The sequence below is a fragment of the Fulmarus glacialis genome, unplaced genomic scaffold, assembly GCF_000690835.1.
Source record: "Fulmarus glacialis isolate BGI_N327 unplaced genomic scaffold, ASM69083v1 scaffold41372, whole genome shotgun sequence".
Lineage (NCBI taxonomy): Eukaryota > Metazoa > Chordata > Aves > Procellariiformes > Procellariidae > Fulmarus > Fulmarus glacialis.
Window position 1 is genome coordinate 12,637 of NW_009196672.1, and position 63,221 is coordinate 75,857.

Consider the following 63,221-nt stretch of genomic DNA (forward strand, 5'->3'; position numbering starts at 1 on the left):
GAAATCTGAAGTCAGCTTGGAACAATTTGATTAAATGCACGGTATCAGCTTAGGACATAATTTCCCTCATTACCAGTGAGAGATGTCCAAATGTATTTTGCTTGTTTTAATGAAGATTTGTTGGTAAAATCCAAGAATCATGATGGTATGAAGTTTGATAAGGCTTAATACTTGCTACCTAAAGCAAAAAATAGAGGGAGATAAAGCAACTGGAATAAAGGTGGCATGAAAACTGAAGCCTTGTACCGACCATTCAAACTGTTTTAAATTTTGTTTGTTGGGTTTCTGAACACTAGAAAGTTCTTGAAACTTCTGTGTTGTAACAGTTTCTCTTGCAATAAAATTTTACACCCGAACAAAATTAATTCAACAAAAAGGAGTCTTAAATAGCTTGTCTGGTTTAAAAAGTCTGGAACCTGATGACAGTAAACTTCCTGAAGCTACTTTAGTGAGGTTCCAGCACATATGGGTGACTTAGATAAACATTTTTAGCCCACTTGTCAATGTTCCATGAAAGAGCAGAAAGTATTTTCTTCATTTGCAAAATCAAGCTATTAAATAAGACATGGTGTTTAAGTGACTTGCAGAGGTATTCAAGAGTCTCTGACAAAGAGGAAACTGAATCTCCTGATATGCAGTGCACTGCATTGTTTGCAAGGCCATCTTTTCATCCTACAGATATTACTTTGTCCTGTGCTGAAGTTAATTTACAACATTCGTGGCAAACACTGCAAAAAAACACTATGCAGAAAGAATTCATATGTAAAGAATTTTTTTTATCAATATGTTCCAGGGAGAAAAAATGTAATTTCCCAACACAATTTGGCTGGAACAGAAGCCTGTATTCCTTTTCATTATGAAAAACTTCATGTGGTCTTGAATGTTTTTGTTTCAGAGTGGTCTGTAGTCCATTGAAGTTGACTTGGTTTGAATGTCTTGTATAAAAGCTAGTATATTGCTGGCTACGGATGGGTTGCATATCAAGGATCTGAGCCCCAAAACACTATAAAATAAAATGGTATCAACTTTTAGCCTGCAAAAATGCTCCAAGAAGATCTGGCCTTGGTATCTGATATAAAATCCTGTAGGGTAAGATGGCTGCAAATATTATAGTTGTATCTTTAGAATAATCAAGACAGCCTTTGCATATATATATATTTAATAATCAGGAAGCAAATTAATTGCAGATTATGCCTTAGAAGGTCCATTGTCATGGTGAATAGAGTGCAATAATAGTCTATATGCAAAATATGAGAACTACTTTTTGGCTCAGCCATGAGCTTTAAGTAGTGAACTGTTTGCAAGACTTTGCACAGTATTTTGCTGTTACTGTTCCTGTTGATTCAGCTACTCTAGTGTGTAAGTTAACAAAAAGAGGCCACTTGGGTTTTCCATTCCAAGATTTAACAATAAACTCGCATGATTGTGGCTCAGAATTCCAAATTGGAAAGATCATGATTACAAGTGAAAAATGTTACATGATCTGATGATGGATTTCTGTATTTCTTTTGTATTCTTCTATTGTGTTTTCATTTATATTATTGCAAGTTTTCTGTTTTTGAAAATAAACATAATTTTATTATTTCTGATATCTTGTAATTTCCTTTAAAAATACACATATATATTTCTTTCTTACCAGCTATAACGTCTTGTAATGGAAGATGGAAGACAAAGGGGCTCGTGTTGCTGACTACTTTGTTGTCGCAGGATTAACAGATATTTCAAAACCACTAGAGGAAGAAATCCACTTCAATGATGCTTGCCATAAAATCGCTAAACCAAAAGAACCTATTACAGATGTAACAGTAATTAATAAATCTCTGGGGGAGGAAGTTCCTCAGGGATATAAATGCATAGATGTTACTCCCTCAGGACTGTCTGCAGATCTTAATAATGGCAGTCTTGTAGGACCGCAAATATACCTTTGTTATCGCCGAGGAAGGGATAAGCCCCCACTTACTGATTTGGGGTGAGTGTATTTTCTGTTCCAGTAAGTGATTTTGGCAGTGTTATTTGACTGATGAGGTTTATTGAAATACCATACTTTTTTAATATAAGGCAAAATTCTAAACAGGAAGATATTTCTTGACTTGAGCATACTGTAACCCAGTATGGTGGGAAAAATGCATGCTGAGTGGATTTTAGTGACAAGTGTAGTCCTTTTCATTTTGGAGTTTTCAAAGCCGTTTATAATTTTCAGTGTATATATTTTGATTGAGGTAAGATGCTTAACCTATTTAATACAGATTGAAAGGAGGTGAATTGTATGATGTTCTTAGGATCAGGCAATGAATCTTTAATGGAATTAAAAATAACACTATTTTGCAGTAAACAAAACACTTAAAAGCAATTATATGTGAGGAAAACTAGTATAGTTTCATTATGAAGCTTTTCTGTTAGAATGCAATTTGATGTGATGTGACCTGAACTTGTCAGTAAAAATGTTTTGATTGGAGATGAGACAAGAGCTGCTGTTAAACTACTACTATTCAGTTATAATTCTTAGTATAGTATTAGTATTGTAAGTGTTAAAAAAAAAAATTGTCTTCTGACTTTTGTTCATCCCATTTTAACTAGGGTTTTATATGATGGGAAAGAAAGAGTAAAGCAAGGTTGTGAAATAATTCAAACTACTCCATATGGTCGGCCTGCAAATATTAGTGGCAGTGCGTCATCACAAAGAGTGTACATCACTTACCGAAGAGCATCCGAAAACATGACACAAAATACATTGGCTGTTACGGATATATGTATAATCATACCAAGTAAAGGAGAAACCCCTCCACATACATTCTGCAAGGTTGACAAGAATCTTAATAATAGTATGGTAAGATTCAAAATCTGGATTTTGAACACTTGATATTCAGTAATGTAATGTTTGTGGAATATTTGTGACAGTTCTGAGAGTACCTGGTGAAAAATTTTGATAAGCACTCTCCAAAAATAAATCAAATCTTGGAAGAGTTGGAGGATTACATTTCTTTGTTCCTGCTTGTAAAAAACCCGTCTTTTTGGAAGTCTTGGAGCAAATAGTTTTTTTAGTGCTGACTTAGAAATGCTGACTTCAGCAGCTTTTGATTGGTCCTTAGAACCTGTTGTGTCACCATGAGTATAACTGGAGGTTTCACAGACGTGGCTGTTTCTGACACTGATTTTACTGTTGTGATGGGAATTCTGTATCTAACAACTGTCTTCTGTTTTGTTTTTAAACTCCCCTATTACCTACAATGCTATTTTATAAGTGCCATACTCCTCAGTATTTTCACAAACTTTTTCTCTGAAGAAAGTTGCATATAAGCGATGTTGGATGCTGTTGACTGTAAGCCTGTTTAAATGCTTAATATGGTTCCAAAGCTAGACCTGCTAAAATACACAGGTGTCACAGCACTTTGTTTTGCAGAACTTAAATATTTAGGTGTCTCCTAGTTGAATCTGCAGCCCTAAGTGCTGGCTTTTGTAGGGTCCTCAGAAGTCAGCATGCTCATGAGCATGCTGACTGCGTATGTGAGTAGTATCATGCAAAAAAGATCGTGGAAATTGATCTGTACTTGTTTTTAAATAAATGCCTGTAGACATTAACAAATGGATTTTTCAGTCCTACCAGTCCCTGTATTGACTGGGTTATGGGAGTGCTGTCTTACGGAAATTGCTGTATCTTTCTCCCATCCCTAAAAGCTTTGTGTGCCCTTAAAGGGTGCCGGTCTTTTCCATTCTGTGGCTTTCCATGTTGTTTATTCTCATGTCCAGAAATTGAGAACTTAAAAAATATTTTAAAGCATTAACAGTGCCAGAAAGGAAATTGTCTTTTAGAAGCTGCAAAAACTATGACATTATGCTGCAGCTTTTCGTAGACTATGAAATCACAGATGGAATAAGGAATTGTGCTTAAAGATTATCACGATTAAAATAAAAATGCAGGCACAAAAGAAAAATTGTTAATTATTAAATTAAAGTAATACACAAATGTAGTGAATCACAGAAACATTGCACTCTGTGTGTGTGTGTATATACATAAATGTGTGCATGTATGTATGTGTATCTGTCTATATAGATATTTAAGCCAGAAGTTTAACAAAATGGAGAAAGGTTTAAATATTTATATGGATGACAATTGTACTTAAAATTCTGTAGTTGTGTTAACAAATGTTTTAGAAAAGAATTTATAGATGTCATGCTTCAGTCTATAAACCAGTTCTGATTTAGAGGTCAGGCTGATGTCTGCCATTGCTCAGAGCTAACACAGTACTTTCAGTTACCTGTTTGTGGCCATTGTTGGAAAGGATAGCGTAGCAGGCCCAAAATTCCTATATCTTAATGCTCTATATTTTTGTGTGTAGATTATAGTTCTTTGTAAACAAGGAAGAGGAGGTTTTCCTCCACTCTTTTCTGTTGCGTTCTTTTGTTATACTTCATCATGTAATCCAATAATTTCTTTTGTTTTACAGTGGGGCTCAGCAGTATATTTATGTTATAAAAAGTCTGTGGCAAAAACCAACACCATATCATATAAAGCTGGTATGTAACTACTGTTTAGCTTTTTTTATCTTCAATTCAGGATGTACAGGCTTATTTGTAATGTAATACATTTTTTTTATCGAAGAATTATTTGACAAAGACACTGTCTTGGCATTATCCAAAAAGGAATCTTTCCCTGAAGAATTCTTTTAAAATAATGTCCTAAAATAAGCCTTAGAATTATGTATCATGACCATTTTGTTTTAAAATTTGCTTTTAATTGGAAGCTCAGTTGTGTTTTGATAGGTCTCTACAAACCTGTGCGTCTCCCACCTCTGTTTTTGTTGCTGATAACTGTCTCTTAAGGATATGTGTGTGTGTGTGTGTATATATATATATGCAGAAGAAAATACCGCAAAAATTATTTGCTGCATTTTCATGATCACTTTCTTTAAGAAACGTTTTGAAGAATACTGCAGACTTCCATGCTGCCCTGAACATGAGCGGCATTGAGCTCTTCAAGTATTTTTGGATTGTGCATCATCTTTATTTTGTTGTTTTATTTATAAGACAGAATTAGATTTGCTATGGCTCTGATGAAATGTGTTGGTTTTTCTGTTTTGTTTTTTTTTTTTTTAAATCCTTGATTTTGTTTGCATACAAGTCATGAGCATGATTCAGACTTAAGCTTTAATTCACTTATATCCCTTTGAGATGCTGCTCTTTGTAAACAACAGTAGTTTAGGACTAACTAAGAGGTTGACAATAAATTTATAAATAAATGAAAATTTTAAAAGGCCCCACATCTGGTAGTAGTTTGCACAAAATTTTGCTTCTTGGCGGGGGGGCGGAGGGGAACACTGCCCTTCTTGATTACCAGTGTTTATTGCTTATTAATATTTCACTCTATATTAGAAAAGAATGTGTAGTGGTTGTGTTCTCTAATGCCGAGAAATCCTAAATCCCTTCATGCAATATTCATTCTCAGTTTGGAGTCCCCTAATAATAGGTTGGCAATAAGAAAGGATAGATTGCTACAGCCGTATGATGTAATTGAAGACCTGTATGTTAAGAGCCTCTGCTTCAGAACTTCGTGTTTTGCAGCTATGTTTAAAATTAAGTGTAAACACATTAGTCTGATAGCACATTAGCTGAATTGTCAGCTGAGGTGGATCAGCATAATTAATTGGTTCGATTCTATTGATGTTAAAAAAAATGTATCTAATATCTAACACCATCGGATTTTTCAGGAAACTTTTGTTGGTAAGAATTAATTGCTTTCATAATTGAAAACATCAGTCTTATTTCTCAATTATTCAGGTTACCATTTTTTTAACTAAATTTTAAATCTCTACTCACACTAATGATAAATGTGAACTATTATAATAATAGCTGAGATGCACACAACCTGCAAACAGAAAAAGATAAATTAGTTATGAATAGTTCCTAGAATAGTAAGTAGGACTTCAGTCTAGTGTTTTAGGTGATTCTTCCTTAGGCATTGGAAGCATGCTGCCCCTTTCCAGCTATTTGCTGTGCATGATTATTTACAACTTTCCTTTACTGATCTTCTGAAGTTAGTGTATGCTCACAGATGATTTTTCTGGGCATGTTTTTATGGAATGAGCTATTACAAATGTGTTTCTGTTATTCCTTACATAACTGCCTCTTTACAAATTGCCTTTATAGGTTTAATATGCAGATATCCCGAAGAAGATTATGAATCATTCCCATTACCAGAATCTGTGCCTCTTTTTTGTCTACCTATGGGTGCAACAATTGAATGTTGGCCATCTAACAGTAAATACCCTCTCCCGGTTTTTTCTACATTTGTACTAACTGGAGCTTCTGCAGAAAAGGTATTTTGAAAGCTTTAAAAAAAAAAAATCATTGTTAATAATTTAAGTTTAAAAATGTAGTTGTTCATCTTTTCAGGATGATGATAATGCATACCTTCATAGACAAACTTGAATCTATTCATTGGGGCTTAATTCAAAGACTACTTTAAAGAGTGACTTGCATTTATTTCATTGCTGGACTGTTGATCATATAAACCTGTACTCCTTTGCTTTCCAATCATGTTAGCCTTTGAAACTACAGAGCTGTAAAAATTCTGATTGCATATGCATGCAAGTATACTATTTTTATTGCAAACATGGAAATAACCTTGCATGTAAATACTTGTTCTAAAAAGTAAATTGGATGTCAGAGGAATACTGCTTTGAGTTGTTTATGAAGGATTCCTAAAATAGCTTTAAAGGCAATTGTAGGAGCAGTTGACTATAGTTGTCCTCTGTATAATCATTATTTTTCTTTCACTTAAATCGTTTCATAAATTCTCTTTCTCATATGACATTAAGTGTTTTAAATAAATAATAGACAGTCTGGATTTTTACAGCCGTAAGAATATTCCAGAATAGATTGCTTCAAAAGATGGTGCATTAAAGTAACTTTTCAAAGAGTAACATAGACTTGATTTTCCTTGCATGTTTGGCGTTTGTTAGATTGCTTTGAAGATTGAGGCAGATTTATTGACTTCAAATCAACAATGTTGTTTGCAGGTATATGGTGCTGCTATTCAGTTTTATGAACTGTATCCTGAAGAGAATCTCACAGAGAAACAAAAATCTCAGCTGGGATTAGCAGCTGCTGTTGAGGGAAAGTCAGACACATGCAGAACAGTTCAAACAAATAAATGCATCTGTCTGCTCTCTCACTGGCCTTTCTTTGATGCTTTCAAGAAGTTTCTTACCTTTCTGTATCGTTACTCCATTTCTGGTCCACATGTCCTACCCATTGAGAAGTAAGTAATTTCAAAAATTCGTAACAGTAATTTCAGTTGATGAGAGCTCTTTTTTAACGTCTAAGTTTCCTATAATATCCTTTTGACTTTAGTCATCAAACATTAAATATAATGGTTACAGTAGATTAAGCACTTTTCTCCATTGATTAAATGTATCTTTACCTACTTCCTGAAAAAGCCTACATTTTTATTTGTGATTTAAGTGCCTGCAAAGGTATCTCTGAAAGCCTTTTTTAATTAGCTTTGCACCCTTTAGCGTAGTGATTAGGAGGAGCAAGATTATAAATCTTTCTTAATGTTGCATACATTAAGTTAGGAGAATGAAATACGTAGTTTTGCATTTTTTCAAATGCCTATTTGTTATGTAATGAGAGATAATAAAGCAGATTGAATTTTTTGCACTAGTAATCCTCCTCTATTTGTGATAAATAAACTTAATTCCCTTCTTACATAAAGGATTTCACATTTTAAAATGCAGAGGAAATCCTTACATCCAAGAACTGGTTGATATCTGTAATTGGTATGTAATACTGTTTTAACCCGTTTAACATTTCTAGGCTAATGTAACTTTAATGCATCAGATTTCAAATGCAGTCTTTGCTTTTTTATTTTATTACACATCAATCTTCTGATTAAACTTCAATATTAAGTTGTATGAGACTTTGACTTTGTGGATTGAGCATTTTTTGTGATTGTTTATCCACTTTGTTATTCCACTTTGTATCTACTATACTTGTTTTAAAATTCTGATAGTGTAAACTTCCAATAATGAAAAGATTTTTTTTTTAAGCTGAGAACTATTTTTGGGTTTTGGGTTTCGGGAATGAATAAAATGAGAAGTAAATGTAATAAATGTTTTATTCATTTTGATTTTGCAGATTTATTTGCTTATTCTGATTTGTAAACTGACTGGTCAACTTACTGTGGGTAATTTAAATATAGCTACACTGTTTTGCATAAAGTTAATATAGTATCTAGCCTAGTTTCTTTTGCTATTTTAGTGATGATGAAGGTTGTCTGTGCCATACGTGTGTATTTGAACATTTCCAGTCACCCCTGCTTCTGCAAGCAGCAGGCCTTTCCCTTGATGTTTGCTGTATGTTCCATATTTCTGCCACCATCTTCATACATTGATAATAAAGACAAACCCCAAATTCGTTGTCAGGCTGATTCCTTTACTGTTCTCATTGCCACGTGGCTGCACAGACATTGATGCTGACACAAGGGAGGTCAATTGAGGAGTGGCGAAGAGGAGGCACAAGACTGTTCCTGGTTAATGCCAGTTATGTGATTATAAAACTGCAACAAAAAGTTAAGCCTAGCACAAGTACACAAAATTAAAAACACAGTAAAAATGGGTTTTTTTGCATACATCTAATGGTGTAATATGTAGCTACATTGAAATATGTGTATGAAATATATAGCTTTGAATCAGAAACATGTAAAACGAGTCTTCTATATAAATCAATGCTTATTTGTGGGTTTCTCTGAATTTCTTCAAAATTTGATTGTCTGCATCATAATAATGGTAAAAGTTGCAGAGATCACAATAAAGTATGTGCTGTAGCATGCAGTTTATAATGGATTACCTGTTTCTTCCTGAGTTTCTACTGATTGTGTGTAGTTTCTTTTAATGTGAAAGTGTGTATTATGTAGAACTCCTACACTTTTAGAACTTTTGTAAGTTTAATCAATTTATAAAACTTATTCCAATTTTAAAAACATTTTTCTGTATTTGTAGTATATGGAAAAACTTTAACACTTTTTTCATCAGAAACCTTACATAACATTTTGTACTTGGAAGTGAAGAAAATGGATGTGAAGAAAATGGATGAACTTAATGATTCTCCTTGATACTCAGCTGTGAATATTTTTTTTTTTTTTTTTTTTGCAAATAACCAGTGCTAGTCTCTGAGCTATAGTGGTATTTCAAGCCAGTCTTAGAAGCAGGATTATGAAATGGTATTGTGGTACTCAAATATCAATATTTCTATCTTACAATTAAAAACAAGCAAAACTAAAAAAAAAACCCTCCTTGTAATTTTTCACTCTCACAGATGAAGCTTGTAGTCTGAAGGATAATCTGGCCTGCCATTTTGGTTGTCACTAGTAGAAAAATAGGTTTTCAATGTCAGAATATCCCTGTAGGGTTTGGGGGCTAGTTGTTTTTTGCTTTCTGTCTTCTGAATAAGTATGTGCCGTTTTTATATAATAATTTCTCTTACTGGTAATAATTTTGCCTGAGGTAAAGCAGTTTAAGCTTATAATTTTTACTAAATCAGTATTTTTCTTTTCTTCTAGACACATTTCCCATTTCATGCATAAAGTTCCTTTTCCATCTCCTCAGAGGCCAAGAATTCTAGTTCAGGTAAGTGTAAATTTCTTCTTAATAACTATGTCTTAAGTGAAGACAAAAGGGCTGTTGAACAGGTTAGTAAATGGAAAATGTAATTTTTATGTTCAGATTTTTTTTTCATTCAGGATTTTTTTCCTAAATTCGGACACTTAATTTTTACAGATTTCTCACTGTTGTTTCCAGTTTAGTTAAGGACTTTAATGAGCTATTACAAGATACTCTTCACTCTTCAGTGAGCTTAGAACTTAATTTTTTTTTTTTTCCAGAGTATATAGAAATTAATGAAAAAATACTCAAAGTCGGCATCTGGTTTGATTTTTGCAATAGCTTTAGAACTGTTTTCTTCTTGCTACTGTATGAAGGCTGAGTGTAAAATAAAGAAATAAAATTAAAAGCAGATGTGAAGAGTATATTCATGATTACCCATTTTCCCAAAGGGCTTCATGCTGTCCTCTACATAATGGATGGCTCTTACTGAAAACTGCAAGAGCCACACACATTCAACAGAGGCATACTTTATCAAATATGACCCTTATTCTGTCCTACCTGCAAGACCTAGCATATTTTACTGTGTGTGAGTGAAGTGGTATAATTGCTAGGATTAGGTTACCTGTTATTTGGAATGTCACCCATGTCACTATTGGTAGGAGAGAGGAAATTTCTATCTCAAAGATTTCTTAAGTGAAGTGTTATTAAATCTTCATTTTTTTTTTCCTCCTAAGAGGCAAAACAAGTAGAGACATATTAAAATTTTATTGCTGAGAAAAGACATCTCTATTCTGGTTGTAGTTATTCTACCAATCCTGTGGTTTTGAACAAGTTGTTACAAAATGATGTTACTCTCTGTTACTACTTTTATGAAATAAAATACAGAGAGCCCTGTGCAGTTTTCAGTCTTAATGTAGTAGCCCATATGCTAGTGAAATCTTTCAGAGTAAATACAATCTTGGATTATGTCTTTGTAGAATGTATTTAATATTAAAGATCCTCCTTTATGTACTTGGATATTTTAAAGAAGTGACATTTATTACTGTTACTGAAAAGGGGTTGGAGAACAGTTATGCTGAAACTGTATCTGACACTTCTGTCACTTGTATTATGATTTTAAAGTTCAATTCAAAACACAGTAGTTTTACATTGTGGGGGTGTTTTTTTGTATTCACATTCAATGAAATATTTGTGCTAGGGAACACTAAACACACATTTACAGAGAACTAAAAGTGATTTTAGAGAAGAACATTTGATTTTTTTAGTCTTTTTTTAGTCTGAACTCTGTCAAAGTATACATGGGTGTATATGCCAGAACAAAGTCTGAGGACCTAGATGTAAGTGATGTGAAATTATGCCTGTTACATCTTACTTTCAAAATGCTGTAATGTGTCAAGTTAGTACAACTTGTGGCTGATAGTACAGATGGAGAACACTCTGCTTTTAAAGTAGGCAGTGATAGTTGAGGTCTATGAATAAGTACTTCCTTCAAGCTGCTTTCAGGGTCTGTTGAGTTGTGTTTGATACTGCACTGAATAAAATTACAGATGATTGTATCTACGATGTTTTCCCAAAAATAGTGTGGGAAATGCCTTTATTCTTGAAAATTACAAGCTCTTAGGATTCCATTTCATTGAAGCAATAATAATTTCTCTCTGAAGCTTGTTAATGTAAAACATGATCATCTTTTGCTAAATGATTAGTATAGCAAATCCTTCTGAATATGTGTTGCTGTAGAATGTCTCACAAGTGCCTATGTGTTTTCTGAAAATGAGACCTGATCTATTTCAGTAACTACATGTATGCTAGTCTGGATGTGTAACCCATTCTTAGATCCTTCTTAGCATCTGTTACAAGCGAGAGAGAACATGGCATGTGTCTGACAAATTTTAAGTTTCAAAGAAATTATAGCCATTAGTAAAACATTCAGGAATGTTCCTGATTGCCAGTTTCCAGCTGCCGTTGTTGATAGGTTGTTTCTGATTTGAAATCTGCTAGACTCCGTTCTCCATGTCCTACATCCCCTTATTACGCAGATGTTCCTGTTCTAATGATGTATTCACAACCTGCAAACTTCAAGAGCACATCGAGTAATATGTTTCTCGCTCTGAAGAATGGGGGCAGTAAGTTCCCCTTCTGCCTAAGAGAGACGTGCTCTTTGAATAGATGCTTGATTGTGTTTGTCTGCTCTTGCTGAAACACAAAACTCGTAGGACATTAGGCTGATGCTTCCTTTCTGAGGGTAGTATATGAAGGTTACCTCAGGCTGAAAAGATGAGGTCTCTGAATTCTTTCACGGAACAAGCTAATGGTGGCAGTTGTCACAAGGTGACTTGAAGACGAATCTAGCATGTAGAGGGGTGTGGCCATCCTCATTTGTCTTGAAGCTAAATGTAGCATCAGCCTTCAAAAGCTCTGGTATGTGAAATATGCAAGGAAGCAGTATTGCATAGGCTCTCGTTAATGTCGTATGTTTTGTGTGTCTGTCAGGCACAGTGTTAAGTGACTTAGTGCTTCAGCATTTGTATTACTAATTCATCTGATCTTCTAACTTCTATTGTCTGCTTATCTGCAGTGGGGTCTAAGGTGAAACATACTCAAAAATGAAACGTTACTAAACATTGTCTGAACTTGCAGCTTAGTTGTACAAGTTACTGTGACTTACTGAATTACTACTGCTACTGGTATGTCTGCTTTTATATGATAGACAGAAAATGCATGACCACTTAGCAGGGAGGGTTAAGCTAACTGCTATCTTGTTACCTTGGACTTACTATGGCTGAAAACATCAGCTGAGCTTTGATAAATTGATTGTGTATCTGTATTCTTGTACTTATTTGAATCCTCTTATTCATGCTGAATGTATGAATGATTTCCCTTGATGTCATATCACTGTAAGAAAGAAATGTGAATTAATAAGATCTTTGTCTTGGATCTTCAACTAATGCAAATTTTAAAGATTCTATCAAAGCTGAGCTGAGCCGTTTCTACCAGCTAAGAGCCTAATTCTCATGTCTTCTGAAGAAAATACTACTTTACATTACGATCTGCCATCTCTCCCCTTTGTGCATTTTATCTATGTCTCTCCCCCTAAATCCAGAAAGAATCCCGCCTTGGCCCCTGAAAGCTGCGTATGAACTATGGGTCCTCGCTTCTCCTAAAATACAGAAGGCTTCATTTTTCAGCAGTTAATATATTCAATTTTTTGCAGTATTAGCTAGTTTAAATTTTATTCATAGTCTTTATGAATATGCAATGTATTCAGTTCTGACCAAGAAAGGAAGATTGTGCTTTGCCTGTTTTTTACTAAAAGATACTGATGCATAGCATTGTATACCACTTCTTACAGTGCTATACAACTGGGATAGATATGGTTCAGCTTAGTTTAAATTTTATTTTTAGGTGTTCTTTGTTATAGTTGTGTAATTTCTAATAAATATTTCCAAAGTTCAGAATAAAAAGAATGTGTTTTAAAATCTTTTTCTAGCTATCTCCACATGATAACCTGATTCTTAGCCAACCTGTGTCATCACCCCTTCCACTGAGGCAAGTAGCAGTATCTTTGGTTTAATTGTGAAATGTATTCTGATTTACATTGCGGAAAAGATTTGGTACTTTGAGTTGTAATTGTGCAAATTAACCTACCTTGTCTGGTGCCTTTTGTAACTAGTGTATCTGAAATTTATTTATGTGGTTAGACCTGCGCCTGGACAAGGATACATACTTACTGAACAATATTTGTGTTTTTTTCAGATATTTTTAGTGGTTCTTGAGGCAGAATACAGATTGTTAGATCCCCTTTCTAGGAGTTGGTACCTGGGCTCCCGAGATAGTGCAGCTTTTGTATTGCAAGGTTAAAGGAGTTCTGTGACTGTCTTAACTTTCATGTCTCAGTGCAGGAGAATGATTAAAGAAACGTATGTTGTCTCCCTGCAAATTGCTTCTCAGAAAGAAAAATCATCATGCACGTGTCCTGAAAATAGTCTAGACTGATTGAAGAGTCTCAAGGAATCGTGGTTACTATTGGGAAGTAGCCGTTCTTCACTTAACAGTGAAGTGTACCAAGTAGTCTGCCTTGCAGTCGTCTTTAAAAGAAAGATTTACAGATTTACGTTTATAAAATCGTACTCTAAAGCCTTGTTTTCTATTTTGTTATTGAACATTTCTTTTTTTTTTTTTTTATGGTCCCTTGTAACTCACCAGTGTGTTTATATTCTGTAACAGTGGGGGCAAGTTTTCTACACTACTTCAGAATTTAGGACCTGAAAATGCAGTAACTCTACTTGTATTTGCTGTGACGGAACATAAAATTCTCATCCATTCATTGCGACCTTCTGTCCTTACTAGTGTGACAGAGGCATTAGTCTCTGTAAGTAACGTTTTTTTCAATCATACACTGTAAGTGGAAAAAAGAATGTTTTTCAGATAAAATCTAAAATTAGTAGTAGTGCTGTTAGGCTTAAAGGTTACTTAAAAATAAGAATAAAAATAAAGATCATTAGAGAGAAAAATTAATGTTGCTAATGATATCGCATGAAGACAGAAGAGAGAGTAACTGTTGTTGGTTCTTTGTGTGTAAGTATTGTAAATAAGCATGTTGTTTGGTCACAATGCACTAAATATGAGTTTGGTTTTCCCAAAACGGTATTCTCTCTTGCGGAATTCTAAATGCATGTTATTTTCCTGACTGTCTTCACTAAGCATTGTTTTGCTACCTCTGCTATATGCAATCTATTATACTGAAGAGCTTTTTCCTACAAATTAAACAAATTGAGTTTTAGATAAATGAGTGCATTTTTTATTTAATAATCTGCATCTAGATTTTCAGTAATAATTATCTGCCATGTTGAATAATTTTGAAATGGCAGTTAGTGAAGTGTGGTTTACACAGGTGCATAGACTATATTATTATATATGTTTAACCTATATTTTTGTCTCTGCATATTTTCAAAGATGATATTTCCCTTCCATTGGCCTTGTCCATATATTCCTCTCTGTCCCTTGGCACTGGCAGATGTGTTAAGTGCACCATGCCCATTCATAGTGGGAATTGATTCAAGATACTTTGATCTCTATGACCCTCCACCAGACGTTAGCTGTGTTGACCTAGATACCAATACAATTTCTCAGTAAGTATTTATTAACAGTTTTTCTTCTGTGTTAATTTTTTTTGCTTCCTGTTTTCAAAGGCAAAAACTAGCTTTTTGGCAAAACTTTGGGAGGTTTTGTTTGTTTTAAACCTCTGAACTTCCTAATGTATCATCCTTGAAATGAGTATGCTAGAAATGATATGTCCTGTCCAACATGGCAGAGTGGAGATACAATCCTCATGGAACATTATTGCCTTTTATTCTATTACATTAAAATCTTATTGCACGTGTTGGCACATTTCCTGGATTAACCATGTTGTGTCTCACTTCATTGTCCCTGGAGGAGAATAGTAATTTTTGTTTTTCATTATTAGCTTTCTTAGTGTTGAAGAAATTCTAGTATCTTCATATGGGCATCTGCTTGAAAGTTATAACAAATTAAATCATACTGCATATCAATATGAAGTATAGGAACTTCATGTTGAGAATTAGAGATGTGAACTTTCATGGGTGAGAGAGTCTTAACTAAGACTTAGAATCATGCCATCATTAACAACCTGAAATAACAGTATTGTAATATTTCTCGTTCAGAACTGTGTAGAGTACTACATTTTTCTGTAATACTAATTATCTAGTATCTAAAACACTAGTAAGGGACAGCAGTGCACTGTTAAAACCATTGGTAAACAGTCCATATTGTTATGATACTCAAAACAAAGAATTATTTATTTCCTTGTGATGATGTGATACAAAAATTCAAGGTTCCAAAACACACAAAATTAATTAAACTTGTATTTCAGAATTAAACTTTTATTTCAGTATAATGTTTAATATACTCAGTATATACTTAGTGTGACTTCTCAAAGTCTTCGGTCAGCGTTCTTTTGTGTCATCCTCCTGTTGATAGCAGTCTTTCAGCATTACTATGCCTAACTAAAAACCTTTTTCTTCCTAAATTTTCTTATTTGTGGGTTTATTTTTGCTTCAGTAGTTGTGTGTGGATTTAGAGAAGGTTGCATATATTAAGTATTTGTAAATAGAAATTTTTGTAAGGATTTTATGTTGGTACCAAGTTTGTCTAGCAATTCTGCTCTGAAGTTTGTAGGAACTAGTTCAAACTAGGCTGCGATAACTTCGGTTTTGGTTTTCTTACTTTTTGGTTAAAAGGAACATGCTTGTGCATTTCTTCTGGTAATCATCTAATTAGTTACACATTCATTAATGGAAAATAATTTATTCCCAGTTATTTCTGTTTTCATTCTACTTTTAGCTGATTTTGTATGCATTTTCTTAGTACAGATTAATAGTGTTTCATTGTATGGAAAAAAGTGTCAAACAAATGCTTACAATTTTTGCAGCTTTGGGACTGATGGGGTCTTGAGGCTTGCTGGTGCCCTCTGTTGACAAAGAATGTTGTAGTTTTTTTTCATCATGGTAGTGATATAGCTAAGTCCAAATCTATACGCAGTAAACACAAAGCGGTTATCATATCAAATTGATTTTTACTGTGAGCATTCTAGTCATTACCTCCATCCTAGTTTAAGTAATTACAGCTGAGAACATAGCATGTGTGGTGGTTGCTTGTGCAATGGCAGATGCTTAATACTATTAATCCATCTTTCATGAGTTCTAAGTGGGTTGATTTCAGTGCTGAAGAGTGTGGCTGCATAATCATCATCCTGAAATATGGGGCATTGGTTGGATGGCTGTGATCAAATCTCCATATAGTAAATTAAGTTTGACTTTGTTGGTTGGTTTTCAATCCTTCTCAGTCCTGTTTTAATGGAGCAAATTGTGTATGTTCTCCCATTTCTCTGGTAGAATAGAAAAATCCTCTGAATACAGTCCTATATACAGATGTATTCCAGTGTATACTCACACTTTTTTTTTTTCCCCCCCTTCCAGAACTGGAGATAAGAAAGCTATTGCATGGAAGATCTTACCAAAGAAACCTTGTAAAAATCTGATGAACACTTTAAGTAATTTATATCAGCAACTGGCAGAATGTGAGTGGGAAAGTACATAGTAAGATTTACACTGGATATAGTGTGCCACATTAACGGATAAATACAGCTAATTAAATATGTTCTTAAGTCACCTGTTACACTAAACACAATGTTTTCGTACAGAATGGGAAAAATCTGTGCTTTAAGTCCAGAGATTAGAACCCATTTAGGGGCTTTTGGGGTGGAGGAGTCTTCAATATATGTAAGGTGGTGCTCAATAGATATCCCTTTATTGATGTTATCCTTGTACCAAAAAAAATGCAGAGCTTTTATAAGAAGGGAATAGTAAAGCAAAAAGTAGGCCAGGACCAAATAAAGACCTTTGTTTTGTCTTCAAAGCCTGCTCAAGTCTGCTGATGTCTTGACAATTGAGATAAATTTGGCACTCAAGCTGGTAGTACTTTACCTAAAATTTTAAGATGGAAATAACAAATGTTTTATAAACACTGGGTTTTTAAATGTATAGCAAATTACTGGACATTTCTAAGGAAAAACTGGTTGTTGATAGAATCCTCAAATATTGCAGAGCAAGGTATACTGATGTGAGAGAGCAGAAAAATGGATAGAGATGATGTTAGTGAAATTCTTTACAACAAAACATTTGGAAATATAAATGTTGTCAAGGCCAGCTGATGTGCTTGGGCATCATAGCTAAACAGGCTTTGTGAAGTGGCAAGGAAGTCCGTCAGCACTCTGACATTACCTGTCTGCTTAGAAGATGATTTCCATAGACATTGGAGGGAGCTTTAAGGAGCAGTAATGCAATTGTAAAATCAAGTTGCTGTGGCAGAGACAGCAAGTGGTTAAGACTTAAATCAGAGTATGAAAAGGATGGGGTTGATCAACATTACGTGTTTGAGAAATACATACCTGGAAAGCATATTGCACGAGATCTTTGTAATTGTCACCTGGATTTAGGGCACTCTTTTTTTTTAAAGGCTGTTTACACCTTCTTGGCTATTGAGGTTACTAGAATTTAATTGTGTCCCAATTAGAATGTACAGAAACAGAAATTTATTGGTGTGTGCTGCATAAAAATGTGTATAGGTGATAAAAATTGTCTGTTGCTTCAAGATTGTGATATATTTTACTGTGAGGATTTCTTCAGGAAAAATTGTTAAACTGTATGTTCTCTATACTCTATAAAAATACAGTGGTACTGATCTTTAAGCAATTTACTCTGTAATAAGAATTTAATATGATATCAGTATAAGGTTGGTTATACATAGTATGTGGAAAGACAGTAATGAAACCATCCTTTCACTTTTTTGAGACATTATTAGAACGTTACCATATTTTGTGTGTGTAGCAGTGAAGTCTTAGCTAGAATTCTGATGGCTTTAAAGTGTTGATATGAGTATCTACTTTAAGAATAGAGATTTTGCTAAATCTTTTTTAAAAAAATGCCTGCTTTCTCTTTGTATCAGGGTTTTGTGTTGTGATGGCTCCACTTTGCATCTGAGTGGTATTTTTCTGTGTATATAGGTACTTAATATGTATAGTCTGCTTTTTGGGAACACTTTTAAATGAAAGGCACTGTAAAAGAAAAAAAAAGTAATACACACATCCCATCTATGTGTTTGTCCCTAAAATATGCTTCTTTAATCAGCTCTTGTATAAATTTTCACATGTTTTTATGAACAGCTTTATTTGAGGGTTTTTTTTCAGCTCTGTCCATACTGGTTCTCTCTGTTGCTGTAGTAACTAATGTGCTGAAAAGGTAAATGTATTGTGCTTTTGGTATTGTCCAGAGATACAGGAGTTGTATAGGGTCAAGCTGAATCCATTGTCACATGTCATGATTGAATTTAATCGCATATATTTTAATCTGTTCCAAACTTAATGGAGCTCAGTAATCAGTGAATCTAGTAGGATAAAGAGAATTTTTTTTTTTACCAATATTGGGAAAAAAGATAACGTGAAACGTTATAATGTTGTTTTTGTTCACAGTGCAACAGAGACCAAGAGAAGATGCATTAATGGAATTAGCAATGAATGACTACGATTTTAATTCTGGGAAGAAATTGCATCTGTTAGATTTGGAGATCCAAGAAGCATTCCTGTGTTTTATGGCCTCAATACTAAAAGGTTACAGATCTTATCTCAGGCCAATAACAGAGGCACCCTCTGAAACAGCCACAGATGCAAGTTCTCTCTTTGAACTACAAGGTGAAGAGTCATAAACCTGTTTTATGTATATTAATTTACTAGTTTAGATTCTCTCTTATTTAAAGAGTAAAAACATTTGCAGCGTTAGTGTTGTGAATGATGGTAAGAGCAGAAAAAAATTACGTGGTAGTGGCAAAGATTACAGAAGGGCTATTGCTTGTTAGTAGAATATATGATGATATTTGGTGAGGGGTTTTTTTTTAGGCATTCTTACATGCTTCTGGTTTCACTTTATAGGTTTCCTCAAAAGTCGAGATCGTTCACATCAGAAGTTCTACACACTGATGACCAAAACTCAAATGTTTATTCGCTTCATTGAAGAATGTTCTTTTGTCAGTGATAAGGACGCAAGCCTTGCATTTTTTGATGACTGCGTGGATAAAGTAAGCGTGTCTTCATATGCATATAGTTTTTTAACTTCTGCTGTTGCTTACATTATCTGATATAGTACAAGCAGAATATATTTGAAGTGTGAGTTTATTTCTGTTTTTCTTTTACTTCCTTTTTTCTAGTCACTGGAGCCTTCCATTTTCCTTTTTTGTTGGGCTTTGTTTTATTTTCTGCTTCAAATTCTTGAAAATGTAACTATAATGAGAACCAATTAGAAGTGCTAATTTTCACATCTATGTAAGCTTCTGAAATACTGGCCCATGGTAAGAAGTGTAATACTCTGACTGTAAAGTAGCAACTTTGAGCTTCTTTATCAGAGAATTATATTCCTTAGATAAAACTATATGCACTTTTATAGATTGTGTAATATTTCATGCAACCATTTAGGAATGGGGTTAATAAACAGCACACTAGAAGATATAAGGCAGTCTCACTATTTTTTAATTATTATAAACAGAAGGCTCCTTGACCTTTTTTTTTTTAAACAATGTGCTGGCCAGTTCTTTCTAATAGTAATTCTCTAGTTACTCTTAGAGAACTTTTAGAAGGCTTGTGCTAAAAGTAAATAATTAAAATGAATCTCTTATCAATTCTCCTTTCATTCATGCTGCTGTCACTTGCTTCCCCCAATTCAAAACCAGCTTGCTGATGTAAATATCTTGAATACAGTGCTTGTGTTGATACTCTTCTCTTGGATAAGAGTATTTTCTAATGACCTTGTTATCAAATATTGATGGATATGAAATGTATGCGTTTCTTAAAGTAAGCAAGATTTATTATGGTGTGTCACATATAAGCTTTGCGTAAGCTGAAATTTTTTGTAGGTTCTGTTACTCTACTGTCGTGTTTGTGTTGCAGTAAAGGAATACCTTGCCATGTGTTGCTATGCTATTCTCTCATTTGTAATGAGAAGGAAAGGCAATTGTTAAGGATTATGTGACAAGGAGTGTGAAAGCGCAACATGATCACAATTGGTGTTTTTCTTGAAATAAGTGTAGAGCTTCTGCTGGACTGGAGGTCACAGAATGTTGGATTTCCCAGTTCAAAGTGGATTTCTTTTTTCGTCTTCCATGGAAGTATCACTCAGATTTTTGAAAATCCAAGATATTTATAAGAAAGGTCCACATTAGTAGTGTTGAGCACTGTGAAGAACTAATTTTCTAAAAAGTACAGGTAGATTAGCTTTTGAAAATTCATTGTATTTCCAAAGAGAGTCTACAAAAGTGTTTTGAGGCTGCTTGAAATTTTTTTCGCATTAGTTTTTGTTTTCAGAAGAACTGAACTGAAACCCACAATCTTATATCCCTGTTTGCTTCTATTGTAACATGAAAGAAATTTTTATGAATATTATGACAAGTTGGTGTGGAATTTCTTATCTTACTGGCTACCTGTAACACTCTTATTTGGCGACACTGATGTTTAATGCACAGTTGTCTAGAATTTCCTGTAAACTAGGTCACCTACTGTTCATTCCACAGAAATTAATACCGAAGACTATGAAAACTGCTATTTACAGTTTCTATTTATGGCTATTTCTGCTATGAAAGTGCAGAAGAGCTAAAAGGAGTTGTTTTGAAAACAAATCTGAAAGCAGTGAGGTTTAAGTTTGAGAGAAATACAAAACCATGGTCTAATGGTATTTAGTGCTCTTTATAGCTTTTGCTAGTCTCAATATTTTATTAGTAGTTCTCAAAAGCGTGCTTCACAGTCCTACAGCATGAGTTGCAGATATTCATGGGTTGTAAATTGATTTTATTACAAACATTTCTGTAATGTTCACTCAATTATCCTATAGTTCAGTTAAAAAGCCTTCAACATGTAGCGCTTGTTTTGCTGTATGCCAGTTAGTGTTTAAAAATGGGAGGTCTCGTAGACAGGAATATACATACCTCAGTGACTAAACGCTATTGAGCAGTACTTAGTTTCCATTGTGTTGCAGGTTAGTTCTCTGACTAATGTTAAATAGGATTTTTATTCAGAATGTGATGACTATGTAAGTGTCAAATTCTATCTGTTATATTTCATTTTATAGAATGGTTTGAGGGTGCTGAAGTTGATGCTCTAGCTAAAGTTATCTTGCCTGGGAATTAAAACAATTCTTCTGAAAAAGTAATACTCAGGTTGGTGATGCCACTGTGAGACTGCACATAATCTGTGGAGCTGTTAGAGCTTTCACCTCTTGTAAAAGGTTAAGTAGCGACTCGTACATCTGAAGCACTGACTGTTCCGGTTATTTTGCTAGTTGATGCCGTGGGCAGCTTCTTTCCACTTTAAAAAAAAAAAAAAAAAAAAAAATGCTCATGACAGTGCCATGAGAATAAATTTTACAAGAAAAGTACAAGTACAAGAAAACACTTGTACTTCTCCAACTTCTATTTCTGTCAGTGAGGATTTCATTCAGTTTTATTAATTGGACAACTACTTCTATGCCAGTGATAATTGTGGGGAAAGTGAGGCACTGGAATTACTATGTGTTTAAGATTTGCCATGGCTTTAGAATTGATAGTGAAACTAGGTTTTCATTGACATGAGGGAGTGCGTTCCCATGTAGGATTTCTTGAACAATGATATATTTGCCTCATCTTCTCTTTCCTGCTTCTCTTTATTGATTTCTCTTATTTCTGATACTATGCTTAACAGTAACATACAAAGTCAAAATACTGAAGTATACCAAGGACTGCTGTACGAACTAGAGCTTTAGCCAAGATGCTCTACTTTGACCAGATACCAAATTTGAATGATTCCAATAAAGTGAATATTTATTTCTGTATTAATGTCTTTTACTAGGTGAACTAGTACCTGAAAGGGTATGCATGAAAGAGTCATGTCATGGTTTGAAAGGTGATAGAACACTTTCTTATGGGTAGTTATAAGCCACTGGGTTGAGACAAATTTTATGTACTATGAAATTAGTTGTCTATGAAATATAAACTATTCTTATAAATTACTTGAGGCAGGACTTAGATTAAGCTGAAGAGTAATCTCTTCTACATGTTATTTTATCCTAGACAGCAGCAGCAGAGATTGTAATTGATTACCCATTTTGTCTACTGAAAGATATGGTGTAATTGTCTCACAAGTTTTCATTTTTCCAGGAATTAAAAATTATCTCAATTCTATACATATTTAAGCTACTGGCTTTATTGTATTTCACTGGTGAAACTTGTAACTGTGGGGTTTTTACATCCTTAGAAGTATTTAAATTGCCAAGTAAGGGTTCGTTTATTTCTACTTTTCAGGAGCCATATGTTCTTGCTACTTGGCTGGTTCGATTTGCTAATATGTTCCATCTGTCTCATGCAGTAAAATGTGTAATTAAGAACACTTTTTTGTATGTTTATCAAATTTTAAATATTCAAGAATTCTACTGAAGCTACTTGATATATTTCCAGCTCACTGGAAGGGAAGAACTGTGGAATATGCTTCTTTTTGTACATTAATTCTCTGTTGCTAAACTCTTAAGGCATGAAGAATGTGCATCCTTGAGTTCCACAGGTTACTTATTCACTTCTTTGGAATAATGTACCATTTGGCTGTAATTTGGCTGCCATTTAAACCATTTAAATAATGGCTATAAGTGTAAACTGTGACAGTATTTGAGCTGAACACTGGGGCTATCAATATGTGAATAAAAAGCACGTTCTGTGCGCTACAAAGTAAATAGTTTTTGATAGTGCCAAAACTTCGAGATGGAGACACGTCTCATCCCACAAGTGGAAACAGCACTTATGAGGTGTTGGAGGAGACACAATTGGTGACAGAAGATCAGAGACAAAGCAATACAAATACCAGTAGAAATATTAAGTAAAGGCTCTCTGGTGGAATGTAATACATGTTATACTTGCTCTGTTCCTAGTGGTTTCTGTAATGTCAACAGTAGCAGTAGGAAGCTTGTAATACTGTTAAAGGCTTGTCTGTTCTTTTTCTCAAAGGGAAACAGTTCATGGCCACCCCAAACAAGATTTTGGGGAACTAAGTTTTGCTTTGGTTTTTTATTTTTGTCTCAAGCAATGGAATGAAATTCTTTCAGTAAAATTGTTGGACAGTTTTTTCTCCCACTTGATCCTGCAGTTTGATGCTTTCAAATTTGCCTGGAGCCTTGGAGTATGTCTCTGCTGCTGTCTTTAAAGCAGGGGCATTAATTTGGGAAGTGCAAATTTCTCCTCCTCTCTGCACAGCCAGGCTAACAAAGCAAAGATTTGTGGTCAAATTGCCAGTTACAAAGCTGAAAACAAAACAAAACAGGTGCAGCCATAATTTATGCTTAGTTGTAGTATTATTACAAGTTGCCTTTGTTAGCCATGAACTGAATTTCTGTCCTAGCTGTGACAGGACAGGACCACCCAATATGTGCTGTATTTTCACACATACCACTGTTGCCTTATCTGAAAGAGAAAAAAATCATGAAGCTGCTCTTTACCTTTCAGGTTACTGTTTTTTTAGAAAAACAAAGCTACTTCTATCCCCTTTTAATTTTAGTAGAGGTCACACGTTTTTATTCCATTATCTCTTTGAATGCATGTGTATTTCTGTAATCTCTGCAAACTAGCATGACCTTAATGACTATGTAAGTGACTGAAATTGCTAGATAGTGTTGTTTGTAGATTCTGTATACATCAGACAATTGGATAAAGTTTGTTATTGTTTTCAGTGGTTAAAATAGAGGAAAAAAGATAGCTCTCATTTTTATATTTAAAAATAAATTTCAAGTTACTGCTGCAGTTGGAAACATAGTTCCAGAAATGGTTGTATTCAGAAAGATTAACCTCTTTGTACAACTACTTACAATATTTAACTGAAAACAGTCAATTCAGAGTATATCGTTAAACATCGATCATTGTGTTGGTGTAAAGTTTACAAAAATGATGCAACACTTGCTATTCTCATTATAGCTTTGCAAGGCATCCTTAGTTTTAAGATGCAATCCTTTGATGCTGATATAGACTTTGCCCTGCTTGACCATATAGCTTTAACGGCAGAAAATACAGTAACACTAGTAACTACTTTTTCTTTTAACATAACTTCTCCAGGTAGATATGGACAAAACTGGGGAAACACGACTTATAGAGCTGGATGAGTCATACAAGAGTGAGCATACAGTTTTTATAACACCACCTGAGATCCCTCATCTGCCAAATGGTGAAGAGCACCCTCTACAATACAGGTAACCTAAGGACATGGTAGGATGCTAGCCAAAATCCTAACAGCTGCCCTTGTAGAGTTTAGTTTCTAGGTTCTTGTGATTGCCACAAAGTACAGATTTTTTTCCTGTCCCTTTATGTTGCTCAAGTAAAAATGTGTATGTAAAATGCCTAGTGTGCCAGCTCTTCTGAAGTTTTAGTGATTTTGTGTGTGTTACACACAGAAGCAATAATACTTAATAAAGTTGGCTGTGTGTTCATATTCCATTGTGCTAGCTGTTGACGCTTTTTAAGGTTAAAATTGAAATTAATGGACCCAGTCTGTTGGCCTGCTGCTACTAGTAATAACGATACAAGCTGCAGATACTCTTCGGACAGAGAGAGTACATTTCAAAGGATCACTGAAAACTGGTGTTACTAATTTAGTAATTATGTCAAATGAGTTTATCTATTGGTTTCTTCATTAATTCTGAGAAACATTTTTAAAACTCATCTAATTTAATCTTTTAGATAGTTTGATATTGTTCATATTGATTTTTATAAACCTCTGTCATGTGATGCTCACTAGGGACTAAGCCACACAGATTTTTTTTTTTATTAACTAGAATCAATACCAATGCATTTGACACGTTAATTAAAGAAAATGCTGTGAAAGCAAACGTATTTATCAATTTAAGTTGCTTACACTGAAATAACAGGTTAAGAGACTGTGCAGGCTTATGAAATCATGTAGATGGACTAGTAAACCACTTTGTCAATGGTGTCTTTAAAGGTTTACTTCTGTGTTTTCTATTTCCTGTGTAGCTTCTAGTGCAACTGTGTAATTGATTTCATTTGCTATAATGTGACGGGTTTACTTTGGAGCTGCCTCACGGAGTTAAGTGACGCATTTCTTTTACAGCTATAATGGATTTCCAGTATTAAAACTAGATTTGTTTGAGCGACCTCAAGGATTTCTCACAGCACCAAATAACAAACTGTCCTCAAAAGCCAGTAGTCCCAACAGCCCATCGCCAATGTTCAGAAGAACTAAACAGGTACTTGCAGGTATTCTTGTAGTGTGGGGTGCTTTGGAAAGTGACAGCTTGCTGCCTTCATCTTGAGTTTGGCTATAAAGACTGACTCTGGCAGTGGCTGCAGCCTAACTAGTGGTTCTTCACTGATACAGTGACTATAGGGTAGCTATGCTAATTATTCTTTGGGTGTTTACCTGTGCTTCTTGCCTACACTGTATCGTATAGGGCCCCTGTACACAGATTGTCATTTGCTGTGCTGTCCCTGTACCTTCCGTGTTCTTAACACTGTTATCCATGAGCATAAACTGTTGGGTTTCCACATCCGCTTTTTGATTGCTTTTCACTGTCCAGGGCTTTAAAGGGGACTCTAACTTTCAAATGTTTCTTACAAAAAATGCAGACCAAAAGTAATAGACATGAATTTAAAGAAATGCAAGTTTTTAGGAGGGGAATATTGCACAGCAACTGTTTTCGGTATCACTTGCTCTGCTTTCATTTTCTTTCCCACTTTGAGTATGTTTTTCATATTAATGTTGCAGTTTCTGTAGGTATAATAATAATGTTCACTTTTTAACATGTAGGTTTGTGTAACGTGTATGTAAATATACACAAATAATCTTTATGATTCTTTACAGGAAATTAAATCTGCACATAAAATTGCTAAGAAGTACTCATCCATACCACAGATGTGGTCCAGGTGTTTGTTACGTCACTGCTATGGTCTTTGGTTTATCTGCCTTCCTGCGTATGTGAAAGTGTGCCATTCAAAAGTCAGGGCTCTGAGAACTGCATATGATGTGCTACAAAAAATGCACACCAAAAAAATAGATCCACCTGATGAGGTAAAATAAGTCACCACCGAATTCCAGAAACAGCCGGTGGGTTTTATTGAATGGAGTACGTGTTTGACTATAGAAGCGCAATACTAACTTGTGTGTATTTTCAGGTATGCTACCGAGTACTCATGCAACTGTGTGGACAGTATGGTCAGCCTGTGCTAGCAGTGAGAGTGCTTTTTGAAATGCAGAAAGCTGGTGTTGACCCTAATGCCATTACTTACGGCTACTACAATAAGGTAAGTATTGTTTGAAAGAGGAGGGGGGAAAAAAAATGCATTTTTATCCAGGCAAATAGAAGCAAGCAAAATAAGGGAGCAGTTCAGATGTAATTCTGTCATTTCTAGTAACTGGAAGAAATACAAGACTGAATAATTGTGTTTTCTTCGGTTTTGTAGGTTTAGAAGTCTACTTTATAACTGCCAATGTAACCCAGTTTGAAATTTAAGTTAATGATTTCACACCTGACTGTTCCTTAAGATGACTTATTTGACTTTGATATTTCCAAAATAGGCTGTTTTGGAAAGTACCTGGCCTTCAAGCAATCGAGGTGGCTACTTCCTGTGGATGAAAATACGAAACGTTGTTCTAGGAATAGCACAGTTTAAAAAAGCATTGAAAAAGCTACCAGCAAGCACCTCACATACAGCCATTCCTGGTAGAGTATTCACATCCTTTTCTTCTTTATTTTCATGCTGATAAGAAAATTATTTCAAAAAGCTTTCTGTTGTGAATTTGATGATAAAACCATTACAGGGGGAAAAAAGTTCTTCCATAATTTTTAAAAAACAGCTTTTTTTTTTGTCTTTGAATCCAAAATAGTCTGCTCTTTATTTATTGTATCAGATCTCCATGGAGACAAAATATGAACCTGAAATCAATTTGATAAGTATCGTAGTTCATACAACAGCCAGTCTCATAACTGGCAGAACTTCTGTCCAGCCTTGCCTTTTTTTTGTTTTCCGTTTTTGCATGTTAGTTAAGAGGCAACTAGAACTAGTCCATGAGTTTGTAGTACTGTTTGCAGGTGCTGCGTACCAACTGAAATGATCATATTTATTTTTATCTAGACTATAAGTACAATATTTGAGGCTGTAAACTTTGGTTTTCTTTCCTTTTCTTTCCAGTAAAGATTTATGTGATGTTCAAATGGCTATATTACCATGCTGGTGATTTACCTGTAGTTTGTATTTTTCATAGGTACTACTTTTCACAGTATTTATAACTACTACTAGTAAAGCAAGATAGAACATTTTAAAGCACCAGCAATACTAGTCAGCTTAGTTGTAGTTGACCTTGGAAGACCTTGGCAATATACATGTATAAATCTATGAAGATCATCTGAATCATCTTTCAAGGTCCCTTCCAACCAGGACTATTCTGTGATTCCAAATATGTACAAATAAATCTTTGCCCAGACAAATAGAATAGATATGATGGCCTTGTGGCTAGAGTATTTCTCCTAGACGTGGGAGACTGCAGTCCTACTTCTGGCTCTATCACTAGCCTTCTGGATTACCTTGAACAAATTTACTTTATTTCTGCCTGTTCTTCATGAAGCTGACCTTCCTGATCAACTACTTTTTTGAATCCCATCTGTGCAAAGCACTGAGTAAGAGTTTAGTGATGTTGGTTGCAATTCAGACCATGTAAACTAAGGAATTGTATTTAGTCCTTTACTAGTTAATGATATTATTAATGGTCCTTTATATAATTAATGGTATTTGCTTTTGACATCATCTGATTTTTCGAGATTTCTTTGCATGAAAGCACATAGCTAGAATGGATGCTGACTCTTCAGGCAATCCCAAAAGCTTTTCCATAAATTCCAGAATATTTTGTTATCTTTACAATAGCAAGAAGGTTTTTACCCTCTCTGTAGACATTCAGTGCAGCATCTTTGGGGAAAAGAGGGAAAGAAGCTGGCTTTCAGCCATGTTGTACCCTCTTGATCCTGGACAGGTGCTTACTGTTGTCTCCTAAACTGTATGAGAGTAAATCCCCTAAAGATGGTGTGGGACTGCTGAAGACTTCAGGTTGACCTAGACAAAGGATGTGGAATGTGTGTGACTTGAAGTGCTCACTTAGTATTTATAGTGAACAGAAACTTTCTTATCTGCTTTGTTAATTTGCTTTATTTTGGTGCTTTATAACAACCTGGGCGAGGAACAACCATGTTAGTATTAAGTAAATTTGGCTCTTGAAATCAATCAATCAAACTATACTAGTTACACTGGGAGCAGTGTTTTGTCTTAAGAATGACCAGATAGTGGCTTGAATGTTTGCAGGGGTTTTTTTGGGTGGTGTTTGTTATTTTTATTTTAATCTTATTGTGCAAACAAACTCATGGTTGCTGCTGCATTGTTTCAATTTTTTTACTTTCTAGAGTAAAACCATGACAACTATATGCATTAACTCTGAGAAACAAACTACGCTAAAATGAAACCATGTCTAGATGCTTCTTAGAGTTCTTGAAAAGATGTGACATTTTGATCAAATAGACCAGGCAACAGAATCAAAGACAAGCAGTGCTTTAGTATAGTATTTAAAAAGCAACGTTGCAAATTACCCCTTTAATTTCATCCTATTGAGCATTGCTTCAATGTTTGTACTGTAAAAGTAAGCCAATAATTTTTCTCACTTTTTTGTGGTAAAATGTTCACTGTTAATTGAATGTACTTGATAAGAGGCCTTTGAATTACTGTGGATATTCAATTTATTCTGTTTAACAATGTCATGCTATTAAATACCATTCTGTCATTGCCCTGATATGATAGGGGGACTTTCAGACTTTGGCAATAACACATCATTCAAAGAAGAAGCCAGGCAAGGGAAAACTTGTCTTCAAGATATACAAGAACAAAAAGAGGATAAGAGAGAGAGTGACTCCAGTTCTCGTATGTATCTTCTGAATACAGATATTTAGTTCATTGTGGATAAATAGGGATTTCAGCAAAAGCTAAGTGGGGCAGCTGATTTCTTTACAGTGAGTGTATGTGATAATGCCAGTTTATACCCATGCCTTAAGTTCATTTCTCTCAGTGTAATTTTCTGGATGTCTAATGGCTTAACTTTCAAAATTACAGTTCTTTTTTTCCCTCCTCTGTTTCAAATAAGTGATAATGGTAATGTAAAGGCTTAATGATAATTACAGCTTAATGTTTTTGTCTTTTAAAAAAATGAAATTGCTTTATAGGTATAATCTACAGGAAAGCCTCTTCTACCAGCCTGTTTTCTTTATAAATCCCGTGAGAGGAGAACAGCTGAATTTTTGCAGGTCTGTGAGAGAGGTCTAAATTACTCAGCTCCCTGGAATTCTCAAAATCTGGAGATGCATCAGAAATGAGAAGGGCTTTGGATTTGCTGCGGACCTTTGTTTTTTCTTCAGGTTTTACATCTGCTGCTCATGATTCCTTTAACTGCAGTTGAGCAGCATAGACTTTATGCAAGCAGATAGCAGATCAGATTGTGTAGTAAAAATGTATAAGTACTATAGATTCCCATATACATTCATTGAAAATGCTCTTCATAATAAACGTTCTCCTAATAATATCATTATTTAAATTTTTCAGTGTGCTTTCCCCTACTGTTTAACTATCCCCTTGTCAAGTGGAAGTGATGTAAAAGTATGAGATAATATGAACCAGAAAAGTTACTTCAGTGTCGTCTTTTCACCACAGTCTTCCTTCTAGCATTAGTATTTTTTCTTCAGTTTGCTTGAAAATTTGTGTAAGTGTTACCCATGGTCATATGAACATACCTGTAAGATGGCAGGCAGGTTATTTAGGTTTAATGAAACTTTTGAAGACACCGAAAATGTGAATTGTGCTGAAAGCTTGTATTATTTTTTGCCATAATTAAGACAAATTTGTGGCTCTCTGTAGTAATATTATATGCTGAAAATGTTTTGCACTTTTGAATACTGCTTGAGAATATTAAGTTGCTTGAATTCCTGTAGAGAAGTAATTGCCTATTTTGGGTAGCCACCTGACAACAGAATTTGTCTTTCATATCTAAAGGAGGTGAATATAAATACTGCAACACTTGCTTCATTTCTCTTGTGTAGTCATCGTCATAGGAGTAATGAGATCTGTACGAAGATAGGCTCATTGGCCCTGAGCTCTTGCAAAGGCAGGAGAAAATACTCTTATGCCTATCCTTTGCAAGTGAACAGGGTGCTCTTAGTCTCCACAACCACCACAAATTTTTATATGCAAGTACTGGTTTCTTGGATTCTGTGTACAGAAGCTTATGGAACTTTCAGTTATAAAAGTAATGCCAAGAATTAAATATTCATAGTTCAGTTGTTCCAGCTTGAAAACCTCTGCCCAAGTAGATATCAGCCTATGCATCATGGGATATGTACAACATGCTGTCACTTAATCCTGCATAAAGCATCTAATAGGTAATGGAAACTTGAGATTTAAATTAAGTTGCTTTGATTCTAAAGAACTGTCTGTCCTTTTTTATATACAGTGTCCGAAGTGGAGAGCGCAAAAGGGAGTGGTGACTGCCTACCTAAATTAAATTATCAGAACTCAAGTAATGCCAAAGCCGCTTCTAGCATAGTGCGACTCAATAGTACAGTTGACAATACCGTAGCAGAAGCTAGCACGGGTGAGTGGAAGAGAAAATACATTTTGATTCTTGTGCAGTTTTGTCTGTATATATTCCATTTCTAACAGGAGCTCTAAGTAGTGTGCCTGAGTTCTGTTGTCCACAAAACTTAGTGTTTTATTGCTGTAATGGCAGTGGCCAATGAAATTTGTTGGAGCAACTTTGTGGAAGTGAGTTTAGGTTAGAGTCTGCACATGCTATGTCAGGGAGATGCATCTGAATATTCTGCATTTCCAGATTTTTTTCTTGTTTGCCTTTTTTTTTTTTTGGCTGTAATTAACATCTGCTTACAAAATCCCAGGTCTTGTTTTTTTTTCTTATAACCTCCAACAACTAATAAATTCTTTCAGGATGGACAAGAGGTTTCTATGCAGTGCAGTTAAAAGAAACTTTCAGGCATTTTCACAATTCTTTAGTAATGTCAAATCTGGTTATTATAATACTGTCAGCTGTGCTTGAAATACTGTAATATTATACTTTAAAGTCTGTATCTTTATGCTCTGGCAAAACAATGGAAATTTCTCTGACAATAATGACTTTTGTTGGCTCTATTTCTAATTCATCAGGTTAGAAAGTGTTGCTTTTTTTGCCATTTCCTAGATACCTTTGCTGTCCCTAGCTTTCAAATCTCTTAATGGAGTATGTCTCCAAAAGGGGAAACTAAATACATCTGAGATTCTTCTTGATGGTGTCTTTCAAAGTACTCTTGAGTTGTATGATTTGACTCCCTTTTAAATGTTTTATCATCTGACCCTTCCTAAAAGTGATGACCATGGTCAACTCAACTTTTCAATCACTAGCACAATACATAGTGAACTCCATCTCTTAGTGTTGTCAACTGTTTGAAAGATGAGACAAATTTGTGTTCTTTTGTAATTCAGTTAGTTTTCTTGCATAGCAAGAAATAAAGCACCTTGTTTCATCTGTTTTTCAGAGAGTTCTGTAGGATTGCTGTTTACATCATCTTTTGAGGATGCCAGTGAAGCAGAAGTTACAGAAAGTAAATCCTTAAGAAAGAGACATAAAAGCGCAGTAGAACCTGACTTAAGGGAGATACCGTGGGAAAGCAGGAACCGTAACCTGAGTGGAGATGGCTTAGTGGGACTCATGATAAATAGAATAAATCAGGAAGCAAACCCTGGAGAAATTGTTGAAAAACTAGGAGCTGATGCCAAAATCCTATCTAGTGCATTACAGAAAAGCATAAGGCCAAAAACTCTTAATATCAGAACTTCCTCTTTAGGATCTAAGAGAGAAAGCCTGGAGAAAGAATCCAGTGATGAAGATGCAGCTTTTGATTGCAGTTTTACAGATAAAACAGAGTCTCCTGTTATCTTTGATCTGGAAGACTTGGATGCAGAACCTGAAACGTCAACAGCAGTGAAAACCTCCAGTGAAAAATCCAGAAGGCTGCAAAGAAAGAGCAGCTTTCCAGTAAAGCCAGTTGAAAAGACGGATGTTGAAACTGGATTTGATCCACTGTCCTTGCTGGTTGCCGAGACAGAACAGCAGAAAGAGGATGAGGACGATGATGATGATAGAAGTGTTTCTACTCCATCTGCAAGGCGAGATTTAGCTGAAGAAATAGTCATGTACATGAACAACATGAGCAGCCCTTTGTCAAGTCGTGCCCCAAGCATTGAATTGCAAAAACCCCATGATGACAGAAATGCTAATAAAAAGAGCCCAACAGTAATCCAACCTTGTAGGAGGTCCAGCCTTCCCCCAAACTCCCCAAGGCCATCCAGTCTTACGAAATCCAAGAGTTATCACGCAAAAAATGAAGAAAGGCGAGACAGGCTTTGGTCCTCCCCAGCTTATTCCCCAAACAGTCCAGCAAAGGAACAGCCACAGGATGCAACTAATGCATTAACGCTTGTGTCTTCACCATCATTCAACTTGGATACGCTGTTAACACCTAAGTTTGATGTTCTAAAAAGCAGCATGTTTTCTGCTGGAAAAGGGGTTGCAGAGAAAGCTAGCAAGTGGTACTCAAAATTTACAATGTACGCTGCATCCTCAAAGGTAATTTTTTATAATTGCTTTCCCCCCTCCGCCCCCAAAACCTAGGTTCCTATAAATTAAGGAAGAAGCTTTGTAAAGGTTTAATCACTGACTCCTATGTGATGAATCCTATTTGAATGACATGCATCATGGTAGACTATGTGCAGTAATTTGTTTTAATCATGTTTCAATTTCCAGGACCCTAGTTTTATTGTCCTGAATCAAACAAAATTTCAGTCTAGCATGGGTTCAGAGTATATTTAATGGGAAAACTTAAGTATACTGTAGTGTGTTGACAGGGCAGAGAAGACTGCTATCCCTTCCCTTATTTACCTAAAAAAAAAATACTTAAATAAGCAATAATAGTTTTAATTCTTTACAGCTTTTATGAAAAAAAAGGGAAATCTGCTTGTATTGATTACCAACGTGCTTTAACTTGAACTAATTTTGAACTGAGGTAATTTGTTTAGAAAGTTCTTTGCTGCTACCAACTCAAACCAAAATTCATTTTATTCCCAGTCCTTGGGAATGAAAATAGACGCAGGTTGCTGTTGGTGTATTGTCTTAATGTGCTGAAAAGCAATCTCAGACTAATTAACTGAAGTATCAGTGATGCCTTGCCTATCCTAATGCATTCCTACAGCTGCTAATAACTTCTATAGCAGTGATGAGAAAAAGTTATAGGATGAAAATGTTTAAGTTTTCATTTAGATCTTTTTATTCGGAGAATCTCTTAAAAAGAATCCTCATGTAGCTATTTAACCCTGAGAGAAACTCACCTTGTTTACATTTGTTCTGAATACAGATCTGAGCTGAGTGACTTTTCAAGGAGGGAAGTTAATGTCTTGAATTTACTGAGACAGAGAAGGCTGCCTCTTATTTTCAGAAACATTTTTGCTTTCCTTTTCTCAGTGGAATTTGTTTTCTTCTCTCAGGATCAAAATTCAGACCGAGCAAGTGTTTCATCTCTTGGAGCTTTGGACTCAGAATCTACTTCTCTAACTGATGAAGATGTCTGCAATGATTTTGAAAGTGCTTCTCCTCAGGAGAATACCACATCAGAAATTAAGGGAATTGGCCTCAGCAGGACAAGCCTAGAAAGCTCAGCTTCCCATGATGGCTCATCAAAACAATTTGACCAATGTGGTAAGAGACAGCTTTTGCATTGCATTCATTGATCTGAATAAAAATATTCAAGTTTTAGAAGTTGTTCTTTATAATTCTCAGTTTGAGATCATCCTAGTTGTTAGTCCTTTTTGTGGAAGCAGTAAATTTTTCTTTTCCTACCTGCATGCTATTGCTCATACACATATGTCCATACCTATGGATATTTTTATTGTAGAACCTTGTTTTGGGTGTTCTTTCTTGTGGAATAACTTGCACAGTAACATCCTGTCCCTGAATAAGCTTCTGGATGCTACAGCTATGCAAATAAGACACCCTTTAGATCCTTCAGTATTCATGTAATCATCTTACTCGTGTAAGCTGTACAGCTCCAGAAAACATCTATAAAAACTTTGAAAAGGTAACTTTATTAGTTTGGTTTTGTTTTCTAAAAGTAGTAAATAAAATTTTCAGAAAATTATCACTTTCTATATGCCACTGTGGAAGCTGATTATCAGACAGACTTTGTGGGGTTTTTTTTTCCCCTAATCTGCACTGGATAATTGGTAGTGACTGTTTTATCAATTTCTGTATTATTGTCATTATAGAGTGTGTTAAGCAGAATCAGGATGAATCTGTCTACTTAGATCCCTCCACTTAGCACCTAGGAGAGTATGCCCCAATTTGGCTCCCTAGTTTGTGGGATGTGGAGGACCTGGAGAGGGGCAGTGGAGGCTGCCATCATGGCCAGGGGACTGGGGCGTTCTGAGGCTGCGGGGAGCCTGGCTCGTTTAGTGAGGCGAAGAGAAGGGCCATCGATATCTGCAGTCACGAGCAGCACCTCTTATGCTTCCCTAGTTTTTGTCCAGATAGAAAGTGTGGGTATGAATTACTTAATCTGTAAAATTTGTTTCCAAGCTACCAACTGTTGTAAAAGAAGAAAACTGAACATATGGAAATTCTATGTTGGTAGATTTTATTTTTGCCGTTGTTGGTACTGGGCAGATGGCAGCCTCACACTCCAGCTTCACGTTTCTTTCTGTCTATCTGATTTGTTGCATCTTCTATCACACATTTTATAACTGTAGTATTGTTTGACTAAAAATGTATATTCTGAATAACTAATACTTTGGGTTTCTTCTGTTAATAGGTTCTCTTTCAAAGTTCCCTTTACCTGACAAATCAGAGTTGATATCTTCTTGCAGTACAAGTAGTACCAGTGTGTTTCAGAACTACGCTATGGAGGTACAGGATAATGTATTGATTTTAATTGATACGCTAAAAGCATATGTCTTTAAATATAAATGCTATCTGAATCTCTGTTAAAAAGTTCAAAGCTTAAAACTAATCCGCTGAAGGATAGATAAATATTTCAGTAACAGAGTAGGATTCATTTCAAATCCTGCTCTAGAAGTGTCTTTATTGCAGTCACATCTTTTGGTCCTTAAACTCTCAAGAGTTTAAGAATTGGATGCCATTGAATTCAGGCATCTAAATCCGTTGTGCAGCTAAATTTGTTTAAAGTGAAAATACCAAGTCTTAAATAGCACTATACATTTAAAAATACAGAATAGAAAACTATACTTCTTATTGTAGCTTCTAGTAAGATCATTTTGCTTTTCACTGTTAAACTCATTTTGGGTGGCTCTTCTTTCTTTTTCTTTTTCTTTTTTTTTTTTTTTGTTTCAGTGGATGAGGATTAATGACTGGTTATTTTAATCTTCCCCCCTTACCCCCCCTCATTTCTATTATACTGGCAGTTGCTACAGAAGAGTGTTTAAATTCTAAGAACAATTTATGTAGCTGCATAAATATTCCTGTACTATTATGTTTGCAAACAGATTACAAATGCCATGTTATTGTTAATAAAAATATGATTGAATAACTGGCTGGTTTTACTCTGGGTAGCCATAAAAGGATCACCTAACCCACTTAGCTAAAGTGTATTTATTTCACAAGCATAGTTCCAGATCCCAGTCTACTTGCTACAATAGAACAAAGACCTCCACTTAATAAATTTTTCAGACAATGCTCAATCCAGTCATTTACCATATCAATGTCTGCTAATGCAGTTTGCATTTAAGATTTAATAGTTGTTCTGAAATACATAAGTTTAAATCCAAATGTTCCAACCTAAAGCCTGGGAACAGATATGTAGCTGAACTTGTATGCAAGTGGTGAGTAGTATTCATCTAAGAGCAAAGATTTTGGCTACAGTTTTAACTGCTTTGTAAAAGAAGAGTGGTTTTGAGAATGTGTTATAGTAGAGTTCTGTTATCTGCTGTATGTAGGTCCTCATCTCAAGCTGTTCACGATGTCGAACTTGTGACTGTTTGGTTCATGATGAAGAAATCATGGCAGGTTGGACAGCAGATGACTCAAATCTCAATACCACGTGTCCTTTCTGTGGCAATTTATTTCTGCCTTTTTTAAGCATAGAAATTAGAGATCTTCGGCGACCTGGACGGTAATAACATTATTTGAATTTTCCTCTATTTTGAATACTTATAATTGTAAAGTGTTTTTTGTTTGGGTTTTTTTAGATAATATTAAGCTTTTGCTTTCCCTGCAGTTATTTTCTGAAGACCAGCCCTTCTACAGAAAACATGCAGTTCCCATCACTTTTTGCAAATCAGAGTGGCAAGTCCTGTAACACTGCAGCTACTGTTGGCCTTGCTACATCTCTAATGTCTGTTCAAGAGGATATAAATTCAAATAGGTAAACCTGCATTTTCTGCATAGAAATTACTCAGGTTCTCTGTGGATGTGCGTGTATTCCTCATCAACAGAAATAAATTTAATAAGGTACTGTCTGAAGAGGAGAACTTGATTTGAGAGAGGATCTCCTGGCTGCCCCTCCCTTAACCTCTGAGTTGACCACATCATGCTTTTTCAGCATGGTGTTTACCATTTCATCCCTAATATAAAAATTCATGTAGGCATCTGTAATTCTGCAAATCTTATGAACTCTTTTAGGATGCTTGTGTTCCTTATCAGTGCAAGGGGGCATAAAACTTGCACTGTAGCATGAATGAGGGTGGTGGCTGGCAAGATAGAATTTGAGGTGTCAGGTCGATTGTTTCCAGTTTATTTCTGTCTGTGTCTGTGTATATGTTTGAGCACTCAGAGTAAAACAAAAAGCTGAGATTCTTAATTTTATTTTTTTCCCCTAGCAAATCTAAGCAGTATGACAATATTTGTGCCAGAAGTATCCAGATCCCCTCAGGAAGAAGACAAAATACCTCTGGGTCAGAATGTACAAGTCACCCTGTAGCAAGGAGTATCAGTACTTTTGGTCCATTGGAAGAAGATGAGAAGGAAAACCAGAAGATCAGCCATATCATTCCTACTGGTAGCCTGCCTGCTACTTTGCAAGGACCAACAGTGTGTAGTTTTTCTACCTTAAATGTCATTTTAAGTGTGCGATAGATTAGAGAAGTATGAAACAGCATGAATTAGGAGAACAGAATTAACCATCCCAAATTATGAGAAATATTAAGTTTTATTATTTAAACTAATATTAGTTGTAGCTTTTAGATGTTGGTGTGTCTCATAGGGAACAAAAGCATTCATAAGACTTTGTAAAGATAGTTACATTCCAACTAATGGCATTTTTTTCTTTTTTGCCATAGGATTCCTTGGGCCTAGAATGGCGCTTACCTAGTCCTGATCCTATAACGGTTCCTTATCTCAGTCCTCTAGTGGTATGGAAAGAGCTTGAGAGCTTACTTGAAAATGAAGGGGATCATGCAATAACAGTGGCGGACTTTGTAGATCATCATCCTATTGTGTTCTGGAATTTGGTGTGGTATTTCAGACGCTTGGACTTGCCCAGCAACTTACCAGGATTAATACTTTCTTCTGAGCACTGTAATAAGAACTCCAAGGTACAGAATTAGATAAGAAATATTGACATTTAAGAAATGCTTGTTTTCCCATATAGGAAATCATTAAATAATTCAGTAGCTCTTAGAAATGTGTCTTACAATGTGCTGGGCCCAGTCCTGAATTGGTAAAGAATGTGTAAACTGAGGGGAAAATATGTGTAACTCGAACTTGGGCTCAGCATTATTTGTGTAGGGTAAGTGTTTAGCTCTTACTAGTCACACTGTAATTTGTGATCCTCAGTTACAAAGAAGAAAGGTTTCTCGTTGGTTTTGTTGCAGTTTGATGACTAGTTAAACAGTAGAAGAAGGAGGAAGTTATAATTTTAGGACTGTAGGAAGATACACAAAAATACTCATTTGCTATGTCACTGACATCCTGTTCAGATTTAGCTTTCTCTGGTTTTACAGCAGTTTTAATATTAAAGCTTTTTACCATGAGGCCTATAGATGTCAAGATATATTTTAAATACAGAAGTCCTTTGTCATGACTTTGTAATAAAATATCTTTATGTATGCATTCTCCTATTCAGATTCCGCGAAATTGTATGTCAGAGGACAGTAAATATGTTCTTATTCAGATGCTATGGGACAATATGAAATTGCATCAGGATCCAAGGCAGCCTCTGTATATTTTGTGGAATGCTCAGAGTAAGCTCTGTTTCTTGTGGGTTTTGGTGGTTTTTTTAAAGAACAATCTTCACTTTGAGCAACTGAAGAATGTGTTTTGAAAAAAAGATGTCTTTGTGGATAGTTCACGCCAGATACATAACTGATTTTTGATCATACTACTTTTTGTTTTTCAGGTCAAAATCGCACTCTTTTGTTTGAGAGTGAGTGTTAAGTTTGGTGTTGCTATTCTAAGTTTGTGTGACTTGTTTTGGGAGGGAGGGAGGGTGGTTGTATGTTTGGCAGTTAACTGCTTGAACAAATTTAGTTTTCTCACATATCTGTTTCAAATCATTGACCAGTATCTCCAGTGGCTTTTTGTTCATTGGGAAGGGAGAAATAAGAGGGAATATGTTTCAGTGATACGTTGAACTTACATTGACAGTTCATCCACTTAGCTTCTTCTCTTATTTTTAGACTTTGCTTACTAAGAATTTTGTTGCCAGTGTTGGATCATATGCCTGAAAATAGCTCATGATCCATTACAGCTGTTGAGTTTTCTCTTATGTGCTTTTTGTTTCCTTATGTTGATATTATTTTGACTGGATGTTTATTGTTCTTTGTTCACTACATACATGTCAACGTTTTCACAGCTTGTGTAGCCTCCCACCTTTTTTTAGTAGCTTTCTACTTGCTACACAAAGAATATATTTATTCTTACAGCATTTCTAATGTTTTTCAGCCCAGAAGTACCCAATGGTCCATTTATTGCAAAAAGATGACGACTCCTTTAATCAGGAGCTCTTGAGAAGTATGGTGAAAAGCATTAAGATGAATGATGTGTACGGACCAATGAGTCAAATATTGGAAAGATTGAACAAATGGCCACATATTAAAAGACAGAGGTAAGAATGCGAACATGCCTAACTGGAGCAAGGTTGGACAACAATAAGGCTTGTAATATGAAATATATTTTCATAGTGTGTTTTTTAAAGAAAAAAAGCACTGTTTTTCAGCAGTGTTCTCAAATTTATCACTCAGTTTAGTAAATATTCTTCTTTTCGTGATAACTTTCACAAACTTATTTTAGAAAAAAAAGGAGAAACTATTTTTCACTTTTTCCTCTTCCTCTCCTCTTTCAGCCACCTCTTTCTTCTTGACTCTGAATGATGGGAAATCACATTCAAAATGCCACTTTTTAAAAATAAGTTATCTTTAAATGCTTCAATCTATTTTTAATATAGCTTGGTTTGTGGTATATTGTTGCAGTATATAAATTGACATTTCTTTTTACAATTTCAGGAGTCTTTACAGAGAAATACTATTTCTTTCACTTGTTGCCCTAGGAAGAGATAACATTGATATAGGTAAGTTTTATAAATTATTCAGATAAACATAGATGATGAATGTATGCAAACTAGTTTTTCAGCTTCAAAAAAAGAATCTGTAGATTAGATGTATGTCATTCAATGATAAATGCTGAATAAAAGGACTTTATAGTTATTTTCTGCTGATAAGCGTACTAGCTGTCATTGCATTTGGGTTGTGTTTTTGAGCATGGTATATAGCAGTTGTTTTTCTATTTCTGCAGATGCTTTTGACAGAGAGTACAAAATGGCCTATGATCGTCTCACAGCTAATCAAGTGAAGAATACTCATAACTGTGATAGGCCACCAAGTACTGGAGTGATGGAATGCAGAAAGATTTTTGGAGAACCATATCTTTAAATATACCTAGATAAAGAGGTGATATCTATGATGTATACCTGTGTAAAATAACCACTTCAGTCACAAGGAACATCTCAGTCTTCAGTGTTTAGGAACGTATGTACGAATGTACTATGGCAGAAGGCCTTGGAAAAACTAGGCCTGTCTACAGTTGTGGAAATGGACAGAGTGAAAAATGGGCCAAATATTATTTCCCTGTCCCTTGTCCTTTCTGCAAATCAATGTGTAGAAAGGAAGATTCTAAACAAAATCCATTCTTTAACTTGGGACAACATATACAGTTCCCTTCTTAAAAAAAATTAAACAACAGGTGGACAGAAACAATGCACTGAAACTAATGTGAGCGAAGTAAATTCTTCAAAATCTATTGTTTACATAGAATATTCATGATGTTATGAAGAGCATACAAAGTTGTATTATACATATTTTAAATTGTTTATAGTAAGTTGATATTTTTTTAATTTTTTTAAATTACTGGAGTGAATTTTAAATGGACTTGCTGCATAAGCAATACAGTGCTTATTTTTTTTGCAGTACACTGCTATTTATAGTAACTTGTCCAGTTACTTTTTGAAGAGTGATTTGTTTTTAAAGCAGAATAGAAAACATTAACCTTCACCTAGACAGTACTCTAGATACAGCATTTGTCTCATGCACATATGGAAAATCTGTTACCACAGCAATCAGAAGGAAGGTATGGTAAACTTCTGTAAAACTCTACTAATGAACACACTGACTTCTGTAGAAATCTCCTCTTCCTCTCCTGTTCCCTTCACTCCCCACTCCCTAGTAAAGAGAAAGCCTATTGAAGAGTCCTACAGATTGTTATGGAATCAGTACATCTCAGCTGTTGGCATTTGTTAATGTGACTTCATTACAGATGTAATACAAAGCAAATGATAGCCTGCAAGAAATTCTTCATAAACATGCAGTGTGCAGTGTCTTGGTGGCTGTCTTTGAAACACACTAAATATGGCACATACATAATGCTAATCCAAAGCTTTTAACTAAAGTAGATACAGCAAACTTGCTACAGGGAATATATAGGGAATGTAACTTATTAGGGCGTATTGTGCATAGTTAAATGTACTTGGAATGTTCGGTCTCTATTTCACAGGCAAAACAACTTCTTTTTTTTTCTGTGAAGAAAAACGCTATGTCAGTCCTTGTGGTGGAGTCATGGCTTTTGACTCATGTTTTCATGTTCTGGAGATTTAAAAAAATGTTCTGTGGTCTCAGTCACATAGCAACTCCTTGCCAGAAGGTAGGCTACAGAGAAAATATCAGAAGTCTTGTATGGAGGTGGGAAAAGAGACATTGAATTGTATAAAACACCCTGACATTGAATTGTATAGTAACTGGTTGTCAAATTAAACCATGCTTTAACAAATAGCTTTAATTTAAGTAATCTTAATGGTTTTCCAATTCTAATTTCTTTTATTTGTTGCTCTTATAATACTTCTAAATATTCAGCTGTTACATTAGATTTTATATTTTGGTCTGCCGACCAGCAGATATTTTTAAAAATCTCTTTAGTTTGCAAGTGTAATAATACAGCAATATTTAGTTAGGCAGAAAGGAGATAAACTTTAAAGCTCACGTTTACTTTATTAAATGAAATAGTGAGCCCCTTAGAGGCTTAAATGAGAAGTAATGCTGCTATGAAGCTCTATGTAACCTCCTCCCAGACCTCTGTAAAATAGTAAGAAGATGCTGCCCTAAGGAGAAAGGATTTAAAATTTGTAGAGCTGCAGGTATGTGCTGATGATAACTGCAAGATGCAGTCTTGCTGGATACAGCTTTCATTGCGTAATACCTCTTCTCTAATTTGCTGCTAATTATGTAGCTGACCCTTTTTTGAAAGTATCCCCCCACCCTGAGGTGGAGCTAGCAACATTTTTCACATTTAATTTATTTTAACAATTTGCGATGCTCTCTTTTATACTGCCACGCTTGTAAAGTATTCCTCATGCATGAAATATAGCTACTTTTTTCACCCAGGTAGATGGTAAACAGTGTATCAGTGTAGGGTGGATACATACCCCCTTCATTCTTCTGAACTATCGTGAAAAACAGCAGGTTATTTTTTAACATATTCACTGTAAGTACCTATTAGTGTGCATGTATGCTCTACTCTGTACAGTAGGTACACTGTATTTACTAAGTAAAAGTTGCATACAGTAGTTGCTGTGTATATAAACTCATCCATGTTTGTGCTGTGTATAGATAATGTTCCTAGCTCTTTGCAGTTCTGTTTCCCATGTCATTTACCACTTGGGGCAGCCACTGTTTTACAGGACCTTCAAGCCATGAAGGAGGGCAAGTGCTTTTTCCAGAGCTGCCGTGGTGTGTTAGAGGTACTGAGCTATGAAGCAAGCTTCACACTTCCTATTTTAGTCTGGCAGAAGCGACTGAGCCTGGTCTCTAACCACCTCTCACTTACTAGGACATAACACTGCAAACTGTGTGTGCTAGCACAGGAATAGATGCAGCGCTTGTATTAAGTGGCCCACTTTCTCCATTCCAGTCCCAGCTTAGTTGTAAGAACTTCCAACTGTCTTCAGACTTATAAAGCCAAAAAGTTGCCACTTCATTCAAATATCAACAGTCCTGCCAGTATTACCAGGAGAGTAAATACTGTGCTATGAAAAGGACTGTATATGCATCCTTCAGACAAACAATCTTACTGTGTTCTTGCATCCTCAGAGTGGCACTCCTGAAGCATTGCTAATGTTTATTTGGGTGTGCTTTTAAATTGCTATATCATGTAGTAGTTCATCAAGTGAAATCATTATACTTAATGAATTGTTTTATAAAGTCTGTTGCAAGTCAGTCCACTGTAGAAATACTATAATAAAATATAGTTGGAATAGTGATATACTTTACGTGGGAAATTTTCCTCATTCAAGTCAATGTTCAAAATGTAGGTCCTGAGGTGGATAACTTTTAAGCATCATACAATTCAATGTTGAAACAGTTTTCAAATCTCACTATCCTTTATTAGAAAAGCAATTTGAGTATATTTTCCAATACCGCAAAGATGGATAAATAAAATATTTGAGACATATTTTCAATTTAAAATTTTGTATGAACTGAATTTTCTCTTTTGTGTACTAAATAATGCTTATGTCAAAAACCTTAAACAAAGGTTTTACATTTGCAGTGCAATATATATTTTGCTTTACTTATGGTTCCACTGGAATAATTATTGGAGATGAAATACTGAAATGTGAATAGAACTTGTGCTGTTTCTCTGACACTGCTAACAGTTTCCCATTTTGAGAAGGTTTGCTGTTGGTAAATTACAGCCTGATGAATTAGACTTCCACTGGCAAATTAAATTATTTGTACCCCAAGAAAGAGAAAATTCCTGCATGTAAAATCTTTGTGTAACAAATGGGAGATGCAAATAGTAATGAGAGAGGGGTATTTCTGGATATTATCTCACTGGGATTTAAAAATGGTACTTTGTTAGTCTGCAAGCAGCACTTTTTAAATGAATGGTTGTAGATTTGTAAATATGTAATGTTTAAATTTTATTTACCAAAAAACAGTATGTTGGATGTTTGCTTTCGTTTGTAGTTCCTTTAAAATATGCAAGTCAGTGTTCACATGTTCAGTTTTTTTCTGTCTCATCCAAAAAAAGTTTTACAGTGAGTCAATAAAAAGCTTAAAATCTTTCTGGTTATTTTCATTAACATTTTATTAGATGGATTAGAATGACAGAAATGTCTGCAACTCTTAACTACGTTGTTTGCTCACATGAGGCGTTGTTAACAATAAACCTTTCAGGTTTGTTGATAGTTGATGTCAGTGGCATTTTTTCATAGTGGTTATGTAGAAGACAGTGCTAACAAGAAGAATTAGTGCTGGATACAATAATCTGTAAATGTCAGAGATTAGTGTGAGGATGAAAACAAAACTCAAGCAGTTCAATTGCTTGTTGTAGTATTTCTGATTCCTGGTTTTACTTTTTATTAGTGGTAACGTGGTATTCTAACCCCAGATCCATTCAGTCTTGTTACAGCAAGATGTAAATCCATATGACATCACACTTGTATGGTAGCATTTACTATAAGTTTTAGGGATTGTATTGCAAGATCAGATACAGATTTAAAAGGAGCCATATGGATAGCTTTCAGGATTTCTCTGCAACTCTCAAATCCTGTCTTCTTCTGCATGCAGAAATAACTCTTACTGCCTTGCTTTTTCCTTGAAAACCTTAGTATTACATTTCCCACAGTCTTAAGAGGGCCAGCAAAAAGCATTTCCTCTGCAGTGCATCACATGTTCTGTGTACACTTTCCTGGAGGTACCTGTAGAGTACCAGTTGTTGATGCTTTATAGTGGCATTCACCAAAAGGATGAAAACTACCTCTGCATAGGGAAGTCATGGCAAACTAGCTGCAGCACAAACCTCGGGAACCGCTGTGCTCGTTGCTTATATGCAGTTTGAGGGAGTTCACTTCTGAGATGCAGAATGTGAGCCCACACAATGATTTTAAGCAGAGTAGTTCTGTAAAGGCAAGCTGTAGAGGTCTGATTCTGTTCCCACTGAAGAAAAATTCATTGATTTTGGTGAGTTTGAGTTGTTCACTAAGTAATTTAGAGTGTGTTCCTGAAAATATTTCTATAATGAGTAAATATTCTGTGCTGAAAATCAGCTCCATTAACTTGAGGGGATCAGCCATACTGAAAACTTCATGGATCTATATCATATCAGCCTTTCCATGAATGCCTAAACATGTATGTTATCTGATATTGGTCACTTTATTATCTGATCTTTTCTGATCCTAAAGAAAAATAGTAGAGGCTGACATATGACTTGAGATTTTTTTTTTTTTTAGTATGTTAAAGATATTTTATTCTCAGTAAGTTTGTTATAATTCTGGTTGCTTTTTCAGTAGAACAATTGCTACCTTAAACCCCTTTTGATTTTGATGTATGCTTACATTCATCTTGAAGTGTCCAAATGTCATACAGATACTGGGCAGGATATTATCTTGTCTTCTAACATCACACTGATGATCAAAAACACAAAGTAAAGAGCAAACATAGTGAGCCCCAGTAGTTTGTTCATTTTCCATTTACATACAGCGATTGAGATAATCACAAATAGGAGCATGAGAAAAAGGAGAACAATTGCACAAAACAAACCATTGCTACTGACTGCAACTGGACCGAGGCCATTGAAGACAGAATAAAGGAACCAAGGAACTGGCAAACTGCAAGTAAAGGAAAAGTGATTGAAATAAATGTTTTAAGGCAGTTCATTTTCTGCATCATAACTAAGCAATTTTTCCAAACCGTTACAGAAAAAAAATGCATGATTGCATTCAGTATAACTCAGCATAAATCTAAAATTGATGTTGTTCGTGTCAAAAATTGCATTTGGATAATACTTGCACTATCATAATGCAATCCAAGAATCTAAAAGGGTCTTTAAAATAGTACCTCTGAATTAAGTGTCTTAGCATGCTATAATAAAGAAGTAAGCCCTGATGCTTTATTGATGAAAGATACAGGCACAGATACCGAGTCTTGACTGCATAGGATCTGAATGTCTGAGTGACTGGGTAAGTATCCTGTCTGTAAATCTTTGATGTTAGCCAAATGAATGCTGCATTTTTGCCTTGAAAAAAGCACTAATTTTCTGTTGATTCAGAATTAGGTGAAGATGGTGGTGCTTCTGTTTTGAGCTACATACCATTATTTTAAGCTGCAGAACAATGACCTGAACTATGCAACTTAATGTTCATTCTGCTGCACTAAGTTATAAAAATCTTTCCTGACTAAGTTAGGTTTTTTAAAAAAAAAAAGTAACTGGTTGTCCAGCTGCCCTTCATTTAATTACAGCTAAAATGAAATTAATTAAGACCCTGTTTGGAATAAAACAGCTTGCTTTGTATTTCAGAAGAAATGCATCTTTTAGCATTGAACTAATACTCACCCAACAGTGATGTCGAAGATATTGCTGCCTACGGAGCTGGAGACAGCCATGTCACCTAAGCCTTTCCGTGCAACAATGACACTGGTGATAAGGTCAGGGATTGATGTTCCTGCTGCCAGTATGGTTAACCCCATAATTTCCTCTGATATCCCAATTGTTTCACCAACCTAATAAACACAAAGTCAGGTAGGGCAGTTAGTTTTGGGACATGGAATTTAATTGCTTTGTGCAGTCTTTTAGGTTTTATGCCGTATTTAAGTTAAAGTATTCTGAATCACCTTAAACATGGTAGCATTTTTCTGCTTTATAGGATAAAAAATTGAATTTCCTAGTGTATGTTGATCTCAGATTTGCTTTATAGCGTAGGGCATCTGATCACAGTGTTGCCAAGACTAAGCAAGGTCAAGTCAGGTACAGCGCAACTCTTCTGTCCTAAGTTCACCTCTTCTGGATGCCTTCTGCCTTTCCCTCTCCAAATTTAACATCAGCTCTGTATAATCCGAGAGCTTTGGGAAATGACAGTCTTTGGATTTATGGCTTGATCCACTATACTGTGAATGTGCAGTGTATCACTAAATACAAATTGTGGGTCTGATTCTACAAGATGCGAAGTAGTATTTCCCAGAATACCAGGTGAACATTAAGGCAAAGGGGGTTGAGATCATTTAGCAGCTTCCAGAATCAGAACCTGTATTTTCCTAGAATTTTAATTAGGTAAGGGATAATTATGTTCTGCACAGAAGCATTCATCAATGAAAAGGCTGTATTAAGATAAATCTTGATGGCACTTTTCCTTTCACTGATGCACAAATTCCCTTGGAAGCTCTCGAAAAAGAATGAGACACTGTCAAATCAAAAAGAATGAAATTGAAAATTCCCTTTTGGGTTCTTACAAAACAAAGTTTCTACTGTTTGATGGATGACTGCAGCTGTAATTCATTGGATAAAATGTCACAGTGACACTGTTCCCTCTCTTTCTATCTACTTGTTCTGAAATGGTCTTGTTTGCAGAGAGAAAATAAACCCCTCACCTGGTGAGCCCACCACACCATGAGGTAAGAGAATATAGCAATCCAGATGATGGATCCAAAAAACGTGATGACAAAGAATTTTTTTGAGTCCTGTTAAAAGCAAGTTTGAAAAGAAAAACATGGAGAATTTTCAGGAAAGTTAACAATCCCCAATGAAAATTATTCACCTGAAACACTTCACTGCAATCAATTGCTTTAACTTGGACCCTGGTCTCTGTAATTGTATTTATTTTTTATCAGCTTAATTAGGTGACCAATAGTTGCTAGTCTTTTGTGGTTTATTAAATTAAGTCTCTGGAACTATGCTGTGCTGCAGCTGGGGCTCCTGTCCCACTCCCTGCAGCATTAACAGCACTTCAAGTGTGCAAAGACTCTAGACATGGAAAAATAGAACTGGGGACTCTTGCCAAGAGGAAATCTATAGTTCAGTTAATGAATCCAGTAACAGAAGGAAGATAGATTCTTACGGGGTTTCTGACATCAGGTATAGTGCTCCAGAGAGGGAAGACAATGGGAAAGAGGAAAAGGTAAATTGCTTGTTTTTTCCTAGTTTCTGGCCATTCAAGAGATAATGGCTCGTCGTTTTCATCATCATCTGTGCTGTCTTCATCACTGTCTTCGTCACTCTCAGAGCTGCTGTCTTCTGAGGTATCGCTGTCTGAAGAGGGCTGTAGATCAGGAAGAAGAAAAAAGCCAGTCTGGTTTCACACTAGAAGGAGCTGCACAGCATTTATTCACCGTGGCCTTGCCTTGGCAGAGGTCACATTTGTAACATGGCTGAGGGCAGCCACATCCCACATCTTGGTGTTGTGGGACAAAATCCAGGCAAACCTTGTCTCAGTGCCTGTATGTTGTGTTAACTAACTTGTAGCCATTAACTAGAACCAACTTTTAGACGGGGTTTTGACACACATGAAAAATTTACTGCCTGTCCTTGAAAAACCTTTCCTCATCAGAACAGTCAAATTGCATCAATTGAAAGGAGGGATTCAGGAAACAAAACAAATATACTGGTGAACACAGGACAGGGAGATACTCGTATCTTCCCTTATGTTGGCGTAGTCCTCTGACCTCAGAGGAGTCATTTGAGGAGAAAATACTATACGGTGTCAGTTGGTGTCATATTTTGGACCTGATCTGTGTTTGTAAGCCAAAATGTTTCAGCTGACACCTTAATATATCTCATCACTACACACAGAGTCTATTTATAGTTGCCAGTTATGGGAAATGGGTCAGGTCCTATCTCAAAGCTCTAGAGAGGGAAGAAGGAAAGTACCTGTGAAGTTTGGTCTGGACTGAGCGTATATTGCCTATAGTACTTATTTCAATACCTGCCCATCTTGCGGTGCATCTGCCTTCTCTTTATCTTTGCTGGGTTCAGAATCACTGGCAGGAGTTACCTGAACGGTGCTTGGTGCCTTCTTTTCCTCTTCTGCTAAAAGCGATAAGAAGGAATACTGGTTTCAGTCATGTTAGCATCAGGTAGTCACCTTCCCCTTGATCAGCAGGGAGGTTTGAGCTTCCTACAAAAATGTGTGGCATTTCATGTTAAACGCAGTCTGATTCTTAGGTTTTCTGTTTGTCCCCTCTGTCTTCTGTGGATTGTGATTAGTAAAAGCCAGGTAGAATCTAGAATGATACCCTGACCTTCTGTCTGAAACTGCTGTTAAGTGGCACATGCGTAACAACAGGGAAATGCTAATTATCTGATCTACAACTGATGAGTGTTTCTTGGTTTCAGTCCGGATGCTGAATATCTTATTAAAGCCATCCTTAAAAGCCAGAAAGGATGTAAAGCTTTGCTTCTCCTTTTTTTCTAGTAGAGCTTGGCATTCTCCAGGGAACTGATGTTCTTGGAGGCTTCTGAGAAATGACTGTTAGGTGCTGCCAGACTTCAATCCCTAATCATTTGGTAGGTATTCAAATGCAAATAGGAAAGTGCTGACACATACAAGGAAACAACTGCAATGTCCTCTGTGCTGTTCCTGTGTTAACCTGCGTGGCCAAGAGGAACACAGAAACCTCTGTACAGAATAGTGTAGAAATATGGATAACACAGAGCAGAGGTGAGAAGGAGTGCCTGGCGCTCTGCTCGGTCACAGCAAGGGCCCTTTTGAGACTGCTGCAATTTAGGTTAAGGGATCCCCTCCATATAGTCAAGCCTGCCAAGTCAGTAGGATCATGTTATCCCATGAATTGTACCAGGATGGGGCATTATAGGGTATCTTATCCTGAGGGTAAGCTGATCCAGTACAGTGCCTCACAACTGCACTAGGGAGCAAGTCTAGAGGGGAGATTTTCAGAAATGTGTGTTTTCAGTGAGTGCCATTTGGGATTTCTGAAACTGGGCCTTAAGAGAGTTCCCCTGGGATACTTTCAGCCCAAAGTCGGAGACAGAGCAATAATGCTTTTGGAATGTGCACAGCTCTATCTATGCACCAACAAAGCTTGTGGAACATGTCATGAGGTGAAAATGCATAGTTCAGTGAAGTCAATGTGGTGTTGATAACTCGCACCGAGAATTTACTCGTTTCTTAAACAGTATTTTCCTCAAGTTTGGTCTCATTCACATAGGTGAGGCTCAATGTTGCAAGGTGCTCGGGTGACTGCTGTACTGCAGCAGGGTGCTTGTGGAGGTGGGACCTTCCACACAACGGTGTTTGCTTGTTTTTCAAAACCTCCAGCCTCACTGACAGCACAGACCCACGTTGTAGCACAGGCCAGCTGCTGCCTCTGAATTAGCTTGGAAAGCCTGTGTATCAGTAGTGACATAGAAAAACCAAAAACTGTTAAAAAGGAGGATGCACAGACCCTTAGAATTGTTATAGACAAAGTCAACGCGGCTTTTCTCTGTGCAGGAATCTTTCGTGCTCTTCTGCAAGTGTGCCAAATTTCCAAGCTAAAATGAAGGTATTTTGTTTTAACGAACACCTCATTTGCAGGGTCTACCAAAGATCAGCAGCATAGCAGCACCTAACTGCTGTCTGTAATGGTCTGGTTTTCCCTCTTCCACCCTTCTGGTTGCAACTTACAGTACATCCTTGTAGCACTTTCTGTTTGGATGCTATCTCACTAACCACTCCTAGATTCCCGTGGGGATGGCTTTTATTGCCCACTGTTAGCATATATCGATTGATTTCTGCTGCATTATTATAGCAGCCATCTGTGACCAGTAATAACAGAAAATTTGTGTTAGACCATAGTGTTTCTTTGCCAGCCCTTGGGTGTTGAGTGCTGGGAAGGTGAAGGATTGCAGTGCAAAACAAGGCAAACAGCACTGACTCTTCTTGCACTCACCTTCTGGTTTTGATCCTTGTCCAGCCAGAATCTCTACTTTGGCCTTGGCTATGTTGCTCAGGATGTCAACCCTGTCTTTAAATTTTGCTGTGGATGAGAAGGATGCATTCATCAGCAGCTGCCAGCTATGCAAAGCTCCCCTTTACCTGCCTCCCCCCAACACACGCACACTATCTCACCCCTTTCCTCTCGCATGGATTGCAGTCAACACTGACTCTTGAGCTGTCTTTCTGACTGTGGCCCTAGGTTTTGATCATAGCTAGCTGATCGTAGCTGTTATATTTAAATGCTTAGTACTATGGCAATTATGCCTGCAATTTGACATGTAACCAATACTTTCATATTTAAAAGAGAATCTAGAGGGAAGATAAATCCTTTATAGTTCAGTAATACAGGGGATATCTGTACTTCATAGGAAGCAAATGCAGAAAGAACAGAGCGATATCATTTTGTTCCCAAAGGCCTGCTAATTTTTTTCAGGCTAGATTATGTCCAAGCTAAAAACGACATTTTCCTTCTGCCATGTGGCTGTGTGCTGCTTGCAGCCTGGCGACCTGATGGTGAGGAAAAATAAAAACCTTTTATGTTCCAGTTATCTGGAAAAGGATTGATTTCTCTAAGTATACGCGAGTGTCTCCTCTACTGGAATTGTTCTAAATTCCTGGTATCCAGGTTCAACATGGTCCAGGCTGCCCAAGAGCTCATCTTCACCAGTGTAGTGTCCAGTCCTATATTTCTGGGACTGCTGAGAACTTCTTCCAGCGTAAACCGCACTCTGCTTAGCTGAGTTGCTGTATTATTGTTCTACAGTGAACTGTGAAACTCTGTGTGTGTGTGTGTGTCTCCATAGGTAGGTGTTGTGCTCAAATATCTTAACTCTTACTCTCATTGAAAGTGAGCAAGTCATTGGCTCAAAGAAAAGCCTTATTTTGCTCTAATCTATATCCTCTGTTGAGCTGCCTACCCAATGACTAAGCTGAGGGTTACAGGGTTTGCACATGGACAGTAGCCATAAGAAATTGGCCATGCTATGCTTGGCTTGTGTGCGAGGCTGTAAATTAATTTCCTCTGAAAGTTTTATGACACTGATTTAATCTACTGTACTGTTGACTGTGCAACCAGAGCGTGCTGTTGTCATTTGCCTCAAGGGCAGGGCTCTGCCACTTTATTCATCACCGTGACACTGCGTTAATAGAAATAGCAGGTCTGAGGCTCTGAGCCATGCAGGCAGATCTACCATTCTGAGCTGAACCTCATGAAAATCAGTAGACTCTGGTATATGCCCAATAACTGGGACTGGCTCAGACATTAAGGCTTCTGGGGATGAGTCCTGTTCTGGTGTGATTCCTGTTACCGTCTGACAGAAACATTTTTTACCAACTGGGAACACTGGAATGGCTGGACGGAGATGAAACAATGAGCTCTTCTCCTTTGAAAGGCTGGCTGGGACTAAAGAGCCTGACTCTTCCATGCTCCTTGTCAACATTGAAGCCTACTAGAAGGGATGTGAAGCACTTTGCTTCGTTCCCCCTCTACTGACGCTAAGCACAAGCATACCCCTCAGTGCAAGGCAATGAAGAGGTGACTTTTTGCTCCCAGTCTCCTCTAACCTCTGGGCAACGCATCTTTCTGTTCAGCTTTTCCCAGAAGCTGTTGCAAAAGCTTCTGTCAGCAGGGTCAGGGCGGTCAGGCTCAGCCTGAAAGAGATTATATAAATTCAAGCTCCTGGCTTCCTGCCCTCACCTAGGCTGCAGGCTGTGAGCACCGACCCGAGCAGAGCCTGTGAGCATCTCTCTGTCAGGATAAACAGATTAGGCCTGGGCCACTATCCAGTTCTCATGAAATCAGCCTCATTTAAAAAGGTGTTAATTCCTCTGACACACATTTCATGCAGGATGGACTGAGATTGGAGGAAGAGCTGGCTATAAGCTGGCCAGATCTGCAGGTCAGCATGGGGAGGAAGGATATCTGTCAGCTCAGACCTTGCTAGCACTGGGGATTAGCCGAGCAGGGCAGCGTGCTGGCCGTTTCAGCAGCCAGGGCACTGCCGGTGCTCCGCAGCCCTGAGGACTGCAGTCCCCTGGGGCATTCGCTGCTGGTAACTGTGGCCCCTGGTCCGAGAGCCCATCACACGGGACATGCCTGTGTCCAGGGGCCCTGAGATGCTCTTCAGGAAGAGTCCTATCCTATGGATTGACAGCATCCAGGCTGGACTTAAGGTGGCAACTGAGCTTCTACCTTGAGTTTGGCTTTTATGTTTAATTAATTCTTTGGCTCTAATAATTAATGTGACAGCAGGAAGGACTTTTTTCTTTAAAATTTGGCATGAACCTGGAGGATTTGGGGATGCTGCTGTCTAAAAGTAGACGTAAAAAAAATCTTGTGACTCCTTTTACCCCTTGGCATCACGATTCTCTTAAAACAAGTGACTGAATGCTAATGAAGCAAGGAGAAACTATAGCTGCCTTCAATCTTCCAGCTCAACTGTAGTCTGCAACACTGCCTGCCGCTCTATTCTGGTCTAATTTCCGAAATCATTAGCTTGTTAACTGGGGCATACTGAGGGTAGACAGCTCTGACAACCTTGCTGCTGGAGCCTTTTTCTTCATTCAAAAGTAAAAGCAGGCTTCTGTCTTCTTCCCTGTATGACTAGAATTTAAAGAATGATCTGATGGTAAGACTGGAGGTTCAGAAATGAGAGGGTTCCTCAGTTTTTCTAAAATCCTTGTTCCCTTTAATTTCCCAACAGTTCCCTCTGGTGTCTAGCCAGAAGATCTTGAAAAGATCTCATGTCCTGCTTCTACACACTTCCAGAGAAAGTGGGGAAAAGACCAAAGTTGCTAGAAATTCCTTATTTAAAAAAAAGGCACTTTGAAAATAAAAGGTGCTATCAAAAAATATAATTCAGGGTGCAATGTAAATGTTAGAATTTCTGAAGTAAAACACCTAGCCTCCTGTAGATAGAGAAAAGGACTGAAGTAATGATCCCTTTCTAATACAAAAAGAAAAAATAAACATTCTGAACTTAATCCACTGTTGAAATGAGATTTTTTTTTTTCTTCACACAAGGGGTGTTGCATTAGGAACAGTGAAACAAAGTCTGTATTTCAGACTTCTTCTTTATTTCTAAGACTTTTGCCTCTGGAACTTGGTTTTGAAGGCTCAGTGTTGGCAGTTTTTCCACATTTTGGACTCTTGCTGCCCTGAAACTGCTTCTGTGCTGCCCAAATAAAATGCAACTGCAGCAGAAAGAAGGAAACCCTACAGAGACCCTAATTTCAGTAGGTTAAGTTAGGAATTGCAACCTTTTTCTTTTGTAGAGTGTTCTTTACCATAGCCTCTAAGTGCTGATGCTACAGGCATTGGCAAGAAGGAACAAGCACCCTTGAGGAAAGATAAATTGCTTTGGGATCATCTTTTATGTTGCAACCTAATTACAGAAATGTGTCCAGTACAGAGTGTGCTGCACACTCTGCAAAGAGAAGGACTTTGTCAGTGATCAGTGGGAACTAGGCACCCAGCTGTCCTGAGGGTACCAAAGGGCTGCAGTACTATTAACACAAAGGCTGAGCTTGCAGTCTTGATATGCCTTTCGGGTTCAAATCCTTTTTCAGAGTCATCCTGGGGAAGTCACTTCATCTTTTTGGCCAAGATCCTCAAGGCACTTCTGTTTCTCAGTCTGTTTATAAATGATTCCTTTTCTCCAAAGTCCCTTTTCTTTAGGTATGAATTTATCAGGGTAAGGAGTGTCTCCTACTAGATACACAGGACCTGGCTGCTTGATTTTGAGTGCTGTGCTGTTGTAGTATCAGTAACTTGCTTTATCATTATCTTTTCTAAGGAGCTGTCTCTGGTCTAGCAGTGTTGAGTGGAACAGGCATGTACCTGGGGCAGAGGCTTTGCCCTTAATTCAGTGGCATTATTATAGTAAAGGGTCTAAGAAATAACAACCTTTTGGAGAGGCTGTAGCCCATCCTCGCATCGTCCCTGTTGTATTAGATTTGCTTAAGTACATATGGTCACACTCCCATCTAGTGGCTGCCGCATACAGAGACAGTAACTCAAATTCTGCCTGGCTGAAATGAGAAGGGAAGCTGTCTTTCAGAGAAGATCCAAACCACTCCCCCCCAGTCCCATTTATTCAATATTCACCAGTCCTGGTAATACAGCCTCTTTAGCAAGGCCAGTGGCTTACAACTGCATTGAAACCCCCCGGCAGTGTATTTTGGGCTGAGCTAGCTGGGGCAGCACTGGAGCACTCTCCTTGGCCTGGGCTGGCATCCTCGGGCCCCCACAACTCCGGCTGAGGTCCTAGGGTTTTACCAGGACACCAGCCTGGACCATAAAGCCAAGTGTGTGCTGGCCTGGGGTGGGCAGATGCTGCACAAAGACATTTAGAGGTGCAGGAAGGATAAGAAGGTGCTGGTGGGTCTCTGAGGGGCAGCAGTCCATCAGGTCTGGCACTTTCTGATGCTAAAGGCAACGGCATGTCCTCTTGTAAGTTTTTGTTCTTATCTTTGTACTGTTTATACCACCTTTTGGGGGGCAGGAGGCAAGGGCAGTAGAGCAAACCCTGGTGAGTCTGGCGCTTGTTAGGCTACAATAACATAATGGGTGCTTTCACTAAAATCTATCAAAGTGGACTCTTATCTGTCTTGCTGTCCTTATCAAGCCTCCTTTGTTCCCTCGATCAGTTTGTGCAGCTGGGATTTTGATCCGGAGAGTCCTTTTTGTAACCTCTGTGATAGACACGAGAGGTGTTGATCTGCTTAGCTTCAATCTCTCTTTGAATGGACAACAGATAATCTCTTTAGAACAAGTAGGACAGTGGAGGGGTGGGACATGTGCTGAGCTAGGAAAGAAAATCTAAAAAAAAAGTCTTTTTTTAACATGCTTCACCATTTCTTGGAAAGTGAACTTCCACACTGTGTTTGGATTAAAGTTGATACAAAGCAGCACATTAAAAGTTTGTGTACAAAGACCCTGGGTCTGTCTGGAGATGTGGCTTCTCTGCACCCTGGGCAGTTTAAAAGAAGGTGTCTTAGTCCTGAGCTGCTCAGCCCTTGGCCACGGGGAGTTGGCCCATTGCCTGCAAAGTGCTGTGGGTACAGTTTACCATGGCAGTGATGATACTGCAGTGTTGCAGGTGGGGTTTAGAGATGCTCAGTGTTGGTCTAAATCACATACGGATTGGCTTAACCATCATAATTGGAACCTGCTGTGTGTTTTAGATCTCAGCTGGGATTTTAACCACTGTCAAAATGATAATTCTTCAAGGGTTTTAACTTCTTTTTCCTCTTCTTCAGGTTTATGCCTTGTGAGGGGCTGTGTGTGTACAGCTGGGGAGGTGTATAGGTAGTGAGTTCTCCCCGTGTTCATTTTCCCATTATAAATGAGACTGATGAGCAGCTCTTTCTCGAAAATGTAGTCAGCATTGAATGCTGCTGTTCCAAGGCTGCAGTGAGCTAAGAAGAGGAAGGAAGATGTGACGTGCTATGAGATGGAGGAAGCCTGTAACTCATGTTTGTTGCTCCTGCTGTCAGAAGGTCAGCAGAAGATGGGGGACTGCAGTGACCGCCACTGCTCGCAGGGACCCCAGAAACAGCAGCTGCTCCGCATGCCCTCATCCTCCCTCAAGCAGCAGCTGCCACCACAGCAGTAACCAGTTTGGCACAGACAAAGTAGATATGGCAGGGCCAAAATGTGAGGTGTTTGTCCTTGCTAGCCATGCTATCAGAAGGGGTACGTCCCACCGTTGCAGAACTCCCCCCACGTAACATTACCTGTGATACTCAGAGCCGCATTTCAAGAATGATCCCCAACACCCCAACATAAAAACGCTGTATTCCCAGTTAAACTGCTCTGCGCTCAGGGCTGCAAACCCAAGTCCCTCAGATGTGGAGCATTCACTCACCTTCTGTCAGGGGGTCCAGGGTGTGGATCATGAGTTGGAAGATGGTGCTGCGCATTTGAGAGTTGTGTAGGGAGGCTGAGCTGCTGCCTCGCTGTAAGGCTGATGCAGGCTATGGAAAGGTACAATGCAGCAGTCAATAGCAGTTTCCTCCTAAAAACATCTCCACCGATGGCTCGCCTCTGCCCTGGGGATGCATTTATATGGAGGCTGATCTCTCCAACTCAAGGAGCAGCCTCAGCATGGATTTTAAACAGCCTCTGCATTCAAGTTCACAGGATGGCTGTCAGTATCGACTGTTCACAGCAAGAGACATACTCTTGAGATAGCAGGCCAGCCTGTCCTCAGATAAATACAATGGGCTCGCACGGACTCAGCATCAATACGATGTTATTATGAATTATAATAATCAAAGTATGCAGTGCTTTTAGTCATAAACTTGTTAATATCTGTGTAGATTGATATGTTGTTAAAAGGTAATGCTACAGTCATGCCAAGTGTCCTGACTTAACTCAAAAGCTCTGGTGCTCTGTTCTTATAGTCAACACCAGAATCCTAATGAGCTTTTGACTGAACATTAATTACTACAGGTACGTTAGGTGCATAGAGGGACAAGTGGCATGCATATGAGGAAGCTAATACCTGTTATTTTACGTACATTGCAGCCACTACATCAGATAGGCCTCTCCATGCTGGCCAGCCATGGGGAAGACAAAGGGTCAGCAATTTAACCATGAGCAGAAGAATGAGCTCTTCAGTATTCGCTATGGGGAAGGACAGACCCTGCCAGCCTCTGCTCTGGGAGCTCAGGAGGAAAACTGGCCATGAAAGCAGGTAAGAAAAGTCATGCTCTGAATTTCTCTACACCTGTTTAAAGCATAGAATGAATACCACTCTGCTAGTCAAATCCGCTTGGGAAGCCTGAGCTGTCTCTTAATTTTTATAAAAATTCCTTTGAGGACACAACTCAGCCCAGTGTTCCCTTAAGTAAGCTGTGGATATTGTGCCAAGCGTGGCTGGTTCTTTGCACAAAGTAGGATTTGGTCCAGGTTCCTTAACACAGAAGTTGACACCTTTAGTCACGACCTGACATGGGGAGGGGTTCAAAATACAATGACTTTGGATCCCTGTAAAGTTGCTTAGCCTTACCTGCAGCTTCCTCCCATCTGCTGGCGTCTGTGTTCCATCATCTGCAACTGCCCCACTGCTTTTCTGCATGCAAGCAAGAACAAAAATGATTGAACACCACTACTGCTTCCCCTGCTTTTTCAGGATATAATGATAGCTCCTCAGGCTACTGCCTGTGAGAAAGCGAGACAGCTAATATAAATGACTATGCATGGATGCTACTGAAACAGCTGCAGCTATGTGCTCTCGTTAAAACCATGTGGCCTCCAAGAGAAACAAGATTCTACCTACAGGTCCTCAGTGATGATGCAGGTACGTGGAGGTGGACCCAAATGGCCGCTACCATCTGATTCCTGTAGATACAGGCAGCCTCAGACTTCATCCCCAAACATCTGTATCCTGACATTTTCCAGCAGAGGCAGAGTGAAGGTACAAAGGGGTATTTTTTTCCAGTGATCAACATTACTTTCCATATAGGTAATTTATTTTTCCCAAGGATTAGGTCCAGCAGCTCTCTGTCATGCTACTATACGCTAGTGAGAGTTCTCTGTAAACTTAAAGTGCAGAGTTTTTTTCCTTCAATCTGAAGGGTTGGACTCAATTTGTGATGATTGGTGATGTCCACAGTGACGTATGTGTATAGCTGCAGTATCTTGCACGTGTATCCCACTGGAATACAACACATGAGCTTTCAGGACGCCCAGCCTCAAGCCCTGGCTGAAAGACAGACCAGGAGGAGAAAACAAAAGCACTTTCTCGATTCTGCACCACTTCAACTATCCTCACCTTTCTTTCCTTAAATTATGTGGAGTGCCGAGACCAGAAGGGGCAAAGCATGCTTGAGTGCCAGTGACACACATCTGACTAGTAAAGCATGCCAATGCCAGAGGACAATTTGAAATCTAATGGTCTCTGCTCGACAGTTGGCAGTAGCACAGGTCAAGAGGACAAAGAGGCAGTAGGAGAGTTGGGGAGGGACAGAGGAGGAAGAAGTGGGCAGGCACGCTCAAGAAGACAAAACCCCAAGTGTTCTCAAGACCATGTCCTGGCCAGATCTGCTAGTCTGAAAGGGTAGTTGGCTCTGGGACACCTTCACATACCGTCTTTGTGTAAGCAGTCAACACTTCCTTCGAAAGATAATGAGTGAAGGGCCCTGGTCTCAAATCTGGAGCATGTAGTTACAGCCACAAACCTCCCTGTCTGAGCACCAGCGGCATACAGAATCATCTCTGAGCACACACAGCTGTGGTCAGTGCACGGAAATGGGATTTGGGCATTTCGATCTCGTTGCCAAACGCTGATTGGGAGAGGTGGCAGTGGTTGCTAAAGGCTGCCAGATCCCCTTCTGTGCCGCAGATTGGGTGACAAGTGATAGCACAGCATCCCAGCAACACACCCAGCTTCGAATGGGAAAAGAGATTTTCCTCCAACATCTCTCATCTGCAAGAGGCTTGGACAGCACCTCTTACTGGAAGCCTTCTTTCCTCTTTTTAACACAGAGTTGTCCAATCACGTTCCCAGACTAACAATGTGTTCCTGCAAGTGGTTTTTCTGAAACCGCTTTACAACAACCGGGTGAGCAAAATCCCACGCATGGCTTTGAAAGTAGGTAATTGACAGCAACTTTAGTAATTGCAAGGGTACTCCCTTTTAGTGGTGTTCTCTAATTTCTTAGAATCTCTGTCTAGATTGCTTTCCCTCATTTTATAACCACAATTATTGACCAGTACCTGTATTCTGAGGTTTTGTTTGAATATGCACTTTGTGAAGGAGATGCAGTTTTTCTTTGTGGTTTACGCTAGAACGAATTATTTCCAACTTGCCCTCTGAACAATAAGGACACCAACCTTCCGTATATGCTCTGCTGATGCTGCCTGCACAGCATTTAGCTTCTTGTTCAGCTCCTGCTTCACCCATTGTTCTAGGTACACGTTCTGTTTCATAGTGAATACATATGTGGCATAAGCAGTCAGTAAAAGGAGGCTTTCCCACCAATCAATGACACTGTCTAGGAAAAACAGGATGAGCATCAGTAAGTCTACAATGTAGAATGAGATGTCTCTAAATAAGGGCCACCATGTCAGGTGGAGTATCTCCCTTGAGAAGAGGGCACAGGTGCCAATGACAAAGAGGATATTAAACACTGCTGAGCCCACAATGGTACCGATGCCCACATTGCTGTGTGAGATGAAGACACCTATGAGGGAGGTGAAGAGTTCTGGTGCGGATCCACCTGCTGCCATGAAGGTGGCTCCAGCCACATCTTCAGAGATCTGCAACTTCTCTGTGATCACTCCCAAAGCAGGGACAAAATACTCATCACACACTATGGCCAAGGCCACAAATACATATATCATGCCAAAGATGTGAAGTACAACCCACCCTTGCCTGCGTTCTTCCACACTGAATAGGTCCTGGGGATATTCTCCTTTGGACTCGTATGGTGGCTTTTCATCTGGGTAGCTTTCACTGACATTTTCTTGCTGTGGTGTTGTATCCACTGATGTAGTGATGGGCACAGTTGGCTCAGGATCCACATATACACAGTGCCTTATTTTGGGTGCTGCTGTGACATTGCCTGTTACGGCAGTCTTGTTGCTGGAGAGGTCCCTAGAAGTCACTTTGACAGGGTCCGTGGGTTGGGGTGCTGTGTGTGGTGCTGGAAGGGCAGAGGGGCTGAACTGGAGCTGATAGAGAGAGAGGACCAACACTATGGCAAGGAAGAAAAAGATCCGGTTCCGTTGTAGCCGCCTTCTCCGTGGTAAATGCATTTCCTAAAGGTTCAAAAATCAGAGCCGTGTCCAGAAGCCACTGAAGACTTCTCTTGATCAGCAGTTTGCACTTATAGCCACCATTGGAGTTTCCAGCTGATCTTAAGCATCAGGAGTGAAACTGCATGACACAAAGTGTAGAATCCTGCAAAAGAAAATCTGATGTAAAAAATAAAGTACCGCAACTTCCCACCATGTGGGTAACATCACTTCACAGACTGCTTTTCTATTTTTCAATGAAAAGAAATGGACTTAAATGAGTAAAGGCAGATCTAGAGTCAGGTTTCAGTCCTTTCTTTTTTTTTTATGACTGTAGGCTATGCTGACTAATAATCAAAGGTTTGGCTTAATAGAGAGGAGTTGGCTGAGACAGTCCAATCTGAGCTGAATTCTGATTCCACCTAATGCTCACATCCAGGAGCTATTAAGGCTTGTGTTTTTACTTGAGTCCAGTTGTTAATCTGTAATATTAACAATTGAGTCAGTGTTCTGCAGGAGGAGATGATACGGCTTCTGTCAAGGAACCTAGTTTAAATTGCTAGAAAAGATGATGCTCTGAAGACAAGATCATGCTGTTAAACCCTCCCTCCTAACAGACCAGTTATTCACCTCAGTAACATCAACAGGAGGATGAAATGTACTTGATAGTTCCCAGCTATGCTGCTCCATGGCTTTCCAGCCTTGCACTCCCACAGAATACAAACCAAGCAATGGTGAGCTTTTTTCTTTCAGTTTGAGAAGAGCACGAGGAAAACTTGGTTGTAGTAAAACTGAGGGTGCTGAGCATCCATTTGTTTCTATGACTACATCTTTTCAAGCCTTTCTGTAGACATCAGAACTGGCAGAGTGGAATTGTAATCATACCTTTTATTAGGGGATAATTAGCGTATCTTGCATAATTATTTGAACAGCATTTAGAAAGGGAGAGAAATTGTAAATGCCAGAGTGATAGAGCCTGCAGCTGTGACAGTATGGAGACAGTGATTTGGGGCTGGACAGAATTTACCCTTTAGCACTGCTTGAATGTTTTACCTTAGAATATCACTCTTCATGGATTTTTTTTCCCAGAGTGGGAATGTTATGTTATTCTTGAGCTGGATGTGAATCACAGTGTTGTAAGCCATTCTCAGATAAGCTCTTCATGCAAGTTAGCACAAACTTACCCTCTTGCATAACACCCAGTGAAGTAATCAGCCTAAATTTCTTGCAAGACAGGTATTATTATCTTCTTTTAAATAGTTGGGAGGATCACTAAGGCAACAGTAATAGAGGGTCATGGGAGTACCTAGATAAATAGATCATATAAGCTTTGCTTTTCATATGTAAAAAGAACATAAACATGCATATGGCAGAACTGCATAATATGTGTAACAAAGTGCACATTATTAGAAAATAACCCTTCCTAAGAAAGATAAGAGAGTAAAAAGAATGACACAGAGAGAACAGAAGACCTATGCACACACTCCTATTTAAACACTGTTTTTAACTTCTCCTCTCCCAAATGAGCTGCTTAAAAGACCTTTTGCAAGCAGAAACATATCCAAAGCTAGGATCAATTGTAAGAGCTCTCCAGCCTTTCACAATACCTTTAGCAGCCACAATAAGTTTAGCAGCCTTTTTCTAGTCTTAGAAGTTTAGCTGTTCTCTTACAGGTCAACTTCTGGTCAACTCTTTTCTCACTGGTTGGACTGTCTCAGTCATAAGAGATCTGAAGCAATCAAATGAACCTCCACAGCTTACCTTCCAAAAATGCTGTCCAAGAGGAAGAGGAGTACCAAGGGCTGAGCGTAGTGCTGGAAGCTTCTAACTTAACAGCCAGATGGGAGATGCTGTTGCAGAGAGAGGCAGATGAAAATGATCCCATTTTCACGATGCCTCTGCTGGCGGAGTTCTAATACAAGAGAGGGTCAGGTGTGAAGGACATATTACTGGAGGAATAGCCAATCCAGTTTAATACCCGCAGTCCCTAAGAAGATTAAATAGTATTGTATAGATTTGGGTCTATCTCTGAAGCCAATATCTTTGTCTGCTACTACAGGTTATTCTCAGTAGGAGGGCAGGCGATTATCTCCATTACAAACTAACAGATGAAAGCACCGACTGTGAGACACGTATCGTTCTCACGGCAGCTATGGAAGAGAGCCGCGGGGGTAAATCACACCGCTCCTCTACATGGAGCAGTGGTCACTCAAACAAGGCAACTTGCACGTAGCTTCATTTTGAGGCATCTGGTACGGCTGACAGGCCAGACAAGCAGCTCTGGTGGCCTTTGCCACGATATGAGTCTACTTTGCAATGCCAGAGGGAGGTTTGAAACTCATTGTCTCCTGGAAAAACCCCTCAGCTCCCGCACCACGGTCACGGAGGCAGAGGGACGCTGCAGGGCCCCGTGCGCGGGCAGTCCCTCGCTGGCAGAGCAACCCGAGGACGGTGGCAGTAATCCTTGTACCGAGTGGCACTGCTATGGTGCAGCTCCACAAAGGAAGAAATAATAACATTCCTGGCCAAACCAGCAGATTTATCACAGGGGAATTAGAAAACGATGATTTGATAATTTTAAAGCAACCTGTTGCCTGAATGGACAGTTTTGCAGGGGTCCATCCTAGCTTTGCAACGGAGTTTATCGAACCCCCCCATCCTTTCTCCCCTATGTACAGAACTGGGAGAAGGAGGTCCACTAGCCGGTTGGGATGCTTTTCCATAACCTCCTCTTCTCTACACATAGCTGTCTTTTTTATCGTGACAGTACTTTTCCACAATACAGGCATCTAACTGAACTGCTTTCCCTAGTGTATGCGGCATTACAAACTTCTCCTGCTTTTACTGATGAAAATACCGTTTTTCCCATTGCCCCCCACGGGGAGGCCTTGTGAGGGGAGGGCTGGCAGGGGCTATGGGGGGAAGGCTGGCCGGGGCTGTGAGGGGAGGGCTGGCAGG

At 37.7% G+C, this 63,221-nt stretch overlaps 2 protein-coding genes across 2 annotated transcripts; one reads left to right on the top strand and one right to left on the bottom strand.

Annotated features, from left to right (window-relative positions):
* The first annotated feature begins 1,639 nt into the window (after nt 1-1,639).
* On the top strand, nt 1,640-40,196 carry DENND4A (DENN/MADD domain containing 4A). Its single transcript, XM_009572278.1, has 31 exons — nt 1,640-1,969; nt 2,578-2,827; nt 4,446-4,515; nt 6,145-6,314; nt 7,017-7,258; nt 9,560-9,626; nt 13,090-13,148; nt 13,827-13,971; nt 14,556-14,731; nt 16,598-16,698; nt 18,649-18,867; nt 19,105-19,250; nt 24,288-24,421; nt 25,300-25,435; nt 26,050-26,256; nt 26,361-26,489; nt 26,764-26,908; nt 29,028-29,147; nt 30,727-30,867; nt 31,039-31,047; nt 31,802-32,892; nt 33,807-33,990; nt 35,126-35,220; nt 36,267-36,442; nt 36,548-36,694; nt 37,149-37,359; nt 37,608-37,862; nt 38,393-38,510; nt 39,211-39,373; nt 39,771-39,835; nt 40,060-40,196. The coding sequence occupies exons 1-31, from the start codon at nt 1,662-1,664 to the stop codon at nt 40,194-40,196; spliced, it is 5,616 nt and encodes a 1,871-aa protein (XP_009570573.1). The 5' UTR covers nt 1,640-1,661.
* A 4,791-nt stretch (nt 40,197-44,987) lies between these two features.
* Nucleotides 44,988-60,346, bottom strand: LOC104070043 (sodium/potassium/calcium exchanger 1). The gene is made up of 9 exons (XM_009572279.1): nt 59,361-60,346; nt 57,535-57,597; nt 56,389-56,497; nt 50,475-50,561; nt 48,509-48,612; nt 47,645-47,845; nt 47,178-47,267; nt 46,147-46,313; nt 44,988-45,421 (listed from the first exon to the last, which is right to left on the bottom strand). The coding sequence occupies exons 1-9, from the start codon at nt 60,282-60,284 to the stop codon at nt 45,172-45,174; spliced, it is 1,995 nt and encodes a 664-aa protein (XP_009570574.1). The 5' UTR covers nt 60,285-60,346; the 3' UTR covers nt 44,988-45,171.
* Between the last annotated feature and the right edge of the window lie 2,875 nt (nt 60,347-63,221).

Coding starts and splice junctions, on each gene's coding strand:
- DENND4A (XM_009572278.1), top strand. CDS start 1,662: ATGGAAGACAAAGGGGCTCGTGTTGCTGACTACTTTGTTGTCGCAGGA. Junction 13,149..13,826: donor TCATCACCCCTTCCACTGAG/GCAAGTAGCAGT, acceptor ATTCTGTAACAG/TGGGGGCAAGTTTTCTACAC. Junction 24,422..25,299: donor GAGCACCCTCTACAATACAG/GTAACCTAAGGA, acceptor TTTCTTTTACAG/CTATAATGGATTTCCAGTAT.
- LOC104070043 (XM_009572279.1), bottom strand. CDS start 60,284: ATGCATTTACCACGGAGAAGGCGGCTACAACGGAACCGGATCTTTTTC. Junction 50,562..56,388: donor CCTGGACCCCCTGACAGAAG/GTGAGTGAATGC, acceptor TCTCATCCACAG/CAAAATTTAAAGACAGGGTT. Junction 45,422..46,146: donor ATCTTCGACATCACTGTTGG/GTGAGTATTAGT, acceptor CTTTACTTGCAG/TTTGCCAGTTCCTTGGTTCC.